The following is a 56,181-nucleotide window of genomic DNA, read 5'->3' on the forward strand; positions in this document are numbered from 1 at the left end:
GGTTTCATTATCCCCGCTGTTTCCTGTGGTGTGATCCACTTGAACTTATTATATTCTTCATTTTTGTTTTCTTTACTAAAAATCTGTAAAAATAGATGGACGGCATGGATATTAAACAAAATCATCAGGTTGGGCCCTACAGCTCCCAACACATCAACCCACCACTGCTGTGGGTGGTGTAGGCAACACCACCTAATCCGCGTCCTAGAAAGAGAGTAGATGGGTGGGTCCCACCTTTGAGGAAAACCCTAGGGCTATGCTAACCTTGATCAGTAGGGGCTGTCAGTGGGCCGGGTCTGATCTGGCTTTAGCCCGATTATGAACTGGTCCGGTCGGGTCTCTGACAGCCCTTCTGTTGAGTCCCCACCATGTTTTGAATGGGTTAGCAAACATGCACAGGAAAGAATTGTATCACGTTGGGATGCCACAAATCAGGACCATTCATTCGTTGGGCCCCACTATGAATGGACCACAGCCAAAAATTGCACCGTTCAAGTGATCCTAATGATCTAATCAGTGGCTTGCAAAATGACCGTGATCAACAAGGAGAAGTGTACCGATTTGAACGATTGAGATCGTCCGATCACAGGGACTTTTGGCCTAGCTGTGCAACTCCCATTTCCTCATGCCTCAAATCATTCTCTTTTAGAGCTGGCATGGATTCAAACAACAGAGTGTGCGTTTGGATTTTAGTATATGTTCATCGAACGGAATGGCCAGTGGGCCATTGGCCTGATTGACGGTTCGGCTCGCTCCTTCTCACATGTCATTTTCGGGCCTGTTTGGTGGACCTTCACCATTGATATATTGGATTTCCACACTCCAAACGAGGTGATTTTTTATTTTTTTTTTCAACCTAGAGCGCGCAGATGCCTGTAGACACTTGAATAGAATGATCTGAACCATCCATTAATATCACCTAATTTGTTTGTGACCCACTTCTTGTCGTACAGCGAACGGATCCTGTTGGACATAAACCACTGTGGGCCCACTTGTCCCGCCCCGAATTGGTGGGCCCCACATGACATATCTGGTGTTTGGATTGCAGATCACCAGACCACTCCATTCCCACTTAGATTTCTGGTACGATTTACTGCAGCCGCACGCTTGCAGATTCTGCTTCTGCTCTACGTCTTACAAGAATTCCACGTGGAACTGACCCACCCAAGCCCGGTTGTAATATAGACCTGTCAATGGGTCAGATTCAGGTCCGGTCGTATAGGACCGTACCCGAGCTACCTGAACCTCAATCAAATCAGGTTCCAATATCCATTCGGTCTATAGAACTAGGTTTTTAATTGGGTGTAACTCCTTAAAAATCAGGAGTTGTGCATGCACTCGACTCCCGAGTTTTCGAGTATCATTTATAATCAATTTTCATTAATATGCATTTAATCAGGTTTAAAAGTGCAGCTTGCAATTTCCTAAAATATAAAGCACAACCAAACAAGTCTACTGAAATGAAAGAGATCTAGCATATACAGGTCCAAATATATAAATGAGTCACACAAGGCGTTGCCTAACAAAAACCACAAAAAAAGAATGATATATCCAAAAAGAATAGACCTAAACCCACTGCTCAGCAATTCAAATCCTGCCTATCAAGTCGATGGAGAGCCACCCATCAGCTAGAAGTAAGACAACCCATCCTCCTTGTCAAGACTCATGCCGTCAGGCTCCTCATACTCTGCGTCACTTGCATCCACGGAAGAGTCTGGTTGGTATTTTAAAACACCGTCCCAGAGTGGGAGTGAGTGATCAACTCAGTGGGTGCTATTAATCTTAAATTGTAACAAGTATCAGTTATATTATGAATTCAATGAAAAACAATCATTCATAAACACCTAACTAATCTTATTAATGCGCATGCATGACGGATGATATAATGCATGCCCTCGCCACAATACTCCCTCGAGCAACTCCATCTATTGATCGCGTATGACCAACACTCATTCGGAGCGACCTCGACTGCCGTCGCCACCCTAACTAGTGCGATGCAATATCGTGTTAGCCGAGTTCTTAGTTGATTCCATTCATCCAGTGGGTTGGGGAATCTAATACACCACACATATTAATGCCTCAACTAATGCGATGCCAAAGTCCCTCAACGTGCGAGGCTAGGGCATCGCGATCCTTAATCTCATTGGGTTCCCCATCCCCGACTTCAAGCACATGGGGAGTGCTGAGAACCGCGATCGCTCGCGATCACTACAGGGAGGTTCGTCACCCCAGCGTAGGCCAACAGTTCGGCCACAGTGTCTCATTCCACCATGTTCGGCTCACGAGTCATTAGATTAGCTTCAGGTGGTTATCGATGGGCTACAACGGTGGTAAGGTGTGTCAGGTTCCATACACGTATGAGCAAACATGGTTAACAAACAAGGCTGGTCAACCAGTAGACTAGACCGCATGAGTTCAAGCAAGTACGTGGTGGAACGACATCGGGCACGAGCGACCCATATAGTCTAACTACTGTCGCCCACATGCACTCGCCCAAATTCATGGGTTTAGCCTCAAGACGATTTTACCAACGAGGCCGCCTTCGCTCTCATCATATTCCTGACCAACCCAAGGGTTTGGGTGGTGATTCATAATATGTCAACTAACAGGGTTATCAACTAACATAAACAACATCATGTTCTCATACTCCTCAACATACAATTCAGAATCTTCTAGCAAGAGAGGCTAACAATATCATGAATAAAGGTGCGTGTGTTATGTGAGTTGGTGAGGAAGTTAAGCACTTCCTTCATCTCATAGAGTTAATTTGCACAAGGGTTAATAAGGCATACATGCTATATGGCAACATCATGTGAAGAAAACTAAACAAGACATAAACGTAAGATCATCAATTTGTACCAAATCATGTGAGAGGTAAGAATAATATCATATGAGAAAATCAACATGACAATTTCATACAATTCCAAACAACTCAACAATTCCTAGGTTTTTTTTCCTAAATTTTTCAAATGCGTTATCCAAACAAACAAAATCATTAGACTCATACTACAATTGGTGCTAGGCCACCTAAGGTTAATAGTCCGCACCTATAAATCGTTGGAGGCTTGAAAAATGACCTAGGAGCATCGAACTAGGAGTCGATCGACCAAAATCCTAAGATAATGTACTTGCATGTTAGAATCTCATGCAAATCCACCCTCAACACAAAAGATTACAAAAAGATGGGCGCTTACCTCCCCAATCGGTTGGGAATCGAGCTTGGAGTGTGGATGTGGGAGAAAGGAAAGAGATTGCTAAAGTTCCAAGTTTCCTTGGACTCCTCCACCAACAACACCCTCCTTCACTCTCTTCTTTCTCATCTTTCTCTTCTCCCTTTTCCCTTTTCCTCCTAGGACAAATTCGTATGGGGAGAGGGGTGTCTCAAAGAAGCTCCTTTTATAATGTCAGATTTTGTGCAAATGTCCCCAAGTGTTGGGTTTTTACTATACTAGCCCTATAGGAGAGTTTTTCTAGCCTTTAGAGCCCACTTTAGGGTATACATATTGATATACACCGTAAGATAGTTAGCCCTAATAGTAATCTACGTATGGACATGTTCGGCCCGCCATTTGGATGCGCCGATCGACAGATATGATAAGAAGTCTGTTCAACGGTCACCGATGGTCGATCGGGGCCGCGGCTATACGGATATGAGTAGAAAAATATCCTTACTCCACGTGTGAAGTTTGGTCATAAACTAACGGTCCGAAATCCTCAACTTTGCTTAAGAGTGGACAACCCAATTCACTTAAGTTTTAGCTTCTTCTTTTAGGGTATTTGCACTTCTCATGCACTCGTCCTTTGGCTTAAGTTAAGCGGTTCTGGACAGTACCCATGTCTGACTCCTGCGATGGATGTCAAGCCCAGGAAGACGGACACTATTCTATAGTTTTGGAACTAGTGGCCCGCCAACGAGCGGTCTAGAGCTTGTTTGGAAAATCGGGGCATTTCTGGAATGAATTAGGTATTGAGATTTCTCGTGGGTAATGATTAGGGTTTGGATTAACTATGTTCATAGTGTGACCTATTTATAACTAGTAAAAGTTGAGATTTGGCCAAGATTACTCTAAACCGTCAGTTTTAGGCTAAAAGAGTAACGGAGTTGATTTGGTCTATTAGTCAAGATTCGGGCCTTATCTGACTCGACTTCGGTTAGATCTTTACCTTAGTTATGATTGTCTTGATTAGTTAGCAATGGGTCGATTAGATTTGAGTCCTATGTGAGTAAATCATGGGGCTAAACTTGCTGTTCAAGTGATCGGGCGGATTCGTTGACTTCCTATGATTGATTAATTGGACTTGTGCGGTTTTTTACCGTTTCCACTCTTGCGTAAACTAACATTGAGTGCTAATGGTCAGTAAGTGACAATATAAGTTAATTACAAAATAAAAATAAAAAAATTCAAGGATTTTTGGAAATCCAAAACAGTGAAAATCCAGGATGTTACATTGGATTTAGGATTAAATAAGATAATTTACATTATGGGGCCATACCAATGGATGGATCAAATCACAACATATGGATGGCTTACAAAACCTTATTGCATTGCTAAAACAATCAATACATATAGTACTACCACTGAAATTAATTGGAACTGAGCCGGACCCGACCCTACCTGATTTTAACTGCAGTCCAAGTTAATGGACTAACCAATTAAAACTACCTAGACCCAACCCAACCCGACCCGATCTATGATACAGGTAAATCTTGGTAAATAATTAATTATTATTTTTTCACGTGGTTTGAAAATGTGAGAGTAATTCCAGCAGGAAAATTGATACAAAAGTATTGACTTAAATTTGTAGACCCCATCATAATGTATATGATATATCCGCACTGTCCATTTGTTTTATTATAATATTTTGGGGCGTGAGGCGTGACTCGAAAAATGAGACAGATCCAACACTCGGATAGCCCACGCAACAGGAAAGAGAGGCCTTAATTCATCCACCATTGAAATTTGTTTCCTTTATTGGGCCCATATTGAGGTTTTTTTTCATCATCTAAACCATTCATAGGGTCACACAAGCATGGATAAGGGGAAGACACAAATATTAGCTTTATTCTAAACTTTTAAGGACCCCAAGAAGTTTTTAATAGTAGACATTCGATTTTCTTGTGGTGTAGTCTACTTGAGCGTTGGATCTGACTCAATTTTTTGCCCATGCCCTAAATTCAGCTGGCATAACAAATGAACGGTGTGTATAAGTCACATACATCATGACGGGCCTCACATTGATTTTGTAAATTTCTCAATTTAAGTGTTAAAAAAGTAAGTTGTCACGTCTTCGCCGAGAAAAATTAGTAATTACCTAGGTAAATAATTATTACCCATTTACATGATAATTAAGTTGAGCCAAAGAATAAAATAGGCCTATCAAATGAAACATGGTATGACATATATTCCAACCCTAGGTACCCAACCTAATTCCTCTATACTCAACCCAGCCGGACTTGACCCAACCCAACCAAAATACATGTAATTATTCCTGACCTAACATGACCTGAGCTGAACCCAATTGGGTTGAGCTTGGATTAGGTCTGGTTGAGAATAATAGCATGTATTACTTGGGTTGGTTTGAGTATAGAGGAGTTTGGGTTGGGCACCTATGGTTGGACTTCAGGTCAAGTCGGGTCACAGGTTGGGGTCCTTGTGGGTCCCAGTCTGGTTGGGTTGACAGTCAACCCAACCCAACCCGACCGAGTTGCAACCCTAAATGAGATCCGCCTAGTCCATCAGGCGTGCTGCATCATAATCATCCTAGAAAATATTTTCTTGTACTTCTACTTCCGTGATTAATGAAATCACATGTAGTGAAGTTAGCAGCAGGCCTTTGGGCTTTTTTGCCATAGAACTACCTTTCCACTTTTGCTTTTCATTGACCATCAGGTCTAAAGAATTCTTGGAATGATGTTTGATTGATCCAGCCTTCTGCAATTCTTAATTCGATGTGGAATTGAGTAAGAGCTAAGCATATCACAGTTTTGTATGATAGTAGATATGACTGTCAAGAAAAAGGATTCCTTTTTAACCAGCGGCATGCCTCGACTCAAACCTGATTGTCCCAACCTGAGTTTAGGATGGGTTGTCAAGGTCCGTGGGTTGGGTGAAAGTTGGAAAATGCCAACCTGATTTGAAAACGGTTTGGGTTTGGGTTAGGCCTGGCTGAGAATAATAGCATATATTACAAGTTGGGTTGAGTATGGAGGAGTTTGAGTTGGGCACTTTATTTAGAATTTGAGTCGAGTTGGATTGCAGGTTGGGTCCTTGGTGCAGGGAGGGACGTAATGAGGTCGATCACCGTCTTTCTTAAGAGATAACAAATCCAAATCCACAAGCTCTCTAGACTCCTCACAAATCTTCCTCAATTCACAAGAGATAAAAGCAGGAATAATTCCTAATATATTTTTAAAAATTATTTTGAAAAAAAAATAAAAATACAACTTTTTAAATAAGGAACTCAAACTTAGGGCGGGGTTTTAGACTTAGACTCTAACTCATACACCCTAAAAATGAGATGAACTCTATTCCTACTAGACCTCATGGTTTTTGGCCAAAAATACTAAGTGTCCAATTTAGCCCAACCGTGTTATTCTCCTAACTTTTTTAAGCCCTTTTCATGTTGGGCACAATTTCTACAACTCAAAAGATCAAAAGTTATACTCAAACTAAAACTTAGGGCCAGAACTCCTGGAATCAGAACCCCCTAGATTTGAAATCCTCTTATTGTGTTTAGCACCCTGGATTGGGAATCAACTTTAATCCAAAAGTAGCTATGCTTGGTATATTTACAGGGGTTTGAATTTAATTACTAAATGAACTTTAATATCTCTAATTAGTAAACATATGTAATATTTGACACAATGGTTATAATAAGCCTGCTGAAATATATACTTTACCCGAAAATGATGAAATTCCAAGCTCAGATGAACCGCACAAGATCATGTCCAAGTGACTAACTAACGATTTTTAACTGTTGATATAACTGAATAATGTTTGGACGGCGTTGATTATCATATTAAAATAATTATAGTGATGCAATTGATAATCTAGTTGTTTTGGGATATCATTAGTGGGCCATGTGCCCATTAGTTTAATAGTCTAATGACACACATATTACACATGCAATTATTGGAAGGATTTTAGATGTAATCCAAGCTCTCACCGTGGATTTGAAACCCCCCTTTTGAGGGGATTTGAAACCCCGTTTACTTTATGGTGCCAAACAATCGGGGGATTTGAAATCCCCTCAAATCCCCCAAATCCATGGTGCCAAATGACCCCTTAGGTTTTTATAGTAAAAACAAAACTAAATGGTACTTTTGACCGTTGATCCGAAGGGATCTCACAAATCCTGCGTGGACAACCCGGCATAGCCGGGTTGGTTGGCTCATGTAGGTCCTCCTACCCCAATATCATATATAATATGTTGAAAAACACAACCCAGCTTGCGAGATACGACAAATTTAAGGTTTTGATGGTCTGAATCGTTTTCACCTCCAATCAGCCCTCTGCTCCATCGTTTCCATGAAAGTGTCTACAACCCACTCTACATCAGTCCTCATGAGTCTGAACTGGTTGTTCGACTCAACCTGTCCAAGTTACATCCCTACATAAGATCCATCTCATTTATATGTTCATCCAGGAACCCAATAATCAGGCCGGTCCAAATTCAAGTAGGCCACACCAAAATAATTCCTTAGGCTTCCAGCTATGAAATCTACTTTCATGATTAATAAGATCGCAGTGAAGTTAGCAGTAGTGACTTTGGGCTTTTTCCTATTAAATCTACGTTACCCCTTTTGCTTTTCATTGACTATCAATTCTAAAGAAATCCTGAAACAGTGTTTGATTAGTTAAGGAATTAAATAACGGCGGAGTTGATCACACTTTCTCTTGAAAGCAGATACGAACGTCAAAGAAATCGATTCTTTTCGTACCCCCAATAAATGATTTTGAGTAAAACGAGGATCTGAAATCTCACTTTTCTTTCTTCGAATCTTTAGTTTGAAAATGTTCGTGATAGATGGATTTGAGAACAACTACGGCTGTTTTTTTTAAAGCTAAAAGCTTACAAGCTTTAAAGGCTAGAATTATAGTATGAAACTGAGGGGAGCGGATTGGATACTGAACGCGTTACGTGGCAAAACGCCATTGGTTAGATACCAATGGTATGTTCCCTTGGCATAAATGCAACTCCGGCTCTTTCTCCGTTTCCGCCGTGCACCCACTGGAATCGGATTGCGTACTGAGTTACTCAGTACGCTCTTATCGTACTGAGTAAACTCAGTTGGGCCCACCGAGAATGCGTGTGGTCTATCCACGCCGTCCATTCGTTTTTCCAGATCATTTTATGGGTTCAACCCAAAATTGATACATATACAAAGCTCAAGTGGACCATACCACTGGAAAAAGTGAAAATATTTATTTCAACCGTTGAAAACTTTCTAAAGCCCCCAGTGATGTTTATTTGTCATCCAACCTTTTCATAAGATAAGAAAGACATGGATGAAGGTAAAAAACAAATATCAGCTTGATCTAAAACTTCTGTTGTACCGAAGAAATTTTCAACGGTAGATGTTCAATTCACACTGTTTCCGGTGGTGTGGTCCATTTGAGGTTTGTGTATACTCCGTTTTTTGGATAAAGCCCTAAAATTATGTGTTAAAAGAGATGAACGGAGTGGATATGATGTATAAATGACACTGGGGCCCACAGAGTTTACTCAGTACGCTTACCGTACTGAGTTACTCAGTACACAATCCGCTCCCGCACCCACTCGGCCACAAAATCAGATTGTGGGCCCACTGTGAATTTATTTGATTTATCCACACCTTCCATCTAATTTTAGGCGTTGAGTTTAAAATTGAAGCTTATAAAAATCTCAAGTGGACCATACCACAGGAAACAGTGGAACCGTTGAAACCTTTCCAGGCCCACAGTGATGTTTATTTTTCATCCAAACTGTTCGAAGGATTAAAAAACATGGATGAAGGTAAAAAAACAAATATAATTTTGATCCAAAACTTCTGTGGGCCCCAAGAATTTTTCAACGGTATAAATTCAATTCACACCGTGTCCTTTGGTGTGGGCAGTTTTAGCCTTTTATATGCTTAGGTTTTGAGCTAAGGCCCTAAAATTATCTTATAAAATGAATGGACTGACACGATAAATACATAAATCATGGTGGACCCCACAGAGTTTACTCAATACGCAATCCGCTTCCCTTGGCCACATACCAGCAAGCTCCGCATACGTTGTTTCTGGACCCTGCGTTGAAAACTTAGGTGGGGCCCACTGTGACGTTGTTGAGAAATCCTTCCCTTTCATCTGTTTTTTGAGTTCATTTCAGGACATGATGCCAAAAACGAACCGTATCCATAGCTCAAGTGGGCCGTACTAAAGGAAAATATGGCTATGGAAATTCATACCATTAAAATCTACCTGGGTTCGGCAGTGATGTTTACAAGCCATTCATACCGTTAATAATTTCATTCCTACTGGGATGAACTGAAATCACAAATATTAGCATGACTCAAAACTTCTATGGCCCACGAATATTTCAACTGTGGATGTTCAATTATCAACAGTAGGAATTAATTGCTAAGATAAAATCTAAATTGAATAAATTTAAGAAATAATGGTGAAATATTAATCTAAAACTTAAGAAATTCATAGGAAGAAAACTAGGGTGCCAAGGATCCACTAGTAGCAATTAGGAAGTTATCTTGTATGATTCAAGGATGCAACTGGAATCAGAGTCCTATCCTATCCATTTGGTAAGAAGAGATTTGTCAGATCTCTGAACTTCTCATGAATCTATTCATCAACAGATACGATTAGTGTAAATTTAGAAGTGATTTCGTCACCTAATCATGCCCAGGAGACTATGACAAACAACAACAATTTACCAATCTCACAACCAATCATGAGAGAATTGCGAAAGTTAGGAAGGGTTCCATCACCCAACCATGCCCAGGAGACAAAGGTGAACAACAGGGCCTCCTAAGTTCACAATCTCATAATGAAAAGAACATACTCAAAGCTATTGCAAATCTACTGTAATTTGAGTCACGATAAATCATTGAAAACTAAAAGTATTCCTTAATAATCAAGCTAGAATCCATAAGAGTTCAATAACCATGAATCAGAGCAAAGCTATCATCCTAATCATGCTACAAGCTTCACCTCTTAGCCCTAGCTAAGAGGTTTAGCCCAACATGATTAGGGCAATTCTCAAAAGAAAAGAATAAAAAAAAAAAAACTAAACAGGAAAAAAACTCTAATCTCTCTCTCTCTCTCTCTCTCTCTCTCTCTCTCTCTCTCCTGTACTTCACGTCCCAAAACTTGGATACCCCTCTCTCTTTCTCCTCTCTCTTTTTATAAGAAGCAAAGGGCGGTAGAATATACGTAAGAAGGTCGATTCTTGCGTCGTGTGTAAGACCTAAATCCTAATCCGTACTGTTCTGTCGAATCCCGCGATCCTTCCTGTCAAATTTCAGCAACCTGCGACCGATAATCAACGTTTGCGCATAACCTTACATCGTATCCTGTAGAATTGAGTCGGCTTTATTCGAGACTTGTACCATTGCGACCGCACCGTCACCGCAGTTCCAACGCCGCGACTTGTCACCGATCCGATACCCTGGCAGGGAGATGTGAGCCGACGTTTATTTCGAAGAAAACGCCCGCGTTTGCAATCCCAAGAGAATCTCTACAGCATGTCTCATCAATCAATCAATCAATCCATCAATCAATCACCTCATGTCAAGTACACACACCCATGCTTTCTTTCTCCACAAGTCAAGCAACCACCAAGTCAACTACCTCTCACCTCACATCCATCACTCACCTCACATCACCCATCGCTCTCTCTCCTTACAACCCTCTCTCTCTCTCTCTTTCTCTTCACAATTTCCAAGCTAAGGAAGTAGTGGACGTCAAAGCCATTCTAAGAGAGAAAAGTGGTTTTTGTGTGGTCCACTTTTTCATCCTAAAATCCCTCATCCTAGCCATTCATTTCCCATCTTTCACCGTTAAAGTGAAGCACAAAGAGATAGGAGTTTCAACGGACCAAGAAGATCGACCGGTGGGTGCTTCTATAAGCTAGATTTTGTGATTTTATGATGAGCCAAGTGAGGCCTACCGATCAATGGTATGGATCTCACTTTGGACCCTAAGATGTGGCCGATGGCCCACCTTGATTATCGTTTGATGTATGATTGAATGCAAGGGAGGGCCCATAGTGTCGGGGTGCCTCTATCACACGTGTGACCCACCTTTTTCTCTCTCTCTCTCCCTCTCTCCTTTTCACTTTTCCTTTCTTGTGATGATGTGGCCGTGAGACCCACTTGGATGGACCCCACTTTGATGTATGAAATTCCCATGCCCTCCAACCCCTTCTTTGGTGGCCCATATCCATAAGTGGGGCCCACCTCAATGTATGTATTATGTCCAAGACTGTCCAGCGTTAAGGGACACTGGACGTTGGATGAAAAACACAAATATAAGCTTGGTTTAAAGACATTTGGGGTGGGCCACTTGTATAGGCCCCACCTTGATGTATGTATTCAATCTATGCCGTCCATTCCTTTCCCAAGCTCATTTTAGGCGTTGAACCAAAAAATGAAGCTGATTCGGATTCCTAGTGGGCCGTAACGGAGGAAACAGTGGTATTAACCGTTAAAATACACCCTACTGCTTCTATAAGTCAAAACATGCCCAATATTGGGCTTGATGAGTTGGTAATGGACTGTAGAAGCCATTGGGTGAGTCGGATTCACCTGGTGTGGGCCCTACCACAGAAAAACCCTAGAAAAACATGATTTCAATATATATATATATATGCATCCAGCAGACGCTGCTGCTTGTCAGAGGCGCAGGCAGCGCCTGCTGCTGGCGGGCGGACGGACAGGGTCCCACGGCTCCAGCTGTGGGCCCCACTTTGATGTTCATTTATCATCCAATCCATCCATATAGTGGGCCCTCATGGCAGTGGACCACCCTCCAAAAGTCAGGTCCATCCAAGACTCAGGTGGCCCACATTATAGGAAATAATGTGAATTGAACTCTACCATTGAAACCCTTTTTTGGGTCCACAGAAGTTTTGGATCAAGCTGAAATTTGTTTTTACTCTTCATCTAGGTCTGCGTGACCTTATGGACAGAATGGATGGCATATAAGCATTATGGTGGGCCTCACGTGGGACCCACCATTAATGTATGTGTTGTGTTCCCACTGTCCAGGCAGACGGTGGAACCCACCAAGATATATGTAATGTATTCACACCGTCCAGCGGACGGTGGAGCCCACCTCGACACATGTGTTCTGTCCACACCGCCCAACCCTTTGGGCGTGTTTGGACTGGCCCATTCCATGGGATTAGATTGCATTTGGGTGGATGGCATTCAATGATGGCTGCGTCCGTAGATTGCTGGCAATCCCATGGGATTGCTCTAATCCAAGTGGAATTTTAACTTGCTTGATTGGCACGCCTGGCCATCCCAGGATTGCTCCTTCCAATCTCTTCCAATACAATCTAATCCCCTCCAGTCTGCCCAGCCAAACAGGCCTTTAATGATGCATGTGTTTATCTGCACTGTCCACTGTTTGGACAGTGGGACCCACCATGATGCATATGTTGCCTCCAAACCGTGTATCCGTTTTGAAAGATCATTTTATGGCATGAGATAAAAATAAGACATACCTATAGTCCAAGTGGACCCCACCTTGGTATACATATAAGGCCATAGGATTAGGCCCATCTTGATGTATTATGGCCCGTTGTTGGGGCCCACTTGAGTATAGACATAGGGCCCAATTGGTGTGGCCCATCTGATGTACATAAGGCCCATGTGATTAGGCCCATTTGATGTAATTGTGGCCGTTGTTGAGGCCCACCTTGATATGAATGTAAGGCCTATGTTATAAGGCCCATTTTGATGTATTCAAAGGCCCAGGGGTTATGGCCCATTGCAATGTACATAAGGCCCGTTGGTGAGGCCCATTAATGCGGCCCATTTGATGAATGTAAGACCCATGTGATACGACCTATTTGATGTATCTAAGGCCTATAGGTCGAGGCCCAATGAGATGTATATAGGTCCATTGCAATGTGTGATTCCCTATGATTTGTGTAATGATGTTTTATGGCGGGCCATGCCTGGGGAACAATGTTGGTTTGACGTCTACATTGTAAGAATAATGTTGGTTAAATGTCCGCATTATGACTCTCCTTAGGGCCCATTGATAGGCTCATACTTGTTGATAATTCATCACTTTGTAACATGCTTAGTATATCTCCACGATTCATGCCCATACGCATCATATGTATGCTTGATATGAGGAATGTTTGATCATAGCATAAGCCGTTGGGCTGAGACATTTATGGGACTCCTTATAAGATGGAGTGTCTCACATGATCGCGTGGTACACGCAGGATTGCTGCATGACTAACGGTGTGACTCATGCATTTCGCATTGTGTGTCGTGATTATTGCATGCCCTAGCGACATCAGGGCTGTGGCTCCACAGACACATCTTGGATGGCCGTATCGGATACCGAAAATGCTTGGTTCTAGCACTGTGGGCACTTAGGATATCCTTGGGTGAAAGTCTTAGAACCTTTTTGGTACCAGGAGATGCTCCAACGTCTAGACCTAGTGGATACACGAGCGCCCGAGTGCCGAATACCAGTAGGTCGCGTCTCCCACTGTGTCGTAGTCGGTTGGAAGGAGGTGTGGCCTTATCCACCCGAGTGAGGGGGCTATAAGATAGGCTGAGTTTGACCAGCTCGCAAATGAGTCCGCTATTGACGAGCCGGGTAGGTATTGGTAGACTACTGGTCAGGCGGATAGTGTGGTCTCTTCCACTTGCTTGGCTATGCAGCTAGGGAGGAGGCAGTCAGTGTGAGTGTACTAGACCCCAGTGATATCCAGAGAGGAACTGTATTGATATGTGTACTTGATGAGTACTGGCACGCTTGCTTTGCATCTCGCATATGACATTTGGCTACATAGGCCTCGCATCGCATGGCCTTGGTATGGCCGATAGCATTCATGCCTTGCATCATATAGCTTTGGTACAGCTGATAGCATTCATGGACTTACCGCATATTTTCGCATTACTCTGATATTGTACACTTAGCATTTGGCTTGCGCACACACTTACACCACCCTCTAAGCTTTTGTAACCTTATGCACGACCGTTGCGTGCAGGTGTCATTGGATAGCAGCAGCGTTGAGGCAGGAGCGCGCGTCTGATCATTTTAGAGCTTTTTTTTATCACATTGTATTTCCTTTTCCGCATTGTACTTAAAGTTTTTGATATAGTGGATATATGGTGTTGTTGTTTTGTGACTTAGTTATGCTTGTGGTTATGCTCTATTACCAAAAAAAAATTCATACTGAAAATCCTCCTTGTAGGATTCCAGGATGGGAATCTGGCGTATAGGCGCTAAGAGCCGAGAATGGGGTAATACGAAGGTTGTCGGCACCGGATTCGGCGATCGAAAATTTTGTGAGCCCGTTTTCCGAGTTTGGCACGTGACATCATGCGTAAGTCTTATGCAGTGAAGAAAAAAAGTACGCAACTCCCTTGCGTTTAGAAAGAATTTCGGGACGCTGACTGTTCGGCGGGGCCCCTAATCGATGCTGTCTTGGAGAAGGAATCTGAGTCCTTTTTTTTTCTTAAGATAAACAATTACCTGTGCGTGGCCAAGTGCGTTCACGACATAAACGGAAAAACATCCACTAATGGATCTCCGTTGGAGTAGCATTTATTGGAAGGAAACAGCCAATTGATATCCACCAATGCCATTTTGCCACATCACTTCGGTAGCCTTTTCGCTACTGAAGCGTTCAATATCCAATCCGCTCCCGAAACTGAGGGCCTATTTGATTTTCTGAAGTAAATGTAATTGCATTGTAAATAGATAATAATTATTTTCATGTGTAATTACAGCATTGTTTTCTAGGATTGATTTGACCCTTACTTTTCTCGACACTAAAATCGAGGATGCTGTCAAATATTTGTAGGGCCACCGTGATGTGTGTGGATTATCCACACCACCCATCTGTTATGCCAACTGAATTTAGGGCATGAGCCAAAAAACAAGCCAGATTTAAGTTCAAGTGGACCACACCATAGGAAAAAGGGAATCGAACACCCACCGTTAAAAACTTCTTGGGGCCACTGTTTACTTTGGTGTGGGCCACTTCAACGTTGGATCTGCCTCATTTTTTGGCTCATGCCTCATAATGCCATGGTAAAGCAAATGGACAACACGGATATGTCATATACATCATGGTGGGGCCCACAAATTTAAGTTAATCCTTTTGGACCATTTTTCCAAGCAGAAATACCCGCCTATTTCCAAACAAGGTGAAATTGCAATAAGTAGGTATTTACAAGGCATTTATAATAAATTTAAAAAATCAAATAGGCCCTGAGAGAAGAAAGTTTTTCATGGGCAGGATCTATATAGGGAGGCCCCATGGGAGCTGGGTCCCACCTGGATGGGGGGACACCCCAAAAATCTCCCAGACTAGAATATCCTGGCCATTTGAACAGTGACCTACAAATATTCAGTTGAGAGAAATTACAGCAAAAGCCCAAAACAAAATACCCCAGTGATTGAATGGTCCAATCTGGGAGATTTTTGCAGAGTACAAGGTTTGCCTAGTTGGTGAACTAACAACATTTTGATGCCTAAATGAGTTTCTATATATATATATATATATATATATATATATATATATATATATATATATATATATATATATATATATATATATATATATATATGGGAAAAGGTACTATGCGCTCGACCTCACGATAAGCTCCCGTGAGGTCGAGCTATGTGGGCCCCACCGTGATGCGTGTCGACCATCAACACCGTGCATTTGATGGGTCCCCTCTAAATTATGGGATATCCCAAAAATCAGCCGTATACAGAACTCAGGTGGGCCATACCATCTAAAATCATGTGAAGACATCGTTAAAACATATAAAAGCACTTGGTGCGGCCCACCTGAGTTTTGAATGCTGCTGAAACTTGGTCTGAACCCTCATCCAAGTGGGACACACATAAGATGGGCTGGATTTGCAAACCACATCTCGGAAGGCCCAAAAAATGATTATGAATGTTTTAACGGTGCATGGCCCCTCCCCACTTCTGTATGTGGTGTGTCCCACAAAAGTCACGGATTGACTTGATTTTTGAGACCTAGGCCCACGATGGAATGGTGCATCTGACTGATGGGGTAGATGTTCGAAACACATCACGGTTGGGCCCACACAGCTCGACCTCATGGGACGGACTCGTGAGGTCGAGCGCATAGTACCTTTTCCCTATATATATATATATATATATATATATATATATATATATATAAAGGCAGAGATCCGGTGAGGGTACAAAATTGATGTCGGGGAATCAAAAGAAACTCTATCATCACATGCTCTTTTTTTTTTCTCTCTTTTTCTTTTTTTTTTAACACACTCACACCCACCACAATGGGGCACTTGAACCCATGACCTCTGTGTTGAAACTCTTGCGAGTCTACCACCGAGCCATGAGTAGAGACCCTATCATCACATGTTGTTGTTGCTTAAGGAGCGGGAGCCGCGACACGTAGGCCCCCTCCAAAGCCCCCCTGCACGCTACGGCTTTTTTAAAAGCTGCTTGTTGCTTGCTCCTTTCACGAATGGAATGAATAAGGCCAACTAACTATGTTGTATGTCTCCTTTCCAGTCAAGGGTGAGGGAGTAGTGCGAGAAGCGATAGGAATGCCCTAATGCGAGTGACCAAAAGGGTTTCGAGTGGTTGCTCGCACGCCACTGCCCTGCTCAATCAGTCGCGGTATCACCTGGCTCCGAGCTCGAAAGTTACCTAAGATGTTTGATATTAATACCATGCGATAACTATAAAAATATAAAATCATGATACCTTAATTTAAGGTGATAAGAAAGCTTCTTTTATTGGAGCTTCCCTCTCTCATTTTCACTTCTAATATTCAGTTCCTTCTTCAATCGAGGCTTGAGGCTCGCAGTTGCGCTCTACTCCTTTGATTTTTGTACTAGCTATTCTTATTATCTAAAATCACATCACATTAAAACATTGAGATTCTAAAAATGAATCATGAATTATATAAGTAATTTGGTGTTTTGAAACAATATAAGAATAATAATTTTATTATCAATTAGAAAAACATGACTAACCCAAGTCACCGCATTGACTTACCTGAGTGAAATTTCATAGGTGGGCCGGATGGGCCCCGAGTCCCAAGTTTGCAAAACCTGGCATAGAATTATACAACCTCATCAAATCAACTGTTTTTGAAACTTTCGATCACCAAATCATGGGCCCCACATACATGGAATCCTTCACGACCTATCAATTAAACAAAGGGCTTTATTATATCTTAGCAACTCACATTTGGTATGCTCGGGATACAAATGCCAACATGGAACCTCGAAATCATGGTCCCTGGTCGATGGATCATGGCCCAAAATGATACAACTAAGAGAACCTATCCTAAAATATCTGAGTCTGTCCAAAAGCATTAAAGAGGTGGCTAAAATGAACTGGTCAGCAGCTCAACCCAACAGGCCTGATCGGATGGTTAAGGTTATCTGATCAATGGTATTTCAAGTGATGCTCCATTCATGATAGGGTGCACAGTGTGGACTTTGGATAGGCTAGATCAACAGGAGTTAGGAGTCGAAATTTCTTCAAGATCTGGTATATGACCTCATCAGGATGGAGATATTGTTGTTTCAGATTCAGCTAAGGTAGGAGCTTATGGGTTATTCATCAGGATGCACTTTGTTTCATGACTGTAATTTACTTGCTAACTGATCTTAGGAGCTATGAAAATCTAAGGGGATGGAGCAGGTGGAATGCTTTCTCTCCAAATTGAAATAACACAACATCTTTTCTTTTGCAGGATAAGAACAGAACTGTTATTTCAAAGTGAAAATTTTAAGTACTTGTTTGTTTGGGTCTGTTGTGTAAATGCTTGACAACTTCAAAAGAGAGTGAAACTACTGATATATTCAACCAAATCTCAATTTGGAGTACTTCCAAACACTGCCTAGGATATTTCCAATGCCAATTCTAATCTCTTTCAAATTAGCAAATGTGGTCATGGGGTCTCTTCTAGTCCAAGGTTGTGAAAGGTAAAAGAGATGTTTTTCCAGCGACCAGCACGTGTGAACTACATTAAAATTCACCATTAAGACATTTTCATCCATCTGGACCGTTCAACACATGGCCTCCTGGGTAAGAACTGGACCGACTGGTCTGATCAATGGACTGTTTGTGGAACCTTGGAGAGTGTCCAACAGTTCAGTTGTTGCTCGGACAGGATAATTCAATCGTTCTGATTTTAGACTATAATTCAATCAGTAGGTGGGCTCAGCTGCACAGCCCAAATTTGATAGTCACTCAAACCTTTTAAGTTACAATAACATGTCTTTGGAGTGTAATGTTCTCCATATCTGCCCTATAACTCCTGCATGCTGGTCAATCCACACCATTCATTGGATTCCTTATCTGTCATTCCAATAACATGCCTCTGGAGTGTATAATGCACTCCATATTCACCCACAACTCCTGCATGCTGATCAATCCACACCATTCAACAGATTCCTTTCCTATCAGATGAGCCACATTCCAAATTCTTGTTGGTTCTAATACAGAGATATAGCAGAAAATTGGAAATATTGAAGACAACAAGTAATAGAAATTATATGGAAAGTTGAGGCATGTTATAATCATTGTCTTAAAGACAAATTTATCCCCCATAAGGAAGATTCTCGATGCACTGGGTCTTAGCAACTCTGGCCCTAGGATACAACAACTCTCCTCAATGATGGACAGCCAGGATCAAGTGCATGCGGGATTGTAGCCACACGAACTTGAGTAGCTCTTCTGATTTGCTCACAGGAAAGAAGAAGAAAAAGAATAGGAAACTAGAAGTACAGACAGAAGTGATGGAGCTTCTTTTTTTTTTGCGCAAGGAACAGAAAAACGAAAAGCCTTTTAAAGAGAAGAAGGGAGTCAACCTATACATGCGTTGCATGCCCACTAACCATTGGCGCATGCAAAGCAGCGTAGTTAATAATATGACAGTGCATGACGGCTCTCTACACACGCGTGTTGGCTTTATGCATGCACATGACGTCATTTATGTAGAGAAAAATAAAATGTGATAAAGTCACCGCACTGCGCCAGCCGTGATCCCTGTGCGCATGCATGCTAGGTTGCTCCCATGGCATACCCTTAGTTTCCAATACAAACAACCCGTAAAGGAATCTAATATAAAGGCTTTCTCAGCTCACTTCATGTCCAACGTGAGACTAAAAACACCACTTAAAAAACAAAACAGGATAACCACACTATGGGACAAAACAGGAAAAACTAAGTTTTTCCATTATTTTTTAAATCCCATTTTTTTTCATAACAACCCTAAATGCCGAATGCATAGAAAATTCTCATGGACTGTTGATAATGATAAAAGAGGCAGCAGATCAGGTGGTTAGAGTCATCTGCTTGATGAATTTTTATGGCATTAGACATTTTAGAATAGATGAGTTGTCCCATCTACAGAATGGAAAACATGCTCAGCAATTGTGTTCTGTGAACTTTAGTATAATTCAGCAATGTGGTGGACTTTACCTTCAGCATAAACCCAGAAAAGAAAAAGAGCTGGTGATGTGGACAAGAGATTCTGGAAAGTCCATAAGATCTTCTGAGGGAAACTGGATTTGGGAAGATTAGTTTTGGACTTGGGAATAGTCCAATTCCTGCAGACTCAAAACTGAGAATATCTAGATAGCAAATTGCAATCTTCTAAGTTAAGAGAACTGATCACATCCAGGCAAAGCTTGTGGTACTGTACCATCTTTCCCACTAACTTGTGATTGGAAAATCCTAGCCATGTAAAATTTGTAGTAGAAAATCATGACCAGGGAAAACAAGATCAAGTGCTTGCTATGAGTTACATTGATAGATTATTATTTTTATCAGCATCTAGGGAAGTAGGCTTCCTGAGATTCCATTAGAAAGCTCTGCATTCACACCTGTCAAATGAATCATAAACCAATTAATCTACCATCCACTCTTCCTCAATTGCCTCAGGGTCCTAAACCATTTCAATTTGAAAGCATGTGGCTGGAGCACTCCAAATTCTTGCAGAAGGTTTGGGAATGGTAGTTGTCCATTGATGCTGAGGTGGATGCGGGTCAACATACTTACATCAAGATGAAGTTGCTGGAGTTGAAGCCAAAAGACTGGAAAAATTCGGGATTTGGTGACTTGAGGCTCTTATGCAGGAGTTGACTGATCTCGACAATATTGAAGAATCGAATGGCTCTGTCTTGTGATGTGATGGCTAGGAGGAACGTTGTTGCTGCTGCTCCTAAGGCGAGATTTTGCGACAGGAGGAAATTCACTGGAGGCAACGATCACATGACAAAAAGATCAGAGAGGATGACAATAATACAGCCTACGTCCATAGAATTGACAATGTGCATAATGAATTTCATATCCTCAATCAGAGACGACAACAGAAGTTCGTCTGAGAAGGATGACATACAAACTTATGCTTTTCCAGGAGTTCTCGCAGAGGAATTTCTTTCCAGACCTAGAATCAGTGGTAAGGCTGGTAACCATCATTCTTATACCATACATATCTTTTGTTTCCTTCTTTTGTTTATGAATAATGGGCTTTTTATTAGACCTTTAGACAAGAGTTTGACACACCCACTTCATAGAAGTCGGTCTGACTATTTGCATCTCTCAATTCTCTTCTCACAATGCTAAATGAAGAATTCAATTGAGATATAAGGCTGTGAATCATGTTGAAAATGAGAGCACTACCATCCAAAGAATAGAACTGGTTCTCAAAGTCTAACCAACAACATTCTCTGAGTCCCCCTCTGCAATTAGATTCCCTCAACATATATACCCCCATACATGTGGAATTTCTAACCTGACAAGACAATGCTTTCTATATTTCGTCAAAATTCACACAAATACTGGTACTTGGGGCCTGTTTGTTTCACCAATTACCCCGGTAATGTAAAGAAAATGTATTATCATTATGATTTTGCCACTGCCAAACCAAACACCAGATTCATCGATCAAATACAAATGTATTTAGGAGACAGCTAAAGGAATTTGTAATCATTGCACTTTTATGGTATTACCATGAAAATCTCTAATCCAAACAGCAACATCAATTTATTTTGGTTATGATTTGACCTCAAAGCAATGTAAAGATGCCATCATTATTATTTTAGCATGGATGAACAAAACACAGGAATAGACGGTCAAATGTAGTTGCTGTCAGGATACGGGTAAAGTAATTTGTGAGCAATTGTCAAGATACGGGTAAAGTAATTTGTAATCATTGTTCATTTCCTTTATATTACTGTGATAATTGGTGAAACAAACAGGTCCTTAAGGGGTGTTTGATTTTTTAATTTTCCCTGCAAATCACCGTAGTAATTATTATTTTCATTGGTGATTCATGCACCCTTCCCAATGTGATGGTGACAAGCACTGTTTGAACTAATCCGTCTCTAAAGCCGAGTGTAAAAACCATGGGGCACGGACTCCATGACATATGTGACTTATCCACGCAGTTCATCCCTTCCACCGGCTCATTTTAGGGCATGAGCTAAAAATGAGGAAGATCCAAAGCTCAAGTGGACCATACCACAAGAAACAATGGCAATTGAACACCTACCATTGAAAACTTCTTGGGGGGACCCAGAAGTTTTGGATCAAGCTTATATTTGTGTTTTCCATTTATCCATGTTTGTGTAACCTTATGAATGGGTTAAATGACAAATAAACATAAATGTGAGCCTAAGGAATGAAAAATCTTTCAACAATGCACATTACATGGACCACCGTTTCCTATGGTGTGGTCCACTTGAGCTTTGGATCTGCTTCTTTTTTGGGCTCATGCCATAAAATGTTCTGGTAAAACAGATGGACGGTGTGGATAAGTCATATGCATCATAGTGTGGCCACTATTTTAAGTCAGCCTTTTCCGGACCAGTTTTCGAGGTGAAAGAATTCCATCTCTTTGCAAACATATGTTAGAAGTAATAATGACCTATTTATGGGTATTTACAAAGGATTTGAAAAATCAAACACCCCCTTAGAAATTTTGTAGTAGGATGAAACACACCCCAATGCCGATTCTTTAACCATGTCACTGATCAGTGTGATAACACATCACTAGAGAGATGATGTAAAAAAAGATGTAGCTTGATAAAAGCTTAGATTACCTAGAAACTAATACCTGTAGTCTTGCACCAAGGGTCGTGTTTCCTAAAATACATTATATCAAATCCATCACATCACTAGAGAGATGATGTAAAAAAAGATGTAGCTTGATAAAAGCTTAGATTACCTAGAAACTAATACCTGTAGTCTTGCACCAAGGGTCGTGTTTCCTAAAATACATTATATCAAATCCATCAATCCCATGACTGAATATCATATGGGCTATAGTTAATTCAACCAAGCGGCCATGGTTAAATTGGTAGATATGCCATTCTTAAGAAGTATTAGAGCACATTGGTTAGAGAATGAGTGGTGGCATCCTCTTTAAAGGGCACAATTGATCTGATTATTCAAATCTGAATTTTGATTCAGTACCTGATGAATCCCCGACCGTCGTTTAATAATTTCTTTTAAAGATATTTACAGTAAGAACATATATTAACTCACCTCCTATTCAATAATTTCAATTGTCATTACAATTCATTTGAGATCTAGAGAGAGGGGGGGGGGGGGGCAGGGGAGGGAGAGAGAGAGAGAGAGAGAGAGAGAGAGAGAGAGAGAGAGAGAGGGAGGGAGGGAGGGAGGGAGGGAGGGAGAGAGAGAGAGAGAGAGAGAGAGAGAGAGAGAGAGAGAGAGAGAGAGAGAGAAAAAAGAAGCGAAAGCAATTACCAGAACTATTAGGAAGTTGATTTGTGCTGTGGAGTGAAGCTGATAATAAAAGTAGAAAACATACTTGGAATGGTCCAGATGGGAGCTTTATATTCTTCCACCTTCTATTGCATCTTCTTCTTTGCTTTGTTGCTTGGATTGGTGGAAGGTTTCTTCACAGCTCTACAACTCTTTGAAACAGGGAAGGAAAACAGACTTGATGTCATCATCTTCCCACTCCAATCCATACCACCATTCTTTCTCACTTGAAACTCCCGTAAAGAATTTCTGCATGATACATTTCGGGCAGGAGCTTCTTCAGGTTTGAGCATCCAAACACTTTGAATTCCTGTAAAGAAGGGAAAAGCAATGCATGCCTACAGATTCTCATTAACTTGGGCAGCACAAAGATCGTGAGACTTTCGAGAGTGGGGAACAGCACCAATTGGTCTTCCATTGCTCCAACTCCACTTTGTATTTCTTCCACCCCATCCCAATTGCCTACATTGACTTTTTACAATCTTTGAAAATGCTGAACCCAAGTAACGTGCCTCAACCTGTGACAATTCAAAATGTCCACATGATGGAGGTTTTGGAGGGATCCATGAGACAACAACCCCCTTCCAAATGTCATCTTGGATACCAATTATCAACTTCTCCAACTCGTCACAACTCCTAATGTTAAGCTCTCGTATGCCATAATCCCAATAGTTGTTGGCAGTTGGGTAGAAGTCAATTTCTTGCACTTTATGATTGATAGATGCCTTGTGCATTTTGGTAAAAAGGAGAGCCGGCGAACCTTTTGATGGCAAGGACATTATTCATGGTCATTACTAAAACAACCAAGCCTTTCAAGCTCTTCAACTCCTCCATGCCAACTCCATGCTCTTGCTCTTCTCAATCTCCATACCTGCTAAAATACAGATTGAGCACTAGCAAACTGGAGAGCCTCAATATCATCCATTTTCAGAATTGTTCTAGGGTGAAATGTATAACTCAAGTTCAGATGCTTCAGCTTTTCCAGACGTCCTGATTCTTCAGGCAGTGCCTTGATGTGCGTATTCGACCAATTGAGGTATTGCAACGTGACCAATTTCCAAGACTTTGAGAGCAAGCACGCACTTATAAAAGCCATCAAAGAGCTTGTTCAAACCCCTCTTTCATTGGAGCATCAAGGTGAGGAAATCGGGGCAAAGGGGGGTTTCTGTTAGGGCCTTGATTTCATTTTCCATAAACAAGATACTTCTTGCTAAGCCATGAGAGTACATTGTGGAAACTGTAACTTGTTCATTTAGCTGAAAATAATAGGAATATATAGAAGAGGTGGGAGATCTGTAAAGATCTTAAGGAATGAGAGATGTTTCAGGAATTGTCAGATGCGAGTTATGGAGGTGTTTAGTAGGGCTAAATCCTATGTGATGGAATGGGCAATAGCTTCTAATGTTTTGGCCCAGTTTCCATCTAGTTGGCTTCAGTTATAATCTTCTTTCAGTGGATGGTTTCTATGTATTCTTTAGGCTTCGGCCTCAAATCAATAAAATTTTATCAATGTTCAAAAAAAATCTGTAGAGATCTTAATAGAGATGCACATCTTTTTTTCCTTCTTTTTTTTTTTATAAAGGAAATATACTAATCTAGAAATTACCCTAATCTACTCTTAACACTTTTGAGCCCTGTTCCACTTCTCGGCAGGTGCTTCAATTAGTTTAGTGCTCGTTTTCTGATTCCGACCATGTCATACCTGTTAAAGCATGCACCCACTCATCTGGTTTGAACTTGTCCCTCATGGCCCAACCAAGAGTGATGAGCAAGAGATGTAAACCACAGGACTCTCCAACAAGATTTTTAGCAGCATTGGTATTCTGGGATGAGAATTGAGGATTTCTTACCCAACCTTGTCTTGAAACAAATCCCATGCTTTCTTATCAGACAAGAAGGCCACTTGCTCTTGAAGTTGAATCTTCTGCATCTAGACAATGGCTTCCATTACTGTAAACTCCACAATGAGTTGTCCAAAATTTAACCCTTCTATGGACAACATTTCAAAAGATGGAAACTGAAATTAACATTTGCCCTCGACACGCTCAAGATCTCGTATATATTGTCCGAATCTTTCCAATTTGATCTAGCTAATGAAACTCATACAAGAGATGCCCATAATTGTTAAAATTATATTTTGAATGCCCTTTCCAATGAACTTCATGATGTTTATGCTTTATACACCTCCATAGAAAACTAAGCTGCATTAGAAAAGAAATACATATGAGAACATGTAGGGGCTAGGAAACATATCATCTCAAAATTCCTTCATTATGTTATGATGGATGATAAACCTGTCACTAACCAGATTTATGAACATCAAAATCTGGTACATGAACTCATATATGAAGGAATGAAAATGAATGAGGTTTTCCTTGGAGGAGCTCTCATAATAAATAAATAAATAATTTACCACCCTCCTGGAAAAAAATATGTAAGAACAAGATAAAACATAAGAAAATGGCATGTCTACGAAGAGTATCATTGTTCATATAAGTATAGAGGAGGCTAACAAAATTAGAAACTAAAAGGATACCGCAAATGACATAGCCTCAAAATAAAACCTAGTGGAATCAAATCAGGCTAACAAAAAGGGGAATTATTTTCACTGTTGAAAACCAAGGCATCATGTTACAGAATGCAGACTCAAGAAGAAACTAGGAAAACAATTTAAGAAGAAGGGGAAATGTTTCTACTGTGGAAAACTGGGGCATCATGTTGCAGAATGCAGGCTTAAGAAGAAGAATACCAAGGCCCATGTAATCTCGTTGAAACTGAAATCAAATCAAATATGATTGTTGTTGTTGTTGTCTCAGAAGTCAATCTAATCAACAACATGGAATGGGTATTAGACACCAGGGCCACTCGACATGTCTGTAAGGATTGAATCATGTTTACCTCTTACCAATAAGCAGAAGATTAAGAACAAGTGCTCATGGGAAATGCTCCAGCCTCACCAGTTGTCGGGAAAGGGAAAGTGTTTCTAAAGCTTACATCTAGAAAGATTCTTCTGTTAAATAATACCCTGCATGTACTTGATATTAGAAGGAACTTTGTCTTTGGTTCTCTCCTCAATAAAGATGGGTTTAAACTTGTATTTGATTCAAACAAACTTGTACTCACCAAAAGTTGAGTTGTTTATCCTGAATATAAATTACGATGAAATAAATAAGAAATCCGTCGGTTCACTTTACATGGTTGATTCTCTTAATCTATGGCATTAGCTATTAGGACATGTAAATGTGGCTTCACTAAAAAGAATGAAGATATTAGGTCTCTTACTTGAATTCTCGAATGAAGAATTTAACAAATGTGAAACATGTGTTGAATCTAAATCTATTAGAAAACCCTTTAAACCAATAATTAGAAATTTTGAAATTTATATTTAATTCATAATGACTTGGATGATTTAAAATTCACATGTCTAGAACTTGTAAAAGATATTATGTTACATTTGTAGATGACTATTCAAGATACACTGAAATATATTTACCTATAAATAAAGATGAAGTATTGGAATATGTAATTATAAATAAAACTAAAGTTGAAAACCAATTAAGTAAGAAAATTAAAAGACTTAGAACAAATGGTGGGGGAGAACATGGATACTTACAATTTAAAGAATATTGTGAAAAGAATGGAATCATTCATGAAACCTCTTCACCTTATACACCAGAAACAAAATGGAATATCATAATAAAATAATAAAACTTTAAAAGAGATGAAAAATGCTATGTTAAATAATTCTGAACTACCTTCTAATATGTGGGAAAAGTAATTCTCTCTACTTGTTGTATTCAAAACAGGATACCTCATAAAACAAATGGGAAAACAACATATGAACTTTGAAAAAACCACAAAAGAAGTTATAAATGTCTTAAGATATAACTAACGATGAAATAACTAAGAAATCCCTCAATTTACTTTACATGGTTGATTCTCTTAATCTATGGCATTTACATATTAGGATGTGTAAATGTGGCTTCACTAAAAAGAATGAAGAGATTAGGTCTCTTACCTGAATTCTCAAATGAAGAATTTAACAAATGCGAAGTGCGTGTTGAATCTAAATCTATTAGAAAACCCTTTAAACCAGTAACTAAAAATTTTGAAATTTAGATTTAATTCATAATGACTTGGGTGATTTAAAAAATCACATGTCCATAAATAGTAAATGATATTATGTCACATTTGTAGATGAGTATTCACGATGCACTAAAATATATTTACTTAAAAATAAAGATGAAACTTTGGAATTTGTAATTATATATATAATTGAAGTTAAAAACCAATTGAGTGAGAAAATTAAAAGACTTGGAACAGATGGAGCCGCATCGATCGAAAAATCAATATTTTATCTGTCAATACGGGCATATCGTGTCCATATCGACTCGATACGATACACAATATAGGCTTGTATCAGCCGTATCGGTATCGATTACTGTATCAGCACCAATATGTTGTACCCATATTGGTCTGGTATAAAAAGGGCAAAAAGCCCAATTTTTCTCCCTTTTTGATCTCCCTCTCCCTCACTTCTCCTCCAAGCCTCCAAATCAATCAAATACATCAACCTATAGGGATTTTCGGCGCCATTAACAGCTTCTTGGATGATTAAAATATCAGATTTCAGTCAATTTGAAGGATCAAAATAGTTGGGGCCGGTATTTAAAAAATCAGAAAAGAGGTTTTTTTTTTTAAAAAAAATCCATTTTTTACTGTTAATCCTTGTTGAAATCCATATTTATGTTTATCATACCCTCAAATCTACCAAAAACTACCAGATTTGAAGATCATTTTATAATTTTGGGGTTTTTTTTTTTTCATTTACGCCCGATTTTTGTATATTTTTCAAAAATCACTTTTTTAAAAAATTTGATCTCGAATATGTAGAGGGGACCCGATTTGATCAGAAAAAAAGTTTTTTGTATTAAATCTATCGAAAATCTGGAAATTTCGGATTTTTTTAAAATCTGATCATAGATCTAGAGAGGGGAGGCATTTTCAATTAGATCTACATCAGATCTGATAAAAAAAACAAAGTTTTTTGGGGGGGAATTTCTGTCAAATTTTCTTTAAATTCCATTGAAAAAAAATTCCAAATATACTGCTTTAAGGGGGGGCTAATTTTGTTGTTTTTTCATCAAATATGAGTAGTTTGGTGGTTTTTTTTCAAATATCATGTCTAGTTTTCTTAAATTTCAAATTTTTTTTGTTAATTTTTTTTAAAATATGTTGAAACTTGAAATGTAATACATGTCTAGGGGGATGCAAATTGATGCGAATTTCTTAGTTGCTTCAATTTCAATTTCAAATGATTAGTTTCTTAGTTGATGTCTTGATGATGCAAATTGATAACACATTTTCTTTATTGTTTGTTTGTGGTGTTTGTGACTTTGTGGCTTATGCAAACTATAGAGTGGCCATTGTTGTATAATTGTATTTGTTGGGGATGGCCGGAAATGAGAATGAAGATATAAGGTGGAAGTACGGAGTACGGATATGTGGGAGTAGACAACAAATAATGTGCAAGTTTTGCAGCAAAAGTGTGAGTGGGGGCTTAACCCGCTTAAAACAGCACTTGACCCATCAAAAGGGTTAAGTTTCAGGGTGTCTAAGTGTCCCTCAAGCAATAAGGGAGGAGATGAAGAAGAAATTAAAGATAAAAATGCGATGAGGGAGAAAGAGAAGAAGTCTACGCTTGATGCATGTAAAGCAGAGGTTTATGGGGATCCTATGCCGCTACCTGATGAGGACATTGACTCAAGGGAGGATTCAGATAGGGAGGTTACAATTGCTAGGGAAAGTTTGTGATCTCGACATGAGGATAAGGAGCGGCGTACAAGTCAATAAAGTCGTTGCATGTTGTATCTTATATAATCATATTATCAAGAGAAACGTGATCAAGAGCCTGATTTCGAGAATAACAATGATAACGGTGATGACGAAGATGAAAGTGAGGTGCATGAAGATGAAGGTAATAAGAGGAAAATCAAGAGTAATGAGGAGGAGAATGAATGCGACTTGCGAAATGAATCTGCAGCTACTAGGAGGGAAAAACAAAGATGGAGGGACTTTCGACTTGGAGTTGTGTCAGCTATGTGGGAATCATATAAGTTAGAACAGAACATCAATTAATTATTTTTGAAAAATGATTTTTGAGAATGTAGATGGTGATAAAAAGATTATTGCTTAACATATGAATGCACTATTTTATTATTCCAATTTAGATAATATTTCTAGATCTATTTGCACTTACTTCTAATATATCTTATGTGGCTTTATAAATTTACAATGTTTAAATGTACAATGTTATAAGGTATGTCGCAAAATGCGAAGGCAAGCAACAACGGCCGAAAGGCACAAATTAACCGGACTTCATACATGGATGAATGTATAGCAAACACCTTAGTAGAGGAAGTATCATTGGGAAAAAAATCTGACAACACTTTTAGAGAAGCTAGTATGAATAAAGTAGCAAAAATAGTGATGGGGACATTTTCTATGCAAGTGGATAGTGAAATGTGCAGGAATCGGTTACAAACGCCTAAAAAGAAATATAACTTGACAAAGTTTGCACTTAGCAAAAGTGGTTTTGGTTAGGATGAAGAAATGAAATGTGTTACTGTTGAGCTAGACATTTGGGATGAATTCATTAAGGTGAAGTTCATTCAAAACTCGAAGCCATTAATATACAGTGAAAACTAATTGAATTCTTTTTGTTTTATAGGCAAAACTTGAAGTTGTTCATATCAGAAGCAAATCATTCCCATTGCTAGCTCAGTTTGATAAATATGCGAGGACAATTCTGCTACAGGGAATGCAGCACGAACTACAGTCGATCTTGAGGAAGAAGTTCTCCATTCATCCCATTACATGGATGACATGCCATTGTCTCCATAACCCTCCGGATCATATAAACCATTTGCACCACCCGACGATGCATATTCCGATGGACGCAACTTTAATATCAATATGACGGAGGAAATGGTCAAAGTAATGTGAGAACCTCTGCTCCAAGGGCACCAAAGAAGAAGAGTAAGAATGCCTCTATCGCATCAATTGTTATTGAAAAGTTTGAAAGCATTCAGGAAACAATAGATGAATATGTTTCATTCAAAACTAAAATGGCAGGGAGATTATGGGACGAGTTGGAGAATATGACAACCATTGATTCTAACATGATGTATAGGGCCTACACATTCCTTGCGGAAAGACCGCATTTTGCTTCTATATTCCTTGATCATGTAAGTCCTATCCAAAGGAATAAATGGTTAGAAAGGATGATTCCCAAGTGAAAATTTTTAATTGTACTTTCCATAGTTAAAGAAGACATTGTTAATGTACTTTGATTATTAGATTTGTTATTAATGTTTTTAAGTTTCCTTCCAATGCTTAAATTGAGTTATTGCTCCATATTACAGATATTTTGAATTTGTGGGCCCACTGTTATGGCCTACTTGATGATTAGTGTGGCTTAAAAATTAGCTCAAATATCCATCTTGGTAGGCTTAACAAAATAATATGTTTGATCCCATGCAATTTTTTAGATGATATTGATATTTTGGAACAATTCCTTAGTCCAAGTTTTGGTCAGTGCTCAGTGTGAATATAGAGCTTTTTACTTGTAAGTGACTTATAGGTTACCCAACAGAAAAACTTACCTGTGAGTGACTTACAACTTGCATCCTAACTGTAAGTAACTTTCACCCCTAAGCAAGTAAGTCACTTACAACTTAAAAAACTTACATGCATCCAAACAGGCCGTGAGATAGTTTTCCAAAACCCAAACCTCACATTTCCATCATCAAAGACGTCCCTAAATCATGTCGTGAAGATTACCTTGCACTCATTCTCTCTCAAAATGTCAAGATCCAAATCTTGCCACAGACCATCTAGCAACATTACCAACTTCTTCTTCTTCCTCAGGGCATTTTTAATCTGCATCTAGTTCGAACATCATCTCCACTGCAACCTTCTGGAAAAGATAGGCCCAAACCTATCATTGATGGCCTTTTCAATTCCTTCCACGTCCAAACCCGTACCAATCCTCACCCAGATCACCACACCAAAATCATGGGATCTCAGGAGGAATTCGTGATTGATTTTTCTCAACAGAACGTCTTGCCAACACAGCCCAAACCCCATCATTCAATGATTCGAACTTGCTCTAAGAAAATCTATAACACGCCCGAGCACTGGATCAATATCCGCAGCAGAAGGGAAAGGCGGCCAAAAAACCTTCAATCACCTTGCTGTTCAAGTTCAATTCGACAGCTTGAAGCCCTCCTTTGCTGAAAGGTACCTTGTACGATTGAATTCGTCTCGTTTTCGACGTCTTCTACGGCCTCTAGTCATGCTCTCGCATGCACGGTGCGGGTAAATAGCCATGCCGTGGCGGCATCGACAGCTTCTGCCTTCTTTCCAGCTTCAACACATATTCAGCACGTCTTGCCACTGCATTAGATGAAATACAGCTCCAAAGACTGAGAGAGAGAGAGAGAGAGAGAGAGAGAGAGCCTGCTAACCAACTGAAAGAGAGTAAAGCGGTTTGACTAGGGACCCCAACAGCATCCAGCTAGCTAGTGTCAAAGCTCTGTGGGCCCACCATGATGTATGTATTTTATCAAAGCCGTCCATCCATTTTTGCAGCTGAGGCAGATCCAATTCTCAGGTGGACCACACCACAGGAAACAGTGGGGATCAAACGGTTACCGTTGAAAACTTTTTAGGGGCCACAAAAGTTTTGAATACGCTAATGTGTTTTCCCTTTATCCAGGTATGTGTGACATTATCAACTAGTTTGATGGCAAATAAATATTACAGTGGGCCTTGGGATGTTTTCAACTGTGGGCATTCCATCAACATTGTTTTCCTATGGTGTGGTCTACATAAGATTTGGATATGCGTGCCCTCAAATGAGCTATCAGAATTGATAGGCAACATGGATAAAACAAATACATCATGATGGTGGAGCTTGAAAATACTGATTGACGATTAGAAACTTCTTGTGGGCCATGGACACGATTTGGCCAGTGACCCCATGATATATGTGTTTTATCCACTGCGTCCATCCATTTTGCTATCTCATTTTAGGTCATGAGCTTAAAAATGAGACAAATCACAATCTCAGGTGGACCGCACCATATGAAATAGATGGGGATCCAACGCTCATCATTAAAAGTTTTGGATCCAGCTAATATTTGTATTTTCCTTTCATCTAGGTTTGTTTGACCTTATCAACAGGTTGGATAGAAAATAAACATTACCATGGCCTAGAAAATTTCTCATGATGGTCATTCAATCACCACTATTTTCTAGGCATAGTCCGTGAATTGGATCTAAAATTTTGGGCTCATGACTAGAGTTGGGCATCAAGTCGAGTCGGAGCGAGTTAGGGTTGACTTGACTCGATCCAGTATTGAAATAAGCCTGACCCGAACTCGATTTGACTCAATACTGAGTCCAACATGCCTGACTCGATCCGAGTTCGGTCTGGCTTGGACTGATCCGGACCAAGTCCGATCCGGTCAGAAGTACCGAGTCGGGTCGAGTTGGCACCGAGTCGGATTGAGAGATGAGGGAGGGAGAGAGAGAGTGGAGAGGAGAGAGAAGAGGAGGAGGGTGATGGTGGTGGGTGGTTGCCGGGCTTGGAAGAGGAAGAGGAGGTTGCCAGGCTTGGAAGAGGAAGAAGAGGAGGAGGGAGAGAAGGAGTGGAGAGGAGAAAGAGGAGGCGGAGGAGGGAGGGAGAGAGAGAGAGAGGTTGGGATCGGGTCGGGGTAGGGTTAGAGAGTCGGGTCGAATCGAGTTGAGTCTAACCGGATCGAGTTTCGGGTCAAGTCGGATCGAGTTATTGGGTAACTCGAACTCGACTCAGTATGAGTTCGGATTGGGCGAAGCTTACTCGGTTCGGACCGACTCACCCATTCGGTTCGGGTCAAGTCGGATCGGACCGAGTCGGATGAATCGAGTTAGCCGGATCGGGTCATCCCGTGCCCACCTCTACTCATGACCTAAAATGAAAGGGGGGAATGAATGAAACATGTGCATATACAACACACATCAAAGTGGACCCATGGCTATAGCTCCAACCCGATTGAACTCAAGCAGATCCCAACCTGTTGAATTTGCACCCTTCTGCATGGCCCAATGACCTTTTGTAAGAGAATTTGTTCTTGTCATGTGCCACTGTCATAGATGAGGTCATGAGACCAATTCAGTACCAAACAACTTCCAAACATTCTTTTGTGTTGACTCCTTTTGACAGCACCACAACCCCCAATCAAATCCTGCCACATTTGGCCATCCACAAGGATCAACTCGAATTGCCTAATGTAGCACACAGCACCAATGGGTACCATGTGTCAGTAGGAAAGCTCTATGGCCTGCCTCAGTATGTGTTTTATCCACATTGTTCATCTATTTTGCAAACTTTGTCTTCTTTTTTTTTTTTTTCGGGGGGGAGGGGGCGGGGGGGACATTCCGCTGTTAGCCACCCCCACTAGGGATCGATGGGGGGGACATTCCACTGTTAGCCACCCCCACTAGGGATCGATACCAAGACCTCAAGTGTTGAAACGAGGTATCTCCACTCAGTCTACCGGTTGAGCTATGGATCTGGGTGATTGAATGCCCACCATTAAAAACTTTCTAAGACCTATGTAATGTTTATTTGCCATTTAACCCGCTAATTAAGTTACATAGACCTGGATGAAGGGAAAACACACGTATCATCTTGATAGTTCATTGCCTAAAATGAGCTGTCAAAATGGATGGATGGCATGGATAATAAACATGCATTATGATGGGGCTCACAAAGCTTTATACATCATGGTGGGGCTCACTGAGCTTTTCCAGTAGGACAGTACCTCTAGGTGCTATGTGCTCCACTCCACAATCCTAGTCCATCATGGATATTCCTTGGTGATATCTGGCCTATTCGTTTTGACCGCTAGGAAATCCATAGCCAATGAAAAGGGACTCGATTGCATAGTATAGAACCCATCACCAAGTTTGGTACAGTGTGCTGTTGGAAAAAGCTCCATGTCGCCGCCATGATGTGCGTGTTTTATCCATGAGTTCATCAATTTTGCCCCCTTCATTATAGGGCATGAGTCAAAAAAGAGAAATTTACGACTGTGGACCCCACCTTTTATCCAGCGGTTTTTTTTGGGAGAAATACAAACTTAGAATACGCAGTTGGACCTCCTCGTACGGCCACGAATTTGAGGACGAAAATACCCCTGCCTTCCTCTGGCTGGCGTGCAGAGACGCGCGCTGACGGACGGTCTGGGCGATGGGAACTCAGGTGGGGCCACTGTGATGTTTGTGAGAAATCCTCCCTGTCTAAGTTCATTCATAGGGTCACAAAGACCTGGATGAAGAGGAAAAACAAATTTCATAATGATCCAAAACTTCTGTAACCCCTAAATGGGTTTCAATGGTAGACGTTCAATTACCCACTGCCATTTACAGTGTGGTCCACTTGATAGCTAGATTTGTCTTATTTTTCATCTCAAGCATTAATACGAGTTCTCCAAATAGATGGACGGTTTGGATATAACACATACCTCATAATGAGACCCACAAAAATCGGTGGGGATTAAAATAGGGAAGAAAAAAAAAAAAAAAAGGAACCAGTGAGTTGGCACCCAGTCGACCGGGTTGGCACCTGGTCGACTGGGTCAGAGCTGGGCTATGGCTACGGATTATAACCGTAGCCATAACTGTAATGCCATGCACCTTTTTCTCTTTTTTATTTTTTTTTTATTTTTTTTATTTTTTTTATAAAGAACTTTTTCTCCCTTACATTTTTCTCTAATACATAATTATGTAAATATGTATATATAAGTATATAAAAATATTTTTTTATCTTTTAATTCATTTCTTTGTCTATTTATTTAACAAGCATATTTCCTAAACTAGAATGTTTTTTTTTTCTTTTTTTTTTTTACACATGTACACACACCCCCATGCACTCACACTAGTGGAATTTCACCACGTATGGATACTCGAATGCTTGACCGGGTGTTGAAACTCATAAGAGTCTACCACCCGAGCAAGAGTAAGAATCCTAAACTAGAATGATTTACTTACAGGAAAAATTTTGGGAAAAATTTAGTTCATGGTGCGACCCATTAGACGACTGGCCTGGATCACCAAACCATGCGTCACAGTTGAATAAACTCAAGACCTGAGAGTACTATTCATATTATCTTGTCAACGATCATATCATTCCTCTCCAAGTTTTACTGTTGGCTTTGAGTTTCATGTTTATTTGAATAGGTAGGAAACCATTATGAACTCACAATCATACGGTTAATTAAAAATGTGAAAGCAATGAAGAAAATCAAAGAACACAATTATTTATGTAGTTTGTCATGAAAGTGATTATGAGATTATCGAGTAGAGTTAACTATATGAAGATTACGAGTAAAAGCTGTGAACGCGTCATTTTTTGTGTTCTCAAACTCTATTTCAATTGGGAGCAGAAACAAAGATTCAAACCCCCAAAAACTCCAAAACAAAAGTTTCATCCAAACAAGGAAACTATGTGGTTTATACATGATGAAATCACCCATGAAAATTAACAGGGCAAGCATGAAAATGAGCGGGGCAAACTGAAATATGAGCAGGGCAAACTTAAAAAACAGCGGGACAAACTAAAAAAACAGCAAGGCAAACTGAAGTATGAGCGGGGCAAACTAGAAAAATAGCAGGGCAAACTGAAATATGAGCGGGGCAAACTATAAAAACAGCAGGGCAAACTGAAATATGAGTGGGGCAAACTAGAAAATTAGCGGGGAAAAATGAAAATGAGCGGGGGAAGCAAGAAAATCAGCGGGGGAAACATGAAAATGAGTGGGGGAAACTAGAAAATGAGTGGGGGAAACATGAAAATGAGCGGGGCAAGCATGAAAATGAGCGGGGCAAACTAGAAAATCAGCGGGGCAAACTGAAATATGAGCGGGGCAAACTAGAAAATCAGCGGGGCAAGCATGAAAATGAGTGGGTCAAGCATGAAAATGAGCGGGTCAAGCATATGAATCGTTATTTTTGCAAACACAAATTTGCTATTTGCCTGTGTCATATATAATTGATACACTTATATATGAATCGCCATGCTGACAGTGTGTAACAATAAAGCCCATTTTCTCTTCTTTTTTAGTGCAATACTGACTAAAATACGAAAATCTCACAATTTGTTACTGGACACTTTTGGTGTCCTGCTCAAAGCTATTAAAAGAGGTTCAATGCCATCGACGAACCGTCGATGACATCAAAGTCCCATCGAGAAAATCCAAAAAATACATGTTTAGTTGGTAGAACATTTTGGTTAATTCGATAACGTCGAAGATGTTCGATGCCATTGAAGTGTCATCAAATGTTTCATCGAACGATCGTGTGGGATTTATTTCCTATTTCAATTGTGATTCACCTAGATGTCATGCATATATATATGGGTGTAATCAAGAATATGGGGTATTAAGAGCTTTCTAATTCGTTCGTAGGGTTTCAAGCTTATAGCTTAGGTGATTCAAGACTTGTTTAAATCGGGTAATCTCTATCTCCTCTAATTTTATTCTTTTATAGTGAATATATGTCGCTTTGTGCCTTGATACATCCTCAGTGGAAGTCAATCGACCAATGAATTGTTCTGCATCACCCAAAAATGTCTCCCACTTGTGAAAATTAAAAACTATGCATTCTGTACAAAGATGTGGACCACTGTAATCAAACCATTGTACAAGGACACCAACAAAGTGGATAGTCAAACACTATAGTTTGTACTCTTTTCACAACAGTACAACTCATACACATGATAAGGACACTACCTATTTCACGTGTATACCAACATCTAATATATAAGGAAATGACTACATCTCGAACACATGCAGCATGAATTTCTCCATCTTCTCTTGTTCTAAGGCCATCCATACATTGTCACCTCCACCTCTCCTCACCCCAATACCATCAGAGAACAACAGCACAAACTCATCCATTTCACTCACAACTGGGCCACCATAGGTGGGCGTCCCATACCCAAAATTCAACTCATGGAAGGACAGCTTCCACCAAGCTGACACATAAAAGTTCTCATCTAAAAATGAAGGGACCCCTCTATAAACCTCTAACCAATCCACTACTGATTTCACATACTCATCTGTCACCATCTCTATTGCTTCTTTCACCTTCTCAACACAAAACCTCAAAGACTCCTTATTCAAATCCACCACCTTTGCACTTGCACAAGCTGTTACAACAGCATTCCCAACAAACCCCGCTCATATTTCAGTTTGCCCCGCTGTTTTCCTAGTTTGCCCCACTCATAATTCAGTTTGTCTCGTTGTTTCTCTAGTTTACCCCGCTGTTTTTCTAGTTTGATGTATAGCATACTTTGTAATTTTGGTGGATAGTATACTTTGAAAATTGTTTGCATATTCGTCGGAATTGTAAGTTATGATGTATAACATTTAATTTTTGTGGATGATGAAATGAACTTTATACTTTGTCCTAGTATATTTTCCGTTTGCCTCGCTATGCTCGTCGATCAAATTCAATGTACATGGAACTCAATGCTTGAGATTGGCCTGCTGATTTTCTAGTTTGCCCCGCTGTTTTATATTTATACTTTTACAATTTAAACCGAGTATAGTGGTAGCCATCTCACAAACGAACCCCTCGATTTCTTGACACCCATCACATGTCCCCATCAAAATCATTGTTCGTCATCTCATCTGCCAATGATTGCGGCCCTTTAGTTGGAAAGAAAATAACATATTAAGAATTTCCAATGACATTCTCTAGATATGTATGATTCATACCTAGTTACATGTCCCCATCAAAATCACTGTTTGCCTTGCTGATTTTCTAGTTTGCCCCGCTGATTTTCTAGTTTGCCCCGATGATTTTCCAGTTTCCCCCGCTGATTTTGTAGTTTGCCCCACTGATTTTCTAGTATCCCCTGTTGATATTCTAGTTTACCACGCTGATTTTCTAGTTTGCCCCATTGATTTTCTAGTTTGCCCCACTGATTTTTCAGTTTCTCCCACTGATTTTCTAGTTTGCCCCACTGATTTTCTAGAATCCCCCGCTGATTTTCTAGTTTGCCCCGCTGATTTTCATGTTTCCCCCGCTGATTTTCTAGTTTGCCCCGCTGATTTTCATGCTTGCCCCGCTGATTTTCTAGTTTGCCCCACTGATTTTCTAGTATCCCCCGCTGATATTCTAGTTTGCCCCGCTGATTTTCTAGTAACCCCCGCTGATATTCTAGTTTGTCCCGCTGATTTTCATGTTTCCCCCGCTGATTTTCTAGTTTGCCCCGCTGATTTTCATGTTTGCCCCGTTATGATATAAGACAAAAAAATGAGACAAATCTAAAAAAATGAATTGACTACTCTCATTATGATATAAGACAAAAAATGAGACAAATCTAAAAAAACAAGTGGGGCAATGGTCGAAATATAAAAAAACAAATGAGTCAACCAACCTAGTTATTTTCTAAGATTCCATCGGGTTGGAGTTACTACTTTCTTGGGACTCAGCACATGCAACGTGACAATGGGGAACACGTGCAAGAAATCCAAACCGTCATTAATCAGACAAGCCCCAATGCATATCTCATGGCCTAATGATCAGCCCAGAGCAGTCCTCAGGTGGACCACACATATGTCAAATTTGGACCACTGGATCGTCCATTTTGAGTAGATGTCTGGCCTACATGAGGATCATACTGGCCTGATTTTTGGGTCACAAGACCATATATGGTGGGGCTTACCTGATGAAAAACACTGATCTCAAACACACACCCATCCCTGATGAAGGCGAATGGAAAGAAGATTGGATAGAAACCAATTCCTAGTGAAGTTGTGGCCATGAGATAGAGAAGAACAATCTGAGGGCACAAGCTCTCCTTTCAAACTACTACTAGCTACAAAATCAAGCCTGATCTAGAATCAAATGAATTCCCCTCCAACATCACGATGAAAATCACCGATTAGGTTTTTCTCCTTCTCAAAAGAAGACGGGATTAAATCCATGACTTCAGTGTTGGCCTCTTAGCAGCCTGCGTGGCATATCTTGAAACATCCGGCATCTTAGAATACTTTCACAACATGCAACTATATCAGCTCATCTTCATGCCGGTGTTCAGAAACTTGATAGAACACTAGATACTATCTGAGTCGACTCACCTCATTGAGTCTTGGGTTGAGCTAAACTGGTAGATTGGTTTTAAATACCAGAAAGGAACTTGATGGAGTAATATAGACTGATAAAGCAACTGCATTGAGCATTACCAAGATACGTTCAAATGAAAATTGATGAAAATATTCATCTATCAATTAGACTGAGAAGTTATCCCACGATTGTTTCTGATCTCATCATAAAGGACAAAAATTGGAATATCCCTACCATTCAATCTATCTGGAATTAATTAACAATGCAGAAAATCATGACCATCTAGATAAGGAAAACATTGAAGATTTAATCAGGAAATTCTCAACTAACAGGGAATTCACTGTAATGAAAACTGAGTATTTAACCACGAAGGTTTCAACTTGAGGCCTGTTTGGATGCAACTTTCAAAAGAGGTTTTCCCGCAAAAGCAAGCTAATGGGTTTTTGGCAAGTGGGCTTTTTTTGGCGTCGATTTCGACAAGTGGCAAGATAAAATGGGGTTTGCAAAAGTGCATCCAAATGCACATCACGAGAAGAGGTTTGGCTCAAAACGTCAGCTAGGCGTCAAAAGCCCCTTTTGAGATTGCATCAAAATAGGGCCTGACAAGGTCCGAAGTCTTCTTCAATTTCAATGTTCTGAATTTCCAATTTCATCACCAGTCTTTGACAGATAAGAAGATCCATAGCCTCTGCCACCACAACTATAGAGACACTGAGGTGCTTCCTAAATGCTGCAATACAGGCTTCCAAGCTATTTGTGACTAAATCTCCCATTCTGTAATGATTGTTTGAGACATTGACTGAGCCGTCAAAATTCAATTTGAATCAACCCGTATTTGGGGGTTGCCATATCACTAGGGCCAAATATTGCCTAAGGGAAATTACATTCACTCGGCCACAATCCTAGGGCCAAACATTGCCATTATAACCGTAGCCAAAATTATAGTGCTATGCACTTTTTTCTCTTTTTTATTTTTATTGTTTTTATTTTTATTTTTTACATGGAGAACATTTTCCCCCTTACATTTTTCTATAATACATAATTATGTAAATATGTATATATAAGTATATAAAAATATTTTTCTATCTTTTAATTCATTTCTTTGTCTATTTATTTAACAAGCATATCTCCTAAACTAGAATGATTTTTTTTTTTTACACCCCCACACACTCACACTAGTGGAATTTCACTACACATTGATTAGTAGATATTGTTAATACTTCTCAACTTGATTCGGAATTTTTTAAAAGAATTTTGCAATGGAATTGGATGGAATGTGTTGTTTGGAATTGGATTGAGTCCACTATCTAAATCAGTAATTCACTGCATGCATAATTTCATTTTGAAATTACATTGATTCATGAGGTGTAGTGGTTTTTTACTTTACATCGTATCCTACACTATTGCTACTGAAATGATGTCTTGGGTTTGTTGCAATTTTGAAAATAAATTGAGGACTTTTTCTCTTTCATGGCAAGTGATAGGTCTTAGGTGGCCATGATTGTTGGCTATGAAAAAGATGGACCCGATGGAATCTTGGAAAATAACTAGGTTGGTTGGCTGAATTAGCTACTCCTACTCCCAAAATCTTATGTGGTAAGTTAAGTAAATCATTCTAATTTAGGAGATATGCTTGTTAAATAAATAGACAAAGAAATGAATTAAAAGATAGAAAAATATTTTTATATACTTATATATACATATTTATATAATTATGTATTATAGAAAAATGTAAGGGGGAAAATGTTCTCCATGTAAAAAATAAAAATAAATAAAAATAAAAATAAAAAAGAGAAAAAAGTATATAGCACTACAATTATAGCTACGGTTATAATCCATAGCTAAGCTTTGACCCGGTCGATCGGGTCCCAACCCAGTCGACCCCAACTTGCTAGTTTTGTTTTTAAGTAAGATAGCCTATGACTACAGATTTAGCAGCCTCTATGACTACGGATTATAACCGTAGCCATAGGTACCGTGAATCTGTAGCCATAGGTACCTTGGTCCAGGGACCTGATAAACTGGATCAGCTAGTTGGGGTCGACCGGGTCTGTTGTCTTGCCCACTTTTTTTTAGATTTGTCTAATTTTTTGTCTTATCTCATACTGAGAGTAGTCAAGCCATAACTATAATGTTATACACTTTTTTCTCTCTTTTTTAAAAAAAAATTTTCTTTTATTTTTTACATGGAGAACTTCTTCCCCCTTACATTTTTCTCTAATACATAATTATGTAAATATGTATATACAAGTATATAAAAATATTTTTCTAACTTTTAATTCATTTCTTTGTCGATTTATTTAACAAGCATATCTCATAAATTAGAATGATTTACTTACCACATATGATTTTGGTGTAGGAGAACCTAATTTAGCCAACCAACCTAGTTATTTTCCAATATTCCATCGGATTGGAAAATCTCTTTTGACTCTTCTTTTCAACTATAAACGATGGAATTCTCTATTGCGATATATAAAAAACGATCACTTTGAGAAAACATTGAGTGGGGCAAATTAGAAATTTGATCGAGGGAAACATGAAATTTAGTAGGGGAAACATGAACACATACCCCCACACACTCACACTAGTGAAATTTCACCACCTACGGATACTCAAACGCTTGACCAGGTGTTGAAACTCCTAAGAGTCTACCACCCGAGCGGGGCAAACTAGAAAAACAGCGGGGCAAACTGAAATATGAGCGAGGCAAACTTAAAAAACAGCGGGGCAAACTGAAATATGAGCGGGGCAAACTAGAAAAACAGTGGAGGAAACTGAATTATGAGCAGGGCAAATTAGAAAAACAGCGGGAAAAACTGAATTATGAGCGGGGCAAACTAAAAAAACAGTGGGGCAAACTGAATTATGAGCGAGGCAAATTAGAAAAACAGTGGGGCAAACTTAAGTATGAGCGGGGCAAACTAGAAAAATAGCGGGACAAACTGAATTATGAGCGGGGCAAGCATGAAAAAGAGCTGGGCAAGCGTGAAAAAGTGCGGGGCAAACATGAAAAAGAGCGGGGCAAGCATGAAAATGAGGGGGGCAAACATGAAAATGAGCAGGGCAAATATGAAAATGAACGAGGCAAACATGAAAATGAGAGGGGTAAGCATGAAAAAGAGCGGGACAAATATGAAAATGAGCGGGGCAAACATGAAAATGAACGGGACAAACATTAAAATGAGTGTGGTCCATTTGAACATTGGATACGTTTAGATTTATCGGCTCAAGCCATAAAATTATCTGTTAAGTTTGCCTTGCTGATTGTCTAGTTTGCCCCGCTGAATTTCATGTTTACCCCGCCGATTTCCTAGTTTACCCAACTGATTTTCTAGTTTGCCTCGCTGATTTCTTAGTTTGCCCCGCTGATATTCTAGTTTGCCCCGTTGATTTTCTAGTTTGCCCCGCTCAAATTCATGTTTGCCCCGCTGATTTTCTAGTTTGCCTTGCTGATTTTCTAGTTTCCCTTGCTGATTTTCTAGTTTGCCCCGCTGATTTCCTAATTTGATATGATTCAGTTTTTGGCTGATGCTCTAAAATGATCTCGAAAAATGGATGAACGGTGTGGATATAATAAATACATATCATTTTGGGGCTACGTAACTTTTGATCTCCTTAGAACCGTTCGTACTAGGGCTGAAAGTTGGGCGGGTTCAACCCGACCGACCCGTGACCGACCCGACATTGGGTTGGGCTCGGCCCGGATATATCGGGTCCGATCTCAAGCTTGGGCTATACAAACACCAATCCGATAAAACTTAGGCTGGGCTTGGGTTGAGGTCTCAGGTTGCCCGACCCAACTCGAACCCGATCAATATATTAGTTACTTATAAATTATAATTGAGTGTGGATTGTTTATGTAGAAGGTACACTAGTGATGTCGGGTCTCATTTGTCCACGTCATTTCCAAGGACTCACGCTAACAAGATATGCCGGATTTCTCTCTCCAAAATAGATTGCGTGCTATGCTACATGACTTTTTAAAGGAGTAGTCCCATATTTTAGCTTGGTTTTTAAAAGAAAAAAAGGAAGTTCTTTATGATGAATAATCACGTATATAATTAATAAAATCATAGATACAAAAAATAAGTCCTATATTGAAATATAATAAACTAATGTAATAACGAAAATATTAGCACGTATACACCCGACCAACCCAATCAACCCGTCGAGCCCTCTTGGGTTGGGCTTGGGTTGAGAATTCCCAACCCAAGATTGGGTTGGGTTGGGTCAAGGTTTAGGTATATGAAACTTGGGTTGGATTAGGGTTGAGCACCAACCCGAACCAACCCACCCGACTTTCAACCCGAACCAACCCGACCGCGAAGTGATTGAAATTGACCACGAACTGAATGAAATAAGATTTTCGACCATCGACCCAATGGAATCTTGGAAAATAACTAGGTTGGTTGGCTAAATTAGCATCTCCTACCCCAAAATCATATATGGTAAGTTAAGTAAATCATTCTAGTTTAGGAGATATGCTTGTTAAATAAATAGACAAAGAAATGAATTAAAAGATAGAAAAATATTTTTATATACTTATATATACATATTTACATAATTATGTATTATAAAAAAATGTAAGGGGGAAAATGTTCTCCATGTAAAAAATAATAAAAATAAAAATAAAAATAAAAAAAGAAAAAAGTGCATAGCACTACAGTCATGGCTACGGTTATAATCCGTAGCGATAGGCCAAGCTCTGACCCGGTCTCAGCCCGGTCGACCCCAATTCGCTGGCTGCATTTTTTTATTTTTTTATTTTTTGTTCTCTGACCCGTTCGACCGGGTCCTAACCCGGTCGACCCCAACTCGCTGGCTTCGTTTTCGTTTTTTTTTCTTTTCTTTTTCTCTTGTAATCCCCATCGATTTTTGTGGGTCCCATTATGAGGTATGTGTTATATCCAAACCATCCATCTATTTGGTGAACTCGTATTAAGGCTTGAGGTGAAAAATAAGACAGATCTAGCTATCAAGTGGACCACACTGTAAAAGGCAGTGGGGAATTGAACTTCTACCATTGAAACCCTTTTAGGGGTTATAAAAGTTTTGGATCATTATGAAATTTGTTTTTCCTCTTCATCCAGGTCTTTGTGACCCTATGAATGAACTTATACGGGGAGGATTTCTCACAAACATCACAGTGGGCCCCAACTTAGATGGGGAGGATTTCTAATGGTTGATGCTCATTCAACACTGTTTCCTATAATGTGGTACACTTAAGATTTGGATATACCTCATTTTTTGTCTCATACCATAAAATGATCCGGAAAAATATATGGACGGCATGGATGAAAAGCATACATCATGGTGGGGCCCACAGACCACCGACGATCCGCCATTGGCGGGTGGTAAGCGGAGTACCCAGTCCGTTTCTGTGAAAAGGAGGGGTATTTTCGTCTTGGAATTTGTCGTCCGTACGAGGAGGTCCAAGTGCGTATGTTAAGTTTGTATTGCTTCAAGAATATCCAATGGATAAAAGGTGGGATCGACAGTCGTAAATTTCTCGTCAAAAAATGAGACAGATCCAAATCCCAAGTAGACTATACTATAAGAAACCATGGTGGTTGAATGCTCACAATTAAAATCTCACCCGATACTAAAAGTTTTGGATCAAGCTAATATTTGTGTTTTCCCTTCATCTAAGTTTGCGGGACCTAATCAACCTGTTGGATGGCAAATAAATATCACAACAGGACCTAAGTTTTTTTAATGGTGGGCATTCAATCACCACCATTTCCTATGGTATGGTCAACCTGAGATTTGAATTTGTGTCATTTTTTGGCTCATGCCCTAAAATGAGTTGGCAAAATGGATGGACGGTGTGGATAAAACACATAGATCATGGTGGGGGCACATAGCTTTTCCAACGTCACACAATACCGAAGTTGATGCTTTCAAATGGTCTAGATGATTGCACATCAGCGTCCCCACCATGGTTTAAATGGTGCAAAAATAAGAGTATTTAACGGGCTAGGCCTGGCATGGCCCTACTTTAGGCTAAAAATTAGGTTTCCTGGACACGTAGAAATGCAAAAGGGTTATTTTGGTGCGGATGATGCTTCCTCGTTTTAAATTTAGCCAAGCCAAACAGCCGTTGGGCCATCCAATCAACGTCGCGTTCGTGGTATGGCAAATGTAGAAAAGGATTGTGTGGTGTGCCACACACCAACCTCAGTGGTGTGTTGACATGACAAAGCTACGTGAGCCCTGTCACGATGTATGTGTTATATTCACACCATCTGATCATTTTGTCAAACCATTTTAGGGCATGAGCCTAAAAATAAGGCAGATTTGAACCTCAAGTAGACACAATTGAAAACTTCAATGGTAGGCATGCAATCCCCACTATCATATACAATAGTGGGGATTGCATGCCTACCATTGAAAACTTCTTAGGCACCATGGAAGTTTTGGATCAAGCCTATATTTGTGATTTCCTTTCATCCAGGTCTACATGACCTTATGAACATGTGGGGTGATAAATAAACATCACAGTGGGCCCTAAGAAGGTTTCAGCCCTAAGAAGGTTTCAATGGTGGTCTCATTGTCCCACTGTTTTTTATGGTGCAGCTCACTTGAGGTTTGGATCTGCCTTATTTTTTGGCTCACACCCTAACATGAGACTTGTATTGGGTAGTGACCTCTCCTAGTCAGTACCGGTCAAAGCTTTGTGGGCCTCACCATGATGTATGTGTTTTATCTACGACGACCATACATTTTGCCCACTCATTTTGGGGCGTCATCCAAAAATTGAGGCAAATCCAAAGCTCTAGTGGACCACACCATAGGAAACAATGGTGATTAAATGCCTGCCTTTGAAAACTTTTTTTGGGCCATAGAAGTTTTGGATTAAGATGATTTTTGTTTTTCCCTTCATCCCAGTTTATGTGACTTTATAAATCGGTTGGATGGCAAATAAACATTGGTGCAGGCCTCAGGAAGGTTTCAAGGGTGAGTGTCACTATCCCTACAACTTCTTGTGGTGTGGTCCACTTGAGATTTGGATTTGCCTAATTTGTCATCTCATTCCCTAAATTAAGCATGCTGAATTAAACGGATGGCATGGATAAAACACATGCATCATTGTGGGGTCCATAAAGCTTTTTTACGACGATGTGGATAAAACACATACATCATGGTGGGGTCCATTAAGCCTTTTCAGTAACGACCAATATTGAGCTCGGTTCGGAGGGTTCACTAATCAAAGTCCTGTAGAATGATCCCATAGAATGAATGGATGGTGTGAATATAAAATACATCATGGTGGTGTTAAAGTCACCCTAGACAACCATCCATGCCCTAATCCACTAGTCATGTGGATATGATTGGGTGGATCTTAGTAGTTGATCATAGTGACAAAGGGTCTCAAATTGGATGTGTGATGTGCCTTGTACAGATTTATTGTTGCTCTCGTCTTATATTCATTGGGTTTGTTGAAGAGTGATTTCTCTTGCAAACCTTGAGAACCTGAGACTGGACGCAGCCCGAAAAAAAATGTGGTCCATGGATCTCAGTACCTTGTTAGACCATGACCATCACGGGTGAGTGGGACACACCAATGGACATCAGTTCATGAGATGTATGGTCATCTTGTATAAGAAAACTGACTTGCCTTAAGATAGACAATCTTCACTATAAGGAGCCGGCTTGGTGTCAGTTTATGCATTTCCCTTACCCTACACAAGGGTGTGAGCGTGTCATAAACAAATGATCCAAATTCGGTCATTTTGTCACTCATGTTAGCAAATCGAGATCAAGTTAATTATTATCATTATTATTTTGCAGGGGGGGAGGGGGGTTAGGCTTAGAATAATAGTGAGATCAAAACTTGATAATGCATTAAACATAATTTGATTCTTAGACCTGAGGATGTTCAAGGTTCACGATCTTGACCGATTGCTTTGACTCTTCTTACGAAGTCCATATAGAGGTCAGTAAAGTAGGTATAGCTGGGTACTTCCATTAAGAGTCATTGATTTTTGCATGGACTAATAAAGGATCCACTGATTTGCTTAAGAACATGTGTTATGACTTTTAATTTGATATATTAGAGACTCGTAAAGTATTTTTTTCACTATACCCAACATTTTTTAATGTTTTTATTAGTTTTTAAGGGTTTTTTACCATTGAAGTTTGGTTTTAATCGTTAAAACTAAATTAATTGCACTTGATGATGACCTTATGGTCTAGATCTAATGGTCCATTTCTGATTAGCATGTAATATGATTATTAGTGGATACACTGTGGTAGTAGAGGGATTGAATTGTGAGTATATGCATGGATGATGCGGGTTAATAGGTTTCATTCACAGTAGGTTACACCGAAGTTCATAGGGAAACAAAGCATTATATTGGGTGCATGTCACGCCCCAGCTTTGAAAACCTGAGTTCGCTTGACTCAATCGCAGAGTTGAGAGCATAACTCGATAAAGAGGAGATAATATTATACACATAAACATAATAATCATCACAAATAGTAAACTTTATTAATCATCATGCATCCAATCAAAACTATCAATTATCTACTGACTGATATTCAGCACGAGTTCATACATCATTATTTAAAAGAAATAAATATAAAATGAAAAATTCTTTATTCTCGCAACAAATTTTCAAGAGCACGCCTCTTAAAGTTATCACTCTACACAAGGAGACTCCAGTTTATTTTCCTGTCCTGGATGGTTTTCCAATTAATAGAATGAGCTAACAGCCCAGCAAGTAGTTGTGCGCATGATTCACAATATAGGCATGATACAAGTGCACATACAATAATCTTAGTATGTCATATTACCACATAAACAGTTTCTTTAGTGAACAACAGGGTCATAGCTACGCACAGCGTCCAACCTATCAATACACATCCGACCAAGATCCATACGAGCCCAGCATATGTAGGAGTTTACTCACATCTTGCGCAAACGTTAGCTTAAGGTATCTCGCGTACCATGTATAATTATATAGTCTGGCAATGAGTGACTTATTCTAGAGATGGCCAAACTCCTTCTCTAGCCACAATAATAGTAGAAGGAGGAGGCCCTATTGGTAATAACTCGAGTTCCATTGGGAACTCTTCCCGAGAATTTAAGGGATAACTCAATTCTCGAGTTGTCTAGTGTTCTTATAATGACATATCAAATATAAGACAGTTACATAATTAAATATATATTAACATATTATAAAAGTTAAGCAAATGTAAGCATATAATATTATGCAATGTATGCGGGAAAATTCATCCGTGATAGTGATTATTTACCCGTAACGTCAATTCATTATTCGACTATTTTAACATTTGAATCATTTCCTCATAAATATGATGACTGCACTCGGATCTATGATCCATAAAAAGTTTTTATTTTTATTGGTCATAGGTAGAATACAAGTATCAAGTTAATTTCTTTCTTAGCATTCATTTTCTTAAAACACTTTGCAAAAATGAGTAAGATCCTAAGATTGTTACATTAGTCCATTAAATCGGTTAATCAAGTCTACAATTTCTTAGATATGAACCATAGATAGACCATTTACCATGTTTATAACGATAGATAAAATGTATTAATCATTGTTAATTTAACTTATGATCAAGATCTACCTTTAAGACAATTGGATGTTTAGATCCATCTAATCCGACCATTTATTTTCTCATTTCCCATGATTTTAGTCCAATGGCCCTAATTAATCTTTGATTAGATGATGCTGTCTAACATTAGATCAAGTAGTTTTTTTTCCCCATAAATCTAATCTCGTGATTAATTTATTAAACATTTGATCAACGGTTGGATTGGACCTGATCGTCAAATTAACGGTATAGATCATTATTATGATATTTCTTTTAATTTTAACAATCTGAATATAGATTTATAAAGTCTTCAATCCATATTTTTCACCGTAGGTTTGCTCCTTATAGGTGAGGGTTCGATTTCCCTCCTTGGCTTTACCCAATACACGTGGTTGTAGGTGATTGCGTGTATTCGTGGGGATTGGTCTCACTTCAAAAAGAGGTGGGGACACCCTGTGTCTTTTTTAAAAAAAGAAAATTGAATAAAATTTTTAAAGGTACGGTTAATTTTATATGGGGCTCACTTCATACTAAATGTCTATAATGAATTTTCCATTTACAGGATTATAACACAATATAAGATATGGGAAACATAAATAATTTAATATGATAGGCATAATCTTGTGATGGGGCCTGCTTTTAGAGAGATGTTAATTTTCTTTTACGTTGGCCCACCATGATTCTAATGATGAGATCCTGCAACCAATTAATTCATTTATATTTTCAAAAATCACAAAAAAAAAAAATTAAAAAAAAACTTAATAAACAAAAATTCAAATCTATATGAAAAAATTCAAATGTACAAAATCTTATAGAATAGTAGGGCCCACCCCTACCATTCATTATGTCTACACATTATGCATTTGCCCATGTGAGGCAATGTGTAGGGTACCACGTTGTTGCTTACGTCACAACATGTGGGGCCTACACATGCTGACCTCATGGTTAGCCCATGATTCATCTCAATTTTAAACTTTGTGGGGTCCACTTAAATTTGATCTAAAACATCAAAGAGATATAGTATTAGAGCACTCACTTGATATACAGTTTGAATCAAAAGGTAAGCCCTCATAACTTCTCTTTTAATATCCTTCTACATCTCTCTCTGTGAGTGCTTACGAGAAGTGGTTTCTCGTGCCTTATACATAGAAGCCAAGCCCACTTACATTAATGGACATGCACAAGTAACATATGATAAATATATGTTGAGTGCATGTAACTCTCATTTTAAGTGTGAAAGGTTTTATGGTGGATGAGGGTGTAAACAATATATCCGTATATGTCATAGAGATGTGGGTTCCACAAGTACAATCTTATTAATCTAAGCGCATGATTAGATTTTTTTATACTTTATGTTCTCTTGTAAAAATGATTTATTAATCAAAATAACAATGTTTATTTGTAGAGAAATTATAAGTGTTTATAAAAGCGGCAATGTATCAATTATTGTACACATGCGTTCATGTGAAGTAGGGTGTATTAATCAAGTGTGTACATACCACGATCCTGTGGGCCATACCAAAGTTTCTATATCCAACTATTATATCAAAATAAAGTTTTTATTACAAAGATAATGGAAAAATTTTTATTTCAAGGTTTAAAAAAAAAAATAAGTGTATAATACTATGAGTCATGCTCAAATGTATGGTTATAATATATATGTATAATTTTTATAATTTTACATATGATAAAATAATTTAAAATCATGGTCTTTAAGACTAACTAGAGTAATGAAATAAAAAGCCAATATACTCTATTAGGGTACACAAAACATGCTAAAATTGATTGTTCAATAATTCTTGGCCTTAGATCTAAGTTTTTTTTAATCCTTGTTCAAGTCAAGATTTTTGTATGACGTTGTTGATACTGTGTCTAAGAAGTTTTTTTTTTTTTTTTTTTTGAGAGATAACTGAATTTTTATTAGAAAATAAGCAAAAGAGAAACAAAAGAAAAAAGGATAGCGAATCCGCTGAGAGAGCAGATCGACTAGAGCCCAAAAAAGAAAAATTACAACTCTGGAGATGAGAAATGGAAGAACTCCAAACAGCCATAAAAGAAATCACCCTAAGCACAATATTCTCCATCGGATTGGAGATACCATGAAAACATCTTACATTCCTTTCTTCCCACACTGCCCACCAAACTGCCAAGAGGAAAATTCTCCAGAGAATAGATCTTTGCTTACCACAACTAAGGTCATACCAAGCTTGAAAGAAGTTGCGGTTTATGCTTAGAGAAACCTAGGGGATGTTAAATTGGGAGAGGATGTGGTTCCAGATCTGATTGGAAAAAGAGCAATGGATAAAAAGATGATCCACTGTTTCTTCATTAGCCATACAACAGAGACAAGTATTCATGAGAAACATTCCCCTTTTCCTGAGGTTGTCAACTATGAGAACCTTCTATTTACCCACCAACCAACCGAAAGCAGCTATCTTGGGAAGGACTTGAATCTTCCACACTTGCTTGAACGAAGCATCTTCTGCTGTCTGAATATCGCTGGATAGGATTTTGTAAAACGATTTAACTGAGAATATACTTGTTTTTCCTGCCTACAACAGAATCCTATCGTCAGTATTAAGGTCCAATTTGTTGTTTTGAATACGATTGAGAAAAGCAACAAACTCTCCAATCTCCCTGTCTTAAAGGTTTCTTTTACAGTCCGAATTCCACACGACTTCTCCCCCAATGATTGAATAACACCCCTCCACTGTGGAGTTTTTGTTAACAGCAAGACTATAAATTTGCGGAAAAGCATTTCTAAGGGGCTCATCCCCCATCCAAATATCGTCCCAAAAGCGAGTGCGGTTCCCTTTACCAATTGCAAAGCGAATTCTTTTTAGAACTTCTTCTTTCATCGATAAAATATCTTTCCACAGGGCCGAAGCTTTATAATTAGAGGAATCTTTTGTCCACAATCCCCCTATAAGGACCACATTTACTTTTGACAAGATTGTTCTAAAGAGCACCGCTCTCCTTTCCAAATCTCCACATCCATTTACCTAGGAGAGCCCAATTCACATTTTTGATGTCTTTTATACCTGTCCCTCCTTTTTCAATAAGATTGTAGACCTCCTTCTAATTGAGCAAATGAAATTTTTTCTTCTTTTCCTTTCCATGCCACAAAAAATCCCGTCTGAGTTTTTCTAAGATGTCAGAATCGAAGCCAGACATTTAAAGAGAGACATAAAGTAGAGGGGAAGATTTGATAGTGTTGCCTTGATGAGAGTTAACCAGCCACCTAAGGAAATATATATATCTACACTTCCATCTAGCTAGATACATTCCAAATCTTTCAATAATCTTATCCCAAATAAACTTTAGGGGCTTTCCTACGTATAGAGGAAGACCAACAAAAGAAGTTGGCAGACAACCCGCCGAACATCGAAAAAAATCAACATAGTTCTTGATTTCTTCTTCCTCCATATCGATGCCAAATAATTTATATTTAGCCATTTTCACTCTCAAATCCAAAACCACTTCAAAGCATCTGATAATGGTCCGCAAATTACTCACTTTGGTCTGATCTGCCTCACAAAATAGAAGTGTGTCATCTGCAAACTAGATATGGGAAATCGGTTTAACCATCCCTTTCACTTTCAACCCACTAAATAAACCTTCATTTTGACCCTTAATCAACATCTTGGAAAGGGCCTCTCCAACAATAAGGAACAGAAAGGGAGATAAGGGATCACCTTGCCGTAATCCTCTAGAACTTTTGAAGAAACCTTTTAGTGATCCATTTATAAGGAGAGAAAAAAATGCCGATCTCACACATTCTCTTATCCATCTTCTCCAAGAATCACGAAACCCCATCTGCTTTAGCATATATTCCAAAAAACCCCAGTTGACGTAATCATACGCCTTTTCAATATCCAACTTACATATAATACCCTTAGATTTGGCTCTATGGCTAGAGTCCAAACATTCAAGAGCTATAAGCGCACTGTCCACTATCTGTCGACCTGAAATAAAGGCGATTTGATTATCAGAGATCAGAGCACCCATCACACTTTTTAGTTGCGATGCTAAGACTTTTGCTAAAATTTTGTATGGGCCACCAAGTAAGCTGATTGGCCGAAAATCCTTCAAGGAATCCGCTCCCGACCTTTTTGGGATAAGCGCTACAAAAGAAGCACCTAAGGTCAAATATCCCCTTTTAACAAATCCCAAAAGCTTTGAAAGAAAAGAATGGGGAAACCATCTAAACCAGGGGCCTTGTCCCCGCCCAACTCCACCATCGCCCTTTTCACCTCTTTTATCGTAAAAGGGGATTCAATAGCTTCCACTTCATCATCGGATAATCTATCAACATGAAGATAATCCAATTTCAGTCTATTCTATTCTTCTTTAGTTAACAAATTACTGAAATATCGAACAATCTCTTCCGATATGGAATCCTTGTCTTCAATCCGAACCCCCTCCACCACTATATTTCTTATGCTATTAACCCTGGCACCCGCTCTAGCTATAGCATGGAAGAATTTTGTATTCTTATCCCCTTCCCTTATCCATTTTGAGTGAGATTTCTGTCTCCACGATATTTCATCTTCCAAACCCTTTTCAAATATTTTTGAATTAACTCAATTCTTCTTTTACCTGATTCCGCTAATGACACTCCATCTTGCATTTCGCTATTGATCGCCTGAAGGTTCCGTAGAATAGAATCTGTTTCCTCTTCGCTGTTACGCAAATCTGATATTTTCCAAGACTTTAGCTTTTCCTTTAGTTGTTTTAGTTTACAAGACAGTCTATACCCAGTGTAGCCTTCAACTCTAAAATCTGTCCACCAATCTGATATTTTCTGATGAAAACCTTCAATTTGTAGCCAAGAGATATCAAATCTAAATGGTTTTGGACCCCAATTTTGTTCATCCACTGCCAAGATAAGAGGGTTGTGATCTAATACAAGGTTAGGAAGGGTAGACTGCGAGAGCAGTGGGAAAATTTCCAACCAATCTAGCGAAATCAAGAATCTGTCCAACCTGGACATAGAAGGATTCGCCTTATTATTAGACCAGGTAAATCTTGCGCTTAATAGGGGGAGATCCACCAGCTCTTGATCTTCAATCCATGAAGAGAAATGGCGCATAGCAAGGGACATCTCACCTCCCTGAGATCTTTCGAAAAAATCGTAACGCGTGATGTTGAAGTCCCCTCCAATACACCACAACCCAGAAAACCTCTGCATAGAAGAATTCAGATCCTCCCAGAATTCAGATCTTCTAGAATCCTGTTTGGGACCATAGACAGAAGTGATGAGACATGAGAAATCAGAGGAGACGTCTTTCATAATAACTGAGACCGAAAACATTCCCTTCCAACTATCAATAAGATACTAACGAGAGGATTTCCAAGTGATCAGAATACCTCCGAAACTGCCAATAGAATCCAATATGCTTTCTAGCCAACATCTTTAACATTCCAAAGGGAACTCATCAACCTGTCGCTGAATGTGGTCGCCTTAGTTTCCTGCAAACAGATTACATCTGCATTGCTTCTTCCAATGATGTCTTTGATGAGGCTTCGCTTCTGCTTTGAATCCACACCTCTAATATTCCAACTGAAAACTTTCATTTTGGAACTAGGACCTGAATGCTCGAACGAGGAAATAGAAAAGGGGCTTTGTAGTAGACTGCACAATTCCTTATTGTTGTTGCACCTTAGAGGTTGTTTCCTAGGAGATCTTATGTGCTGCGAAGGTCGGCCACGCTCCTTGATGCAGTAGAATAAAGCTAGATAGTCTTCTAGGAGATCACCAAATGAGACTCTTATTGATCTACTAATGTGGCCCATAGCGTCCTTAATCCATTTCTTCTTCTGAATAGTTTCGACTGATTTCGCCCTTTGATCTACCTTTTCCATTCTTTCCCTAAGATCACCTCCCTTCTCTTCATGTGATGAACCCAACCTGACCTGTAGAGGTTCCACCCCTATAACTGCTTTGTTTATTCCTTCCTCAAAGAATTCTACTAACGTGCAATCTGACATCAGATCTGAAGAAGATCTAGGCTGGGATGACGGAGATACAACAAATATTGCGTTTTTAGAAGTCCAGGAGAGAGCGTCATTCTCAGAATCACTACATTCATCGCCCTCTAATAATAGAGGGGAAGAATCGCCTTTGAATGAGGGGCAGTAAACATCTAAATGGTTAGATAAAATGTTATCACTTAAGAGTCTACCTAGCACATGTGGAGTTGTTGTCCAATTCGATCGAGATATAAAAGAACGATGTATTCGGTGGGTCGTCCTCGCTGTGCTGTATAATAGAAGGAAATTTTGCAGCAACAATTGCTGAAATTAATTGACAGTCAGATGATGGATCTGCGATAATTGGACAATTTTGAAGATGAGCTGGTAGGCTCATTTGCTTCGGTAGCTCTGATATGAGAAGGCTCGGAATATCCGAATTCGAAACGCCTTTGCGAGCCTCCCATTCGGGTTCGACTAGCCTCGGGGAGCTGCCATGTGTCAATTCGCCTTCCGAACCTCTGTCTGAGGTAACAGACCCTCGAACGGCCCTGCCACGTGTAAGGATAGCCTCGACTCTAACACTCGAAATCCTCTAACAGAGCTCGAGATTGCCACGTGTTGAGGCTACGTCAGTTTCATCACCTGATGTCTGCACACGACAATCGAATAGGTCATTATTATCCCACCCACCCTTACCAGAGGCTTGAATCGAGATTGGACGTGTGTCGAGATGAACACATGTCGCGCGATCCGTCTGTCTTCTGACTTCTGCTCTGCCCTCTCCCACTTGCGCTAGACACGTAACTGCAAAATTGTATGGTGCTCCTGCTAGGAATGAAGACGTACTCCTTCCTTGTCCGAAACTTTTCCTATTCTCTCCTCCTGGTGTATGGAGTCCTTCACCCTCCAGAGATCTCCCCATCGTGGGGTAGGAATGTTTGAATCTTCCCTTTGGACTGGCAGATAGAAACTTCTATCTAGAACCGATACCTGAACGAACTAGGGTATAACATCTTCCTTCCGTCGCCTAACCATGACCCTAATCACCCCCATTTCCTCCCCTAAAATCGTTCGAGTCTATTTGAATTAGTTAACCCACGCATGCAGCTGTGTCATGAAGGAAATCTTTGTTCCAGAGCTCTAAAGGTACTGACCATATCAGGATCCAGACTTCTACCATCCCGAACTGGGAGAACTCCTCCCATCTCTGAATCTTTACGATCGGTCCATCTTTGTGAATCGCTGCCGCCATGATCAGAATATCTGGGTTAGCCCCCGGCATCAGTTGGATTCATGGTTCATTGAACCCTATCGGCTTAATGATGTAATATTCCGACGGAATGTTACAATATTCATCCATCCAAAGTCTTAGTTGAGGAATGGAAGTGCCTGGAATCGTGGTAGCTACCACTGATTCCAACAGTGCATGTTTGGATTTCTCCACCGCTTCTGTGCTAATATGTATCAGGTTATC

The 56,181-nt window shown here is 39.6% G+C and overlaps 2 long non-coding RNA genes across 2 annotated transcripts; both read right to left on the reverse strand.

Annotated features, from left to right (window-relative positions):
- Positions 1 to 18,114: 18,114 nt before the first annotated feature.
- On the reverse strand, positions 18,115 to 31,383 carry LOC131254952 (uncharacterized). The gene is made up of 3 exons (XR_009175982.1): positions 31,297 to 31,383; positions 26,605 to 26,655; positions 18,115 to 18,658 (listed from the first exon to the last, which is right to left on the reverse strand). It is a non-coding gene; the product is annotated as an uncharacterized LOC131254952 (long non-coding RNA).
- Positions 19,939 to 21,154, reverse strand: LOC131254956 (uncharacterized). The gene is made up of 2 exons (XR_009175984.1): positions 20,262 to 21,154; positions 19,939 to 20,086 (listed from the first exon to the last, which is right to left on the reverse strand). It is a non-coding gene; the product is annotated as an uncharacterized LOC131254956 (long non-coding RNA).
- Positions 31,384 to 56,181: the final 24,798 nt, after the last annotated feature.

The sequence above is a fragment of the Magnolia sinica genome, chromosome 1 (genome assembly GCF_029962835.1).
Source record: "Magnolia sinica isolate HGM2019 chromosome 1, MsV1, whole genome shotgun sequence".
In the NCBI taxonomy this organism is placed as follows: Eukaryota; Viridiplantae; Streptophyta; class Magnoliopsida; order Magnoliales; family Magnoliaceae; genus Magnolia; species Magnolia sinica.